Here is a 72,089-nt window from a genome sequence, read left to right on the forward strand (position 1 = left end):
CTAAATGAAAAATTTAATTTATACATATAATGAAAGATCTAATCTATACATATAAAAGCTTACCTAACCATCTATCAACACCAAGTCAAAAAATTCAAACAACACACAATAAGTTTTCTTCCTTATATCACCGCAGCACACAAACAAATTTTCTAGAACCTACTTCTCTAATATACACAAGTTTTCAACCTTCCGTTATCACCGCAGCACACAATTTTAATCTCAGAGCCTACTTCTCTATAGATGAATATTTAAGATATTCAAACTCCTCTAACATTTTTAAGATATTAATAATAAGAGTTAAAAGAACAAATTCTGTACCTCTTGCAAATTAACTTTGCAATGCTCCTTGCCAATTCGATCCCCAACCTAAAGAATATAATCAATACTTAAAAGATTAATACAAAATTAAAATTTGTCCATAGATATTAAAACAGCCTTTGAAATCCAAAATTTATCTAATTTGATCTTAAAATTTGGGGATAAAATATATACACACATTTACTTTAAAGGCATTTTAAGTATGACTTAGTAAATTTTGACAAAATGGATAGGAGAGTGTACCTATTTCACACAATACAATAGTAAGTTTTGATCATTTTCTAAATATATGGGATTAAATGGTAATTTTTCCATAATTGAATTGTTTCTTTCCGGGGATGATTGAGATGTTATTATCCAATAATTTTTTTTCTAGGGGATGCTAGAGTATATTCAGTATATACTCTGGCTGAAATTACAGAGAGAAATTGAAAGGGTAAAGGCTGAACTGAAATTTAGAAGTGATAACCAAAATCTAGGCAAAGTAAATGAGAAATGACCAGCAGGGAAAATGAGTTCATCAAGCGTAGCTAATGAGTGAAAATGAGAAATAACCAACAGAATATAAGCAGTAAAAAAAAGAACTTAGAAGTAATATTCTTTCAAGGCAAAGTAAATGAGACATAAATTCATCAAGCATAGCTAAAAATGAGAAATAACCAGCAGAATATAAGCAGTAAAAACAAGAGCTTAGAAGTGATATTCTTTCTAGGCAAAGTACAGATATAAAGATTGTAAGAACCCAAACTATAAAAATTGGGAGCTGATATTCTTTCAAAACATCAATTAGGATCAAAATTCTATATGCATTGTTAATGTTCATTAATATGGATTCATATTTCCAATCAAACTTGTATGTTTCAATCTAATCCATGCAACTTTCAAAAAAATAATTCCCTACAACTGTCATCACCACTCACTAACCATGTATAATACAACACTATCGATGGTGAAATTCTATTTTCTGTCATTTTGAGGGCCAAAAGGACAGTGCTACATATCCAGTCATTGGTAAAATGACTTTGATAAAATAGTAGAGCATTAATTACTAATGATAGAGAAATTGAGTAGTAAAAAGTAATATCAATGACATGGTTTCAATTCTAGGTGGCACTAATGGGAAAATGTGGATTGACCAACTAATTACAAAGAGCAATATGAATGAATATAATCTGTCTTATTAATCTGAACCATACAAAGACAAATATTTACAGGAGAGCTATTGAAAAATTGAAAAGGAAACTAATTTTAATAATTGGCAAAAGACATGCATGATAGTGTGATGATCTTTTAGCAACTACAGAAGTCTTGTGTTGTGATTGGCTCTTGTTATACATGTCATCTGTTTTAACTAGTCCAAACTTGCTTAACCCCGACTAGCAATTACTTGTTTATCATTTATGATTGACAAGAGCCATACAACATTTAATAGCTAATTACTTAGCATTTTTTGAGATATAAAATCTGACCTGATTTTTAGCTTAACTTGTATATGTTTTCATTCTTGGATGGTTGATGTTCTTTTATTCTCCATTCAGCCAGATTTATGTCCTGTTCAGCCAGATCTCACAGATCAATCATAATTACAATTTAAGTACAAATTAAGTTACAAACTCATGCATCACAAAAAAATATATTGAATATAAATCCATATACATATATAATTGATAAATTACTACCTATTCACGTGAGATTTTGGTCCCAATGAGCCGAGGTGTGACAATTGTTATGCCAATGATTGAACCAACTTCATTTCTCAGTGTCTCACAAAAATGCTGCCTTGCTTGCCTGAGTATATATAATAGAGAATACTATAATTTACACACAAAAAATAGGGCATTCTATAGTCCCAAACATTAAGAAAACTCTCATATAGATTAAAGACCAAAAATATTGGTAAGAGTATCACATGCACCCAAACATTTTTCATGGACAGCTTCTCTGTTCTTATATCAGATAAACTATAATAAAATGGTTTAAATTAAGGAAAATGGATTGACAATATATCAAGAACAAACTGAACAAAGTACTTATAGATAGACTAGGGAAAGAACATCATAGTGAAGAGGGAATATTAATTGAACCAGCACCTAGTCTGATCCAATCCCCATTGCAAGAGTGGTCTGTGTTAGGAACTGTAAACTATATAGATTCCAAGCACTTTTTTGTCCCACAAGGCAATGCTGCAATCAAGATTGGTTCAACCGGCATACAAACAGCAACAATCCTTAAAGAGGGATCGAGTTATAGTTTGGAATTTATTCTAGGAGATGCCAATAACTCGTGTGTGAAAGATTTCCTAGTGTCTGCCCAAGCAGGGTCAACAGTTCAAAATTTTACTCTTCTCAGCAGTGGCACAGGCTCAGCCAAGAATTTCTCAATGAAGTTCAAGGCAGATTCAAGTGTGACAACAATCCGTTTTATGAGTTACGCTGCAAGCCAAACAAAAGATGGTATTCTTTGTGGTCCTGTGGTTGATGATGTAGTTTTGCGTGTTTCGCTTGGGATGAAACCAGATATCCAATGGATTGTTCTGGATATATATAGACTAATATATGTATATGTTTATATGGGGAACCTAAAAAAACACTTCTTATTTGATTGGAGGGTGGCCTTTTATGGCATCTGGTGCAATAATAAGTTTAGTTAACATGATAAGTTTGAGTTTGAAAGCAAGATTTTTTGCCTGTTTGAGTCAACAGTGTTTGGCTAAGAATAGATCAATTGCTGAGTTGGTTAGGAGTTTATGATTTGGCTTGTATTTTAGTCTCTGTTTTGAGTTTGTTGTAAGTTTGGTGGTGTTTCAAATCTGGCAGTTGTAATTTGTTTATGTGTTTTTAATATACTCCTTTTTTCGATAAAAAAAAAGTTGAAAAAACTCAAAAACTCAAAATGCCCATGGGTGGATAAGATAAAAGTAAAGCAAACTAGGCAAATTAGCATAGGGTGATAGCAGTTAATTCAAGAATGTAAATGGAGAAAAAGTAGCTCTAAAGAAGATTTTGAGACTCAGGCAAATCTTATTTATATATAGAACTTTACAACAGTAGCAATACACAACATAGAAATAGATGGAAGTTGTAACATTCTAACTGAATACAACTGAAGCTAACAAAACTAACAAACCAGAAAAAAAAACTAATCATGTAATATTACATTGTCTAACAATATATACATATATTGTTATCTTATTGGAAAGCTTCCACTTTTCACCTTTGAATTTATAAAATTATGGCCTCAGAAAACCAGTGGTAACGGCTATTCAATAAAAACAAACAAGCATAAGTGGATTCATTACAAAAAACTAGTATACAATCTGATCCCAACTTAATCCACAAAACCCATTACAAAAATAAATGTTTATGCTCTCTTGTAAACAAAATGATTGGCTGAACCTCAACTCTTTTTTAACTTTACATTGAGTTTTTCATATTAATTTTTCTATTTCAAGTAGGCATGCTGAATCTAATAAATAAAATTTTCTACATAAGCCTTCCTTAGTACATAAAAGGTTAGCCTAATAAATAAAAGCTTGAGCAGATACTACTCAGATATTCTATTCGCTTCTATTTTATCTAATAAAATAAAAGACACAGTTCAATTCTCTAATAAATGAATGGATACAAGCCAAAATAGCAATCAAATAAAATAATTGTCTTGAAACTTATTACCAAATTAAACTATTTGATTATTTAAATGTTTTATTTTCCTTGAGTTCATCTTCAAGGGATATGAATATAGGGGGTGTATTACTGCACATAACTGAGAAAAGGAATAGCAGCAACAACTCAGGTTGAAGAAAAATTTGACAAGTTCACAAGAAAGAAAAGTGAGTAAATGGTGTAAAAATATAAATATAATAATCCAAAAAAAAAACTAACTAGATATGCCAATAACATCCATGTCATCAAAGTCATTTTGAAGGAAATCAAGAACATTCTGAACTCCTTTTGAAACCATGTTCATCCCCATGGCGTCTCCCGTCCTGCAGGTAAATCTGATATACACATTCTTTCCAGCAATCGCGCACTGAATACCCTAGAGCCTAGCAAATCTACTAGAGCTGGAGACGATGACCAAAACCCAATAAGACAAATGGCTCAAATCTAATATTCATTACTATTCGATGAATCTGACATTTGAAAGAAACTTCACGGCTGTATATTGACTAAAGATTCAGCCTTTACGTGATTTTTCTATTCTTTCTTTCTTTCTTTATTTACTTTTAATACTTTTGGATCCTCAGATTCAGCTTCATGCTTTATTACTCAAATTTATATTAAATTAGAGAAAGAAAAAAAAAACATGATATCGATCTCCATGTTAAAATTTCAATCACCAAAACCACAAACAATAGATAAAACTTTACATATATACATATGATATTTACGAAGCATAGACTAACCTGTTAAAGATGATGGAAAGTGTCTTGAAATTTTCAGGGTCCTCCAAGAAGAACTTCAACTCGGAAGCTCTCTTGGCAGAATTAAACCTCACAACCGGTGCTCTGGTCATGCCGTCCCTCAACAACACTCTGGTAGCCCCACCAGAAAAATGGATAGCCTTGCAACCTCTGTTTGTACTCGCAATCAAACAACCCTTCGTAGTCGCCATCGGCACTGAATACTCGAACCCATCGAGCAACAACAGACCCGCGATCCCCACTAGAATCTGGACATACCCAACAGGCATTTTGTAGCACTACCCCAAAATAGATTCGTAATCGAACCCTTCCAAAGGCAAACCCTGGAGCGACCTTCCCGCCGTCCTCTGAAGCGCCTCACGTCGAATCGCGGCAGCTCTCTTACAGTCTCCGATCTTGGACTCTAGTGAGTAGGACGGCACCTTACCCTCCACTACCGATTTAATAATATCCTCATCTTCTTCGAAGGACAATGTTGGAAGAACCTGATGATCCAAGTTGGGGGTTCGAATGATGGAGCAAGGCGGTTGGCAACCATTATCGTCGATCATAAAATTTTGTATGAATATAGGGGAAAATGAGACAGAGAGAGAAAGAGATGAAGACTGGTTCGGTCCGAGATAGGGAAAATGAGAAGGAAAATTTGCCACTTTTTTTTTCATTTCCCGCGTGTTACTTTACTCATTTACTTTATATATACTATAATACTTTTTTAATAGTATTATAATGATGTGTTATTGAAAGGGGGTTTTGTTGTAGTGTAAGGATTTAATGAGACTGTCCCCCACTTATAGAGAGGGAACCCCCTTAGACTCATCAGAAGATAGGGGGATTTCCTGGTCCCCGAGCTGAAGCTTGGCAGAATATTCCAGTTATGTTTCTTTTCCACTTGGGGTCTCATCATTCATAGTGAGCTAATCAACTGCTGATGTTTTATCTGTTTTTTTTTTTTCAGGTGACATGTATTCGAACCTGGAAAACCTTCCCAACAAGCTCGTTGCCTCGAGAGCAAAAAAAATGCCACCGGGCATCTCAAAAGGGAGGTCTCCCCTCCAAACTCACTAAGAAAGTCGAGCTGGTCCCTCTGAAATCGAGGCCATCCGACATAGGCCAAGTTACCAAGCTCCCAACATCCCCAGAAATTGCGAATCTCCCTCTCGCAGCTCAACCAAACCAAGCCTAGCCTCCCATCCAAGACCGCTTTCTCTCGATCTCGACTTATGTGCCATAATTTATGGTTGACGGTGCTGCCGGTACCCCTGAGGTTAACCTTGGTTCTGACGCGTTGACTCACGTGGGTCAAAGCTTCAGCAACCTCGGGGCTCCCCAGTGGGAATTTCTGACCTCCTGCCATGATGCCAACACTCTTTTTGACAAGAGCGGGGAACTATTTTCTTCGATTACTTAGTTTCTAACAAGCTCCCTGCTTCTGTGCCAACTTTGAATTTTCTCTTTTAATTTTGGGTTTTCATTGCATGCATTCTTATCCTTTGTTCAACATAACTTTGTTCTAAACAGCAAGGTCACAGCGAGCAAGGTGCTTGCCCAATAGGCTAGAGATGCACAACTTAGGGTCAAGGACGATCTTAAAAAGGCTCATCTGGAGTTTGAAGCTAGAGATGTGGAGATCAAGAGGATCTCGGAGCTGGACGCCAAGCTAGGGGTGACCCAAAAGGAGAATGAGGCCAGGGACTTAGAGATTAAAAGAATCCAGGAGCTCAACGCCAAACTAGAAGAGGAGAAGAAGATGATTTTCAAGTTCATTGAGAGCGAGAAGGCTCGTCCTCTTGAGGAGTTCAAGACCAAAAAATATTGTGCCGCAGACATGGAGATGTATCGGATTTGGGCTAACAATTCTGACCTTGATACCAGCTTTCTATCTGACAGGGAGACCGAGTTTATTGCCAAGTGGCAGGCTCGATTGGAGAAGGAATAGGCCAGACTTGATGCTGAAGAGGCAGCAGAAGCCACTGAACAAGTCGAGATTGTGGTCGATGGACACAAAGTGATATTTGTTTATCTTATAAATACTTATCACACTTGAGGTCGAACTTCCAAGTATTCATACATAGTTCATTCGATTGCACACTATTTTGACTTTGTTATTCTCAAAATCGAATATTACTTTTACCTCGTATTTTTTTTTATGAAATACTTATTGCCATGTAACATCGTTAGCCTAGTTATTTTTCGCTTATTCAAAGTAATTTTTCCTCATCCTCGAGTATGGTCTCAAGGTTATGATGTCAAAACTTATTTTGCAAAAAATTTCTAGCTTTGTCTCGACTTATAAACTTTTGTTGGTTTATCTAGAATTCCAACTTGTGATCGTGTCGATTAGAGTTTGCTAGTTTTTCTCAACTTATAAACTTTTGTTAGTTTATCTAGAATTCCAACTTGTGATCATGTCGATTAGAGTTTGCTAGTTTGTTCTAGACTTTGTATAATTTGTGTTAGGTTAGTGACCCATGCACTCTTATTGTTTACACTTTGATTAATTTTATTTAATTTTTATTGATGCTACATTTTCAAGCTTATGGTATTATTGTATACCACTTATGCCCCCTTAATATCCTATGATTGCAATCTTAGGTTATTGAAATTTGAGAGCTTGAAAAAAGTATAACAATAAAATACACAAAATTTTGAATAAAAATCAATGCTTTTTTGATAAAAAGAAAAAATTAAATACAAGTCGGGTTACAAATGAATAAACATCATTCCTACATTATTGATAATAAGGTAGTAGATGTTTACCATTCCAAGCTCGTGGAACCAATTCAACATTCAATCTTGCTAGTTTATAAACACAAGGTCGAATGATGGATTCGATTTGGTATGGTCATTCCAAATTAGGCCCAAGCGAACCCGCAGAGGGGTCTCGTGTGGCAAAAAACACGCATCTGAGCACCAAATCTTCCAATAAAAATTTTCTATCTCGAACCCTCTTGTTGAAGTATCTTGTAGCCCTTTGTCGGTATGCAGCATTCCTTAGTTGGGCTTCCTCTCGTCTTTCTTCAATTAGGTCTAGAGTTTCTTTGAGTTGGGATTGGTTTGAGGTCTGGTCGCATGACTCGCGCCTTATTGTTGGGATTTTGACCTCAAGGAAACATAGCCTCGCAACTATAAGCCAGGGAGAAGGGGGTATGTCATGTTGAGGTCTGGGTTGTCGTTCTGTATGACCATACGACTTGTGGTAATTCCTCTGGCCATTTCCCTTTAGCCTCTTTGAGCATTTTCTGAATAGAACTATTCAGAGTTTTATTCACTACCTCGACCTGGCCATTTTCTTGTGGATGGGCCATAGAGGAAAATTTTTAAATCTCCCATTCTTTTCAAAGAACTGGGTGAACAGATCATTGTTGAACTGGGTCCCGTTTTCCGATACTATTTTCCTTGGTACCCTATATCTACAAATTATATTTTTCACTATGAAATCCAAGACTTTCTTCGAGGTGATAGTTGCTAGAGGTTCGTCCTCGGTCCGCTTTGTGAAGTAATCAACAGCGGCTACGACATATTTCACTCCCCCTATTCTTGTTGGAAAGGATCCTATGAGGTCGATTCCCCATACTACAAATGGTCACGGGGAGCTCATCATGGTTAGCTCGATAGGTGGAGCTCACAGGATTGAAGCGAACCATTGAAACTTGTCACAACACTTGACGTATTTGAACTATTCTACTTTAAGTGTAGGCCGGAAGTATCCTTGCCTAATCACCCTTTTCAATAGACTATGCCCCCAGTGTGGTCTCCGCAAAATCCTTCATGGATTTCTTCTAAAAAATTTCAGGCTTTGGGCGGAGTTACACATCTTCGTAGTGGCATTGAATACCCTATTCTGTATAATTTTCCTTCCAAGATGGTGTATCTTAGTATTTTGTAGATAAGTTTCCTAGCCTTGTTCTGGTCTCCTGGGAGGCTCTTAGTTTTGAGGTAATCAATTATGGGAGTCATGCAGGTAGATTGTGAGTCAATCATGTTGACATCTTCTTCTTCAAGCTCGGCTATGCTTGGGACCGGTAGGAATTTGATTGAAACCACATTTAGCGCCTCAGTTTCTTTGGTCATGGTGAGCCTAGCTAAAGTGTCCGCATTTGAGTTTTATTCCCATGGAACATGTTCAATGGAATAGAACTCAAATTGCTTGTACGACCCCTTAACTTTCTCCAAATAAGCTGCCATTTTAATGCCACGAGCTTGATATTCTCCTAAAACCTAGTTAACGATTAATTGAGAATCACTATACCAGTGAATGTCCTTTGCTTTGAGCTCGAAAGCTATCCGAAGTCCTGCTAATAGTTATTTGTACTCAGCCTCGTAATTTGACGCTTCGAAGCCAAATGGTAAAGTAAATGAAAATGATTTCTCGTCATAGTGACCAAAATGATTCCTGCTCCTGACCCATTCTCATTAGAAGATCCATCGACATAAAGTCTCCACAGCTCGCAGGCTGGGGTTATGACTTCCTCGTTGGTGATTCCTATACATTCAACTATGAAATCTACCAAGGCTTGCCCTTTGATCGTTGTTCTTGGATGATAGGTGATCTCAAACTGCCCGAGTTTGACAACCCATTTTAACAATTTGCCGAAGGCCTCAAGCATTGATAGTACTTGCCTTAATGGTTGATCAGTCAATGCATACACATGGTATGCTTGGAAGTAAGGTCGGAGCTTTTGAGATGCATGTATTAGGCACAAAGCCAGCTTTTCCATCAATGGATATATCGACTCTGCTCTAGTAACCTTTTACTAACATAATAAACAAGTTTTTGCACTTTCTTATCCTCCCGAACAAGTGCTGCGCTGATTGCATGCTCGGTTGTGGTGAGGTATAAATACAATACTTCCCCTGTGATTGGCTTGGATAAGATCGGTGGTTTGGCGAGGTGCTTCTTAAAGGCTTGAAAAGGGAGCTCAGACTCATCCGACCATTCAAATTTCTTGCCCCCTCTCAAGAGATTAAAGAATGGGAGGCATCTATCTGTAAATTTCGAGATGAACCTATTTAGGCCGCCATTCGTCCAGTTAAGCTATGGGCATCTTTATGTTTTTGAGGTGAGGGCATATCGATTAATGCCTTAAGCATATACAATTTTACCTCCATATTTACTATGAATCCGAGAAACTTTCCATAGGATACCCTGAATGAGCATTTCTGCGGCTTAAGTCTCATATTTTACTTCCAAAGTACAGAGAAACATTCAACGAGATCATCTACATGGTTACAATTATGCTTGAACTTGACCAACATGTCGTCCACATAAACTTCTATGTTATTCCCTATTTGGTCAGCAAACATCCTATTCACCAATCTTTGGTATGTGGCCCCGATGTTCTTGAGCTCGAAAGGCATCACATTGTAGCAATACACGCCTTTATTGGTCATATAACTCATATGTTCCTGGTCAGGTGCATGCATGGCTATCTGGTTATATCCAGAGTATGCATTCATGAATGACATGATGTCGTGACCTTTGGTGGAATTTACGAGCTGATCAATTCGAGGTAAGAGAAAGAAAAACTTTGGACACGCCTTATTGAGGTCCGAATAATCAATGCAAGTTTGCCACTTGCCATTGGGCTTCAAAACTAGCACAAGATTGGCTACCCAACCAGGATAGAAAGCATCTCGGATAAACCGATTTGCCTTCAATCTTTCAACCTCTTCTTTCAGGGCTTTTTTCCTCTCATCGTCCAGAAGCCTTCTTTTATGTTGCTTTGGAGAGAAGCTTTTGTCTATGTTGAGTGCATGGCTTATAATGTTTGGCCTAATCCCAACCATGGCCAAGTGCGACCATGCAAACACATCTTGATTTTCCCTCAAGAAGTGAATAAATTGCTATCTCGCATATTTGGGGAGGTTCTTCCCTATCTTTACTACCCTAGTGGTTTTATTTTCATCAAGCTCTACATCCTCGAGCACCTCGATTGGTCCGAGATTGACCCTCTCCTCTTCTATTATGGGGTCGATCTCTTCTTCGACTTCGAAGACTATCCTGCTCATTTCTCGGATGACAACAAGTGCTTGTGCACTTGTTTGGCCCTTCCCTTTCATGGAAATGCTATAACATTCTCGGGCGACTAGATGGTCTCCTTTCAGCGTCCCAATGCCACTAGATATTGGGAACTTGATGGCCATTTGCCTAACAGATGACACTGCCCCAAACCCAATCACTGCTGGTCTCCCAAGCAGTAATTTGTAGGTTGATTGGGTGTCTACCACTATAAATTCCATAATCTTGGTTATTGAGACTGGATAGTCTCCACAAGTTACTCGGAGCTCAATGGAACCCGTGCTGGCTATTCCTTCTCCTAAAAATTCGTACAATGTTGTTGTACAGGCTTTCAAGTCTCGAACTTTGAGTCCCATCTTTTTCCAAAGTGGCCTTATAAATGATGTTAACCAAACTCTCGTTATCAATCAGGACCCGATGCCCCCTTTTACTGGCGAGCTGGAGTGTGATGACCAAGGGGTCATCATGGGGAAACTGTATGTGCGAGGCATCTTCTTCTATGAAGGTAATGGGTTGAGTTTCAACCTTATGTTGTTTTGGAGCTTGTGGTTTAGGTTCGTAGGGAGATCCGTCCCTCATCTTGAGCTCGTTGACATATCTATTCTAGGCATTTATACCCGACCTAATGATGTGTGGTCCTCCAGCAATGGTTACCACTTCCTCCCCATCTATCAGGGGAGGTCGGTCATCCTCCCTTGTCCATGGGCCGTGTTCTGTTGGGCAAGCTGTGTAGGAGATGCCCTCTGTCTAGCCGACGCTTGGGCCAGATTTATGTTTCTTACATACTGCCCAAAATATCCTCTCGACATCAGACCTTCGATCTCGTCCTTCAGTTGTCTGCATTCATCGGTGGTATGACCGATGTCCCTATGGAATTTGTAGAATTTATTGATATCCCTATTCGAATTTTGATTTTGCATTGGGTCAGGTAGTATAAACGGGACCTGATTCTTGTTTGCAATATAAATGTTTTCCTGAGTTTGTGTAAGCTTGATATAAACAGTGTAAATGGAGAAGTATTTATCTCCTTTTTTCTTTTTCCCCCCGTCCGCCTCCAAGTTATTCCTTTCATTTTCTTCATTTTTGAAGGGTTGTCTCCTGAGGGCTGCGACATCGAGGAGGTAGCTGAGGTCGAGGCTCAGTTGACATTCGTCGTTGTAGTTATAACAGGTTGAGGGATCAGTTTTAATGTGGACCCCGCCTCTTCTACATTAATGAATCTCTGAGCCCTATTGTTGAACTTGGTTATTGTCCTTATAGGCTTCCTTTGCATATTGCCCCAAAGGGGACTTATTGGAAATACCCTAGCTCATACTTCCATAAGATGACCACTGTCATCGACATTCTGAGCTTGTGCCACCTCTATGTTAAACCTTTCTAGGTAGCTTTTCAATGATTTTACCAGCTACTGTCTAACATTAGTTAAGGCTGAGGCTCTGGGCCTGACACCTACCATGGCCTTGAATTGTTTCTTGAATTTCTTTGCCAATTGTTCCCAAGACGAGATCAAAGGCCTTTGGAACTTGTTCAACTAGGTTTTTGCTATTTCTGTTAGCGTGGTTGGAAAAAGCATGCACCTAAGCTCATATCTGACGTTGCTGGCACGCATTATCGTGGTAAATGTACTCAGATGGCTATATGGGTCTGAGGTGTAATGACCCACTACTCTAGACTTTTGGACCATTAACGAAACTATACATAAAACTTACATTTTTGCGAAAATACCATACTTTATTGGAAACTTGTAGAAATAGAGTTACTTTCATAAAATAAGTAGGATATGGGATCCCATTGTCTTAAAAACAAAACATAATTTAAAATAAAAAGACATTACATAAATAGTGCGGAAAATACATGTAAAAAGACATAAAACAAAACTACATCCTTGAATCGAATAACGCTCGGCTCATTGACTCCATTCACCATCGATACACAATCCCAAGCATCCACGAACCTGATCACCTCTAAAGCTATTTTCCTGCACATAAAACAAAAAGGAATGAGCCTAATGCCCAGCAAGGAAAATCTAACACATAGTCATAAACATAATTTCATAAGAAACATAAAGACTTAACATAATACTTATAACATACACATACTATAATGGCCATTATTACTTGGGGTCCCATAGACTAAACAAGTCATATGCCCATGAGATTAGTGGGGTCCTACTAGCTAAGTAGGTCATATGCCCATAATCTATTTGGGGTCTTGTTAGTCTTATGGGTCATATGCCCAAGCCTACATACATACATACATATCATAACACATTTAATAACATAAAACATAAGATAACATAAGCAGATAACATATTGATTCTATCCTATTTTCCTTACCAAAGTTACCGGGATAAGAGGACAGCGTTGGGACTTTTTGGAACACTCCTAAAACCATATATAACAGGGTGAGTCTAATGAAGAAAAAGAGATGAAATGAAAGGAATGGAAAGACTAAACCATTGAAAGTCACACTTACCAAAACTTATGTGCTCAAGAACTAAGATTCCCTAACCAAAATAAGAATGAGGTTAGAAGACTGAGTAGAAGACTAAGAGAAGGGAAACATAACATAAAACCAATGAACTAGAGTGTGTTGAATACCTTGAGGACTTGTAGATCAATCTAACCCTCGAACCGAAATACTATGAAATCTTACTTCCCAAAGTGTTTGATAAGCTTAAGATGATTAAGCTTATGATTTCCCCACCCAAGTGTTTAACTCTCACACTCTCCTAGCACTTGCAGCTTCTGAACTTAGAGTAAAAGGTGAATAATGGCTGGGTACTAGGTCCTATTTATAGAGTTTGGGAATGAAGGAATCTTAATTTTACTTGAATAAAAATAATAGCTTTTTAGGTGAAAATAATTTGAATAATCGTTCAGCAGAGGCTGAAGACTCGTTCAAAAGATGCTGGACTTATGAAGAAGTTGAATGGCTGAAAGGAAAAAGAATTCAAAAACATTTGAATTATGCTGAAGGAGGCGATATATCGCCTGGGCCAGTATGCCCGAGGCAACCGTGCATCGTTTCGTGTTTTCCGTATCTACGTGCTGCGATATATCGCCCCCTATAGCTGCGATATATCGGCACACGCTGAATATTTAAACACGAAATTACACATTTTTAGCTAAGTTTGAATGGAGTAAACAGCCTTGACTAAGCCCTCAACGTATTCAAAGCTGGTGACTGACCTTATAACATTCAAACTTTACTCCTTATTAAATTTAATCCTCAAAATACTTCATTCTTAATCATCCATTCATAACATGTGCTTAAAATCCTATTTGTCCTCATCTAAGCCTTATAGTATAACAAATATTATCCTTAATATCAGTCATATAATCAAACCTTAGGTTATACTTAATATTCTTAAACTATAGGTTAAACTTAGAAAATCTATAAGTACTACTATGAGTGTCCAAATAATTCCCGGTCTGAACCAAAAATCCACAGTTACAAAGATAATGCTATAAATACTATAATACTACTATCTATCTTAGCTAAGTAAAGTTCTTGGACTCTACATGAGGTCTCGTCAAAAGGTGCTATGTGGGGTATCTTGAATCCGTAAGGAAATGGAGTGTTCGATATGTGTAGAGCAAAAGGCTTGAGCTCCTCATCAGAGTGGTCAGCCTTGTCCTTATTTCTCTTCTCTTGAAGGAGTCTGAATGCTCTTTCAAGCTAGTTAATTCTTTCTTGGACCAAGTCCACCGGAGGTTGAACTTGCACTTGGGGCAGCTGGTTATTATTTGTGAAAAATCTAGCTCCTTGCCCCAGTACATGGTTATATTGATTCCTGTATACTGGCTACATGGGCTCTTTTCGGTTATTCAAATGTGTTCGTAAATCCGAGTTTGAAGGGTTAGCCTGCCTCCGATTTTGATTCAAGTGATCTCGAAGTTCAGAATTGTTCTTATAATTCAAATTATTCCTGGGTTCAATGTTGTATACACTCACCGATCTGCTCAGGTTCAAACATCCACTTATGAAGCTAACATTTCTCTCAGGTTGTTGTGTTGCTTGATGCTTGCGAGGTGGGTTTTCCACTGGCCCCCTTGCTCCAGTTGTTTGTGACCTCAAAATATGACTTCCTGCTGGTTGGGACACCCTATTTCCTAGGGGAGCTTCTCGCTCACCTCCATGTCCAGGTCAAGCCCTATGGTTTCTATCTCGGCTACCGCTCCGAGAGGGTCTATGGGGTGCCAGCTCCCCTGCTTGGTTCTCATTCGGAGCTGGCTGGGGTACCTCTCGAACCGGAGAGGGGTGTATTATTGGCTACGGAGGATGCTTTATTAGTGATGGTGGGGGCCTTCCATTATTGGCTCTATAAGGTCCAGAATTAGCTCGGACTGGGTCTAGGTTATTACTCCGAGCTATGGGAAGAGCTCGGTTATTCCTTATTCCAACTGTTACACTCACCGTAGGGTTGCCACTAGTAGCATTTTGAGCATTTCTCCCAAGAAGACCGTTGCCGGTATTTGTCTTGGGCCTCGGCTGGGCTTGTTGGGCCCTTCGTTTAGCCATTTTGGCAGTCGTACTCCTGCGGGGATGACATCTGGTTCTTTGAGGCAGTGCCTGTACTTTAGCGGCTTGCCTAGCCAATTCCTTGTTTTGTCATGTGGCTTTGGCTAGCTATTCACGCAATCTGCGATTCTCCAAATCCACAATCGACACGTATCTTTCAGGATTATAGTACAAATCCTCATCGGGCCTGGGGGTTGGATCAAGTTTCCCCCTAGAGTCGAATGATGCATTTCCTTCATCGGGGCTCTGATCTTTCATGAGCTACTTCCCAGGCCTTCGCTGGTAGTTCTCAGTTTGAGGAGTTCGTTCCTCAGGGATTTGTGGCAATGGTCGCCCACCTATTCTAGGATTGTTTGTAGCGGCCATTGACGATATGCAAGAGGTTTTTTATTAAACAATACAAAGATTTGTTTAATGCTCTCAACGAAAGCACCAAACTATTGACGTCATTTTTTGTCAACTTAGATATGAAGAGCACTAAACACAAATACAGAAAAAATAGAAGGATTCATAGGCTTTTTACGTGGTTCAATAGTTAAAATCTGTCTAGTTCACGAGTCTCTATTATTACTCACTACTCTCTGAAAGCTTTTTTAGAAAACAATTTGACAGAGTATTCCTCAGTACAATTTGTGCGTGAATACAAATGAATTAGACCACGCTATTTCTAGACCTGGTCATGAAAATATCTTCATCTGATTTAGGGAAGTTACAATCAATCACGTTAATTTGAAATAAATATAATAAATGCCTTGATTACATAACATCCCATGACAATAGGTATTTAATATATGATAATAACGAATCCCCACGGAATAGGGATTTCTTAACAACATTCACGTATGCAAAACACGTCGCTGAGCTCGATCGTATTGCTGACATGCTTTCAAGATTGGTTCAGGCTTCGAGCTCACCATTCCAGTTATAACCTCCTTCTCATCTAGTAATTTCGTCGAGTACGTTCCTCAGAGAAGGTCGGTGCCTTTGAGCCTGCAACTCAGGCTTAAACGACGCGACTCATGCTCGAGTGTTAGCAATATATCTAAAACCATTTAATAAACGACACAAGTGTTTTACTAGTATCTATATACACGAGCTTAATTATTTTAAGTTTGAACTATTTCGAGCTTAGCAGTTTCGAGCCGACATTTCGAGGCTATTTCTTTTATTCTCAAAATTTGACTGTAACACAAAAACCATAAACTTAGGATGAAACTGCAAAAGGGACAATAATGCTAATTAAAAGATTTGAGCAAAAAAGGAATTTTGATAGTGAAATAAATTATCTTGAAAGTTGAAAAGTAAACACTTTTAAGATTAATCAACCAAAATTAACCACTAAATATATTTAGTTTAATATTACCCATTTTTATAGTCACATTTCTCATAGTACTACTTGAAAAGTACACTCTGTTGTGAGTATTTGAGCATGGAAATTGATAAAACATGAATAATAACTAAAATACCGTGTATAAAAAAAAGGATTCAAAATATAACTACAAATAAAGTAGGATCACTTAAAGTGGGTACCCTACCATTGAAATGAAAAGAAGTGAACAAGAAAAATTAAGCACAACTCAACATCAAACAAAGTTTTGTCATTCCACATGAGAGAGAATGAGAAAATATTCAGGCTGCGAGCACTGCCATCAATTTCCCATCATTGCTTACTTGTGTAGCTCAAGCAATTGTAAAATCCTACTTTCCGAGTAGTGAGGATATCACAAGTTAGTAGATTATGTTATTTTATTCTTGAGATAATTATATGAATTTAATGTGATAATTCATGTTGTTAATGTTGTTTTATAGAGAGATTGTAGTAGATTGCTTTAGGGGGAAATTCTTTAGTATGGGTTGGTTAGTTAGTGATGATGAACCATAAATTAATTAAGGAGAGTTAGTTTATGAGTTATATGATTTCAAGGAGCATACATTAATTAAGGAGAATTAATTTATGAATTACATAGTTGTAAGGGTTACAAATTAATTAAGGAGAGTTAACTTGTAATTTATAAGTTTTGGAGTTCTAGAAGAAAATATTAAGTTGAAAGATTACTATTTATCTAAGGAAATGATTATTAAGGATTTATAAATTAATTGGATAATTAGTTTAAAATTTGGAAAGGACTAGAAGGGTATAAAAGGTTAAGACATAGTTAAGTTAGGACAATTTAGAAATTTGCAAATTGGAGTAATAAATAAATAAATTAATTAATTTAATAAACAGTCATATAATATTTATTTATTTAGGATAATATTTGAATTGTGAAAAGACTAAAGAGGGCATAAAGGCTTATGCTTAAAAGTTTAAATGAAAGGGCTCTATTATTCGGATTATATTTCTCAATTTCATGCGGAGAGAGAGAGAGAAGGTGTCCCCATCGCAATGATCGATAACTTGTAACTGTTTCTTAGAGGAAGGAAGTGATCTTTAAAGAATTTTAAAATGGTAAGAGGTAAGAAACAGATCTTTGTTTTTCTATGGAAGGTTCTTGGTGAGATCATGACGAATCAAAGAACATAGTTTTTCATGTTAGATTGTTTAAGGATTGGAATGAATATGGGTGTGTTGATGGTATTTAGAGTTTATAAATCATGTTTATGTCCATGATTACTTTTTTAATGGCAGTTTTGTTGGTGTTTGTGGACGAATAGGGTTTATCTTAGAGAGAAGCTTACGGTTTGCATGATTTTGATATAAAGTTAAGATTTTCGTGTGTGAGACTATTCCGTATTTTGAGCATATCTCCTCACTCCAATGTTCGATTTGCAAAATTTTGATACCATTAGAATGATAATTCAATTTTATATAATTTTGTGATTAATATCTAAATTCAAATTCAGACTTATTTATGGTGAAAAATTGAGTCGCAAGATGACGCCTTGTCAAATTATGAGATTAAGGGGTAATGAGGAAAAATTAATAGCTTTTCCAAATCCAGCTTGATTCCATCCTATAGCTCTTTAAGCCCATCAATTAATGGCTTCAAGAATACATGAAAATATTTTCCATGAGATTTATTTACCTAGCATCAACAAACACATGAAGTAGTTTGTTCCATCCATTGAAGCCTTAGGTAGATGTTGTGAAAATTATTTACACAAGTGAATAATTAGAGTATGATTCCCACGATGATTGTTTATTAACTACTAACTTTCTTAATTTCATTTATATTTGGAAATCAATTAATGAGATTGTTGAAATAACAAAACAAAATAAATTTCAAATAAATACAAATATATGAAATTCAATGGATTAAAGACCTAGGACACTTAACTTCATCAACTATCTACTCTATTATATACCTCAAATTTTATAACTCTTTTTCCTAAACTGATGCGGGTTTATTAAAATGGTTCATATTCTTTCTCAAGATATCAAAGCTCAATTTATATGTAAACTTTCTACATCCCTATGATCATTCTAACATATAAAAGACATTAAGAATAAAAAATTATAAATGCTACACAATCCATATAGGTATTCTCATCCAATATGTAAATTATGATTATTTAACTATAACATATTCAATTCTCACTTCTCAGATCTCGAATCAAAATTATAAATCATGTAAATGGTGATAAAACAGTCACAAACATTAACCATAAATTAAATAATTCAATATAGAGATGAAGAAGAAATTATAAATTCTCATAGAAAATAATAAAGATTCAAGTGTCTACATTAAAAACCCACACACAAAATATTTAGTTCATATTGATAAATGAAACCATTAAGAACATATTAGATTCCATAAGAAAAGAGTAGAAGAAAGAATATAAGATATGAGATAAAGTCCTTATTTGAGGCGACATGTTGCCTCGTCGCTAATTCTGACTTTCAGTGGCGCCCCCCGTCCCCGGTAATAGTGGAAAAATCGCAGCAAATTTGTGTCGATGTGACTTGTGCCAGAAAAATATTTACGGTGAATTTAATAATATTAGGGGCGAACTGTGTCACCCCTAATATATATTTTCTTTAAAAAAAATTATTTTTTAATAGTTAAATATAAATAATTTAAAATTAAAATATTACAAAACATCCATAATTATAAAATATAGTCACTACATCCATAATCATAAAATGTAACTACAATATCCATAATTATCTATTAATAAAATGCAGTCATTACAGTTAAGTACAATAATATACTACTCATCCTCTCCTAAATTAGTAGCATCATCAATGTCATTACCCCAGGGTGGCTGCAGCGACTGTGGTGGTTGCGGTGCCTGCAGTGACTATGGTGGTTGTGACGGTTGCAGTGGTTGTGGCAGCTGCGGTGGCTGTGGCCATGGATACTGTGGAGGTAAGGTTGACGATCCTTGTCCAAATTGGTAGTAAGGATATGGCGGAGGCTGCATCGACGATGCTCCAAACATGCAAGGATAATTTGGTGGAGGTTGTGATGGTACTGCTCCAAACATGTAAGGAGATCTCATGGGTTGGGATGAGAGCGGTGGCGATGCTCCGTATAGGTATGGATGGATCAGAGGCTGATGAGAAGATGAAGCTGCAGATGTGTCCGGCGAGACCGAGGGTTGCAACGAAGAATTCTGTGGAGGCTGAAACTACACATTAGGTCCACTTGGAAGAAATTGAGACATGAAATTGACTTGCTCAGTAAATTTCTTTATCGTCTCCACCAAATGACCATATTCACTTGTGGATTGTTGAGGAGCTGCCTGAGACTGGGTGTTTTGAGAGGGCTGACAAGAGGATGGCCCCGTCCCCCTCAATTTAGTGCCCAATCCTCGCTCGTGACCGCGCCTCTGTCCCAGTACTTTTTCTAGGACCTGCACCTGGTCAACTGAGGTCGTACCATCCTTATTCGAGACAAAAGCAGATATCGGCTGACTTTGTGCTATAAAATTAGCCTTCAATTTTTCCTGTTTTAATGAAAGTTTTAGTAGGAATACATAAACAAAATTCTAAGAATAACACAAATATAATTAAGTAAACTTACATAATTTGATTGAGCAGCTTCGTTGACAAACTGTTCTGTCTCTTTCTTCCAGTGACAATCCTTCCAATCATCAATAAGGTTAGAGTTCATATAAAAAGTATAAACATAAGGTTAAATAACTTATAATTTAATTAAAATTAATTGTGTTGATAATTTTTACTCTTTTGTGACGGCGAGCCGCCAACGATTTTGAACCCTGCGTTGTTGCATACTTTTGTTGAGCTCTGTTTTCCTTATTCTTTTTTTAGCGCTCCATCCAACGAGGACTGGTAAATAACTCACAAATATTCTTCCACTCATCCTTTGTTGACATTATGATCTGGGTTTACGAGGATTTTGTCCCAATCCTCAGGTCCATTGTAATATGTTGCAAAATGTCGATGTCTTTTTGTTTTGCTATCGCGATATCGATCTTTCATCTCTTTATCGATACCGTCTAGACACCGTATGGAATCCGACTGGCCATCTATTTGATAATAGCACTACATTGAAAATAAAACATATTAATAATTGATTAAATAAATTAGTCACCTTAAAAGACACATTCTTTAGAAAATATTAAAATAAATGACCCACCTTAATATTTGTAATGACTAGGTCTTTGTAGTGTTGAGGCACTGCTTCCCATGTATCGTAATGCCCGGAATTCTCTACCAGTAGTCATTTGCCACTCACATAATAAATAACACACAAGTCTATTGAGTATTTTGTACTTATTGAGACATTCACTCAAACACCTAGAATGCATAAACTATAATCTATAACAATAAGAATAATTCTCTACCAGTAGTCAGTCACTTACATCACATGTATATATAAGGCCCCTCTTCTATTATTTAATCCAATTCAGTTTTTACATACATTGTAATATTGGGAGTGAGTTTTAGAGAGCCTAGAGATATCTTGTACTACTGTTATGAGAGAAGCTTGGAGCTAGACTCCATTGTTTTACGGATTGAAACTTAGAATCAATAAAGAGATTGTCAAGCCCTTAGGGCTGGTTTTGGCCGTTGAGTAGAGTGGTGTCTAGCCAACACTCATTCGAACCACGTATGTGTTTGTGTTTGTGTTCCTCTTTATGTTTCATTTCTGTTATGATTTGATTCCTTGATTAAACCAGTTTTGTCTTTAAGATTGATTATTGATCAATTTTTTTCTGGTTTATGGTGTGTTTATGTTCTTGTTTTGAGGTTGTGTTTACAATAGTATATATAATAAGCCTTGTCTATTTCCATATGAAATAATACATGGGGCTGAAGCATATTAGGAGAGATGTATCTATATATGTAAGAAATTTTTTAAAGATATGAACAATCTTATATTTACAAAATAAAATATTAAGAAAAATCAATATAGTGTATCTCTAGCTATTGATCTTGATAATTTCAAACTAAGAAAGCATATTAAAAGAGATGTATCTATATATACTTGTAATAATGTTTGATTTTCACTACAATTTATCAAATATATATCATCATTAGTTCTGATGATGTTGTTTTTTCTGATGATGTTGCTACTTTGTCAAATTCCTATGCACCTGAGAACTTAAATGTTTATCATCATGGCCTACAGCAGTTCGAAAAGGAAAAAGGGATTCCGGGGTGTACTTGACAGAGCATCATAAACAGTCCATAAAAAACAAGACTTCCAGTTTAGAAAGAAAAGAACACAGCATCATAAACAGTCCAAAAAGAGAATTCCCATTTTAGAAAGAAAAGAAAAAACAAGACTTCCATTCCATGTAGTTCTAGAAGTTGAACACAACCAAAACCAGAATTTTACCATGATGAATCCATGATGAAAAAACAAGAACACAACCAAAACCAGAATTTTACCATGATGAATCCATGTAGTTCTAGAAGTTGAAAATTTGGATGAGAAAGTCAGAGCAATGATCATCTCAGAGAAAGAGGAGGAAACTATAATCTAAGATACAAATACTAATTAATAATCTCATTCTCTCTAAGTTCTCAAGATCACTCAAACAAAATACACAACTCAACAACAAAACATAAACTGATTTTCATCCCAATCCTAGTTGAATATTGCTACAAACAAATTGTTCAAAACTATCTCTTTTTCAAGTTCCTCTACCAGAATTAGATACTATATGACCAAACCAAAACAACACTCAATATTGATAACCTTATACTAACAAGTCTATGCTCCTTTCTGCCTCAATTCAATATATGACATATCATATTTGACAGCCACTGTCTTTTTAAGCTGGTAAACTTTGATAACCTTATACTAACAAGAATGTATCTTCTTATCTCTTCTATATACTAATATAAACTTTTTAAGCTGGTGACAACCACTGTCCCTAACCATCTCAGTGAGCATACCACTGTCTCTAGCGTGCATACAATATAGCTAAGACTGTGTTTAAGCATAATACCAAAAAGGATAAGTAATTTGCAAGCTATGAGTGCTAAGAGAAGTTTGGCTCAAAAGGAGACTGACTATATACACATTGCATCTTTTTGTGTCAACATATTTCTTTTAATTTTAACATTATTGAAACTAAAAAGAAAGACAGAACAAGTTACCTTAGGATCTGTATCGAAGTATAACTCCACAATCTTGTCATCATTAGCCCATAAGTTGGAGAAAATAACTTTTGTGCCTTGAGACCCAACGTCATCAAACTATCATAAGATCAAAGCTAATATAAGCAAGCTAGAAAATAGAATGATAAACACATCACTTTGCACAGTATAATATATATTTATATATAAATAAATATTATACAAATAATAAACATATGTATTTCAACAAATATATATATTTATTAATATGAAACTGAAATCTAAAAACCATAGATGAGATTTTGAAAGACGCACAGAGAAATCGTCAAAATCATGAGAGAAATCGTCTGAAGGGCTACAAGCGCTTGCTGAAGCAGGTTCTTTGTACCATTCATTTGCTTCTCGAGTTAGAAAGTTGGCCTCTGCATATAAGAAAACCACTTATTTCAAAATATATATTTTTAAAAAGAAAAATGAAAGGAAATTACTCTAAACAGTAAACATTGCATTGGCAATATCAAAATTTTGAGGGAAATCAGTAACTAGAGAAATTAATTAAAATAGTTGGACTCCATTTCTTTCATAGTTCTATCTCTCCAAGTGTTCCCTTATTCTTGTTGTGATGAGTGTTGTACCAGTAGATCCTCAAAGGTCTTTTTCAGTGGCTGACTCCAACAAAAGCCTCTAGTTCTCAATGGCTTCACTATGGATATATAAATATTATCTAATACATATTTTTATCAGAGTCATGCTAATTCTTGCCTTTCCAGGTAACATGAGACTGAAGGGTATTCGAAAATCATAAAAGATTGTAGCATATTCAACCGTTATAAATAATACCCTTTTATTGTATCACTAATAGTTCCTTGAGGAAAATTTCTACATGAAGATTTCAATAACAAAAGTTAGCATCACAGGCAGTCAACGTCCACAATGGGAATTTTATTTGTACAGTACATAAACATTTGAAAAGAATACATTACCTGTAATCTATGCACGTCACAATAATGTCCCTTTCTGATAACTGTTGACCCAGAAGAGAACCCCATGCTTTATAGCTGCATTAGCCAAGAGAGAGAGAGAGATATTAAGACATAAAGTAATTATGCAACCCGGAATGCTACTTCTGTTTTTAATTGGCAGATCCAGCTGCTCTTCACCTCCACATTTCTTTTATTTTTTCTATCTATCTAAAAATACATTGTTTCATCAGCTTGAACTGATAACCAGAACCAAATGCCAGAATACATTCTTTAATTAAAAAAAAAGCCAACATGAATGTTACAGCATACTAACTATGACCAAGTATTCAATAATATTAATCAAGGGAAAATCTAACTCACCCAATAATCCAGGCTCCACCAGTTACAAATGCAATGACTGGTTTTGGCCCATCACTATTTCTAGGTAGATACAGATCCAGCCTGCAAAACAACCCTTAGTATCAATGCGACAAATCCTGAAATCAAAAGATTCAGAATATCAAAAATGCACAAAGTTTCTAGATATCCAACCTATTCCTTGGTTTATCGCCGTAAACAATACTTCTACGTATCTGACTGGAGAAGAAATAATTGTAACCAACTGAAATGAAAAGGCACGCTAGTTATTCTCCCATACACTGATTTTTCTGATTTCTACTTTGATAACAATATTTATAAACAGACAACTATAAATGCTGCAGACCTTGACAAAAGCCTGGTACAAGTAACAATGCATAACAATCAAGTGAAAGAAATCTTGTCATCCATCTGTAGCCTACCCTGAATATAAGAAAAATGGTTAAGGAACATCCATTTCTGAAAGAGGGAAGAAGACTTAAAGAAGCTTTAGAAGTACCTATTTAAGCTGCTAAAAAAATTATCATGATAAAACAGAATTGTACCAATTAAAACTGGCCAATTTTATAATTTTCCATTGATGGCAAGAATTACCAGGATTGTTATAAAATGTGCCAGAGTTCTAATGTAAACTATTGAATAATCCAACAATTCAACAACTTGCAATTGCTTTTATCATCACTCTTCCATACAGTTTATCTTTCTTTCCTCTATGTTGTTTTCTACCTAAGATCAATTACCCTCTAATTTACCATCAACTTGATACATCACACTCTAACAAGTTAAAATTTAGCTAAACACATGTTAATCAGGACACTCTAACAATGTCCATCAGTACCATTCTTTATGAAGTTGATTGTATTGTGTGTGTCCTCTATTCAAAATGATTTGAAACAAAAAAGAAAGTGTACTCCTCAGAGGCAATTACAACAAACTTTAGACAAAGGCTAACTACATCTCCTTCCTAAGACCTTAATTTCATCCAATTAGCACTATGTCCTCCATTCATCATTATACAACTGATTGTCAAAGGAAAAAAGACAAGGCCAATTTTTGCAGCTTGATTACATTAATCAAATAAATAAACTACAAATGAAGCTACTCAATAAATAGATCGAAATTGCCAAAATGGATGATCTAAAAAGAAACAAGAATCACAAACCACAATACATGAAACCAATTACCATATTAAAAAACAAAAAGCAACAAAACCTGATAAAAACTTACTCACCCAAGATATCTCAAAAGCTTTAAACTCAGACGAGTGAGCAAGAACGTCTCGGCCGTGGCGTGGCCAACATCACGCCTCAAAGATCGACGACCTTCGATGTCAAATAACGAAGATATAGAATCTTCACTATTGGTTCTGCGTCGCCGGTGCTAGTAAAACGTCTTAGCCATTTTTATCTTAGGAAGAAGGGGCTTAATGGGCTGGAAGGAGGCCTTTTCATTTTCAAACAACGAAGAAATGAGAAGCCTCGTAGTTGGGTCATCTTCAACCTTGTGTCTACTGAAGATGAACTACTAGGCGAGACTGAAGAAGGGTTCGATTCAGGAAATGGATACGAAGACAATTGGGTATGCTGGGTTATGGGCAAAATCTGTTGGGATGGCATTTTTGTAGACAAAGCCAGATGTTTTTGTTGGGTTCAATCCAAAATGTGTTGTTTTTGGAATCGAAACAAAAACAACACAACTGTATTATCCTCTATTCTTTTGGTTTCTTGGGTTGGGTATTCGATAAATAAAAAAAAATATATTTAAAAAAAGCCTTTGAATTTGGCTTAAAAACTTTAGCTCAGATCAATATGCACTCACTGCTATTCTTGTCATGAACAAACCTTTTTTTGCATTAATTTTTTTTTCAAATTTTTACAGTGAGAAGAAAGGGTGGCCATTGCCTATTGATTGAGAAGAAATCGTTGGATTTGTCCACCTGTATTTGTCTGATTGGTACCAGCAGGAAAAGGCCGATTAGGATCCTTCAGGCCTAGAACACACCACATTTGAACATAGAAATATAGATCACTATTATCATGGTTGCAATAATAAAATTAACAAAGAGAACATTAATGATGAATCACTGATCAGTGATGAAAAAGCAGCAGTGTTCTTCTTCCTCAAACTGATAATAATAATTTATCAGTTTTCGGCTATTGGATAAAATCCTCACATGTTTCAAGAACCCAATAAACAACCCAGTAACTCAACCACCCACAATTTCCATTAAATTAAGCCAAAAATTTAAATAATTAAAGGAAAGGAATAGCCAGATGAAAGAAAAGAAAGAAAAAGTAAAAATTTGACCTTCTCAATCTGCTCCTTGAGTGAAAGCAGAGGCCCATGAACAAACCCTAAAAGTAGTACTCACACTTGATCTTCTTCTTCTAGTCCAAGCTAACAACCACGCTTGGTTTTTCACTCATTTTTTCTGAATTTCTTTGTTTCCAGTAGCTTGAGTTGAAGAGCTCCCCGCTGATGGGGTGTGGCCGTGGAAGTTGAAGATCAAGCACAGACGAAGGAGAATGTCACCCTATCAAATGTTAGGTTTGGGTGTTTCAGAGTTGAGGAAGAAGAACTGGGTTTGGAATGAGATTGGAAATGATGAGGTTTTTTCACTTTTGGAAAAGTGACTGAAACTATTCTAAAGTTAGATAAAAAAAAATAATGGGTTTTACTTTGAGCGGGCTTTCCACAGATGCCGCCTTTTTATTTCATTTCCCTCTTTTTCATTACCGAATTTTTTACTTTACTTATTAGTTACTATAATACTTTTTCAATAAAGTTATATTCTTGTGTTGTAGAAAGGGTTATTTGTTGTAGTGTTTATTATTTAATTATCTTATTAACTATTAAATTAATAATTTCATTATTTAATTATCTTATTCTGAACTCCCAACCCGCAACCTCGACCTTGACCCCTGACCCCGACCTCGACCTCGACCCCTGAACCCAAACCCCGACCCACGACCCACGGCCCACGACCCCTTGACCCTGAATCCTGACCCCCAACCATGACTCCCAACCCCAAACCCTCAACCCCGACCCCTAACCCCAACCCCAAACCAAAACCCAAACCTCGACCCGCAAACCCCAATGTTTTTGTATCCTTTTTAATTTAAAAATGATAAAATAAAATTAAAAACAATTATATCTTTACATATAATTAGTGTTATAATGATTTGTCTTAACTATACCGAAATTTGGGCAGTATAACGACTGTATTTTAACCTATCCCTAAACTCTGCAATTAACACTCAGAAATTTCGAGAACAGTTCACAATATACATATTAATAACAATAAAATTTTCACCCTACACCATAAACACATATCATTAACCAAATTGAAACACTAATCTTTCAAGCTCACATATTATTAACCAAATTTAAACACATATTATTATCCAAATACATACACTAATCTTTCACGTTGACTTATTTAATACACATAGACCTAATATTTCTAAACACTCAAATATCAAATACAAATATATACACTAAAAGTAATTCATACATACAACAAGCTAATAAAAATTAACACATATACCCACAACAACATATGTACATATATCAGATTCAAATTCACAATGAAAAAATATTTTTTAAACAAAACCTTGTTTATATGATAGATGCACACCCAGATGGAGAAATACAAAGGACGAGCTTATATTTTCAAATTCCACAAACAAAAACAAAAACCAAAGTTTGTAAATCAAAGCCATATATGAAATTTATATACATATGTACACATATACACAATATATAAGTTTGAAATTTAAAAAAACAAACTTGGTGGTGGAAGTGGGTACCGTGGTGCATCGATGGAGGGGGTGGGTAGGGTGGTGTGTGGTGGAGGTTCTAGTGGAGGGGATTTTTTTGGGGATTTAGGGCATTTCAGGATTGGGGGAAATAGAGGGGAAGAAGAGAGAGGGGAAATGGATGGGTGGGGTACGATGGTGAAGGCGTCAGCAAGGTGGTGGAGGCATTGGTAAGGTGGGGATATTTTTTTATTTATTTTTGGATTTAGGGATTGGGGGAGAATGGGTAAGGAGAGTATGGGGGAGAATTCGTGAGTTGAGGGGTATGGTGGTGTAGGGGTTTGACGATGTGCGGGTTGAAGGGGTTTGTCGATACGAGATTCGCCTGGTTCTGCTACAAATGAGGCATGAGGAAGATGAAGAAGACGATGCGTCTTTTGATATATCGAGATGACTTTTAGCAGCTACAAAAAGTTGCCTGTAACGTCCTCCTAGTCCAATATAGTTACACTGTGTACTTTAGATAGTGCTCGACTTGCTAACCAAGTCATTTGGTTTAAAATGTGTAACTATGGTTAATGTCAAGGGTTAGGGCTAAAATTTTTGGTCAAAGAACCGTTGACTTTATTTGAAAAGATTCAAACATTTATGGGATCCCAAAATATTACGACCAATCCACCATATCTACACGCCGCCACCGAAGCTCTCCAACTCATGGCTGGTCAAGCTTTCCTTTCCCGTTACCTGCACCACATAGCACCCGTGAGCCAAGGCTCAGCAAGAAAACTCAACATGTGCATAAACATAAAATATAAACTTCTAAATACTTATCTAGTTTACCAAGCAATAATAATAACCTACATAAACAGTCATTCAGTTACAAACAAGTGATCATTGGACCAATTACGGGCCGTTGCCCTGAACAGTTGGCCATAGAGACAACCCGGGGGCCTATACCCTAGCTACATGACCATAGAGTCACCTGGGGCCTTCGCCCTTAGCTCTGAGTAACTAGCCATAGAGCTAGCCCAACCCCTTGGTTTACCAATGACCATAGAGTCGACCAACGGAATAGTACATTGCTGATTTAGGCCTAACCCTTTTGACCAACGCACAACGCGCTATTGCCGTCCTTGACTAATAAGTCAAGCCCTGATTCAGGAATAGAAACTTCAATACCGAAATAGATATGGATAGACATATCCCAACAAAATACACACGTATGCATGTTAGTCACATAACACCTTCGTATAATCATTATCACAATACTACTCTTACCTATTTAATGGGACCTCATGCCCTAACCATAGAATTCATAAAACAATCATAAAGCACTTAAGCAAGTATCACCCAACATGTGAAGCAATTGCTTAAATATAATTGTCCTCGAGGCCCAAGCCCTAGTCATGATAATTGACAACAGTCAGGCCAAGCCCTAATCACACATAACACATATTGGGTGCAGTTTTCTTGCCTCAAGTCCAAGTAAAGCGTAAATAAGAACGACCCTTGAGCACGATCCCAGTTCCGAGCCCCTAGCGATAACCTAGTCACAACCATAATATAGGATTCCATAAAAAACAATCAAATAAATTTTGTTAGACCAAGTCCTAGCCTCCGGGCCCCCAAGTGCCACTAAACCGGGCAGCGGATTTGATCCCGAGCCCTAAGGAAAACGTTCCCATTTTTAAAAGCTCCCAAGGCCAAAAATGCCCAAGTGGGCCGCGAGCTGACCCTGAGGGTCGTATCGCACCCTCCTACCCGAAAGCCTCCCCCTCTGTTAAAGGGACGTGGGCCGCGACTTTCCCTTGAGGGTCGCGGCATGCCTCCCACACATAGACCTCCTAAGGCCTTGGGTTCAAGCTGAGTCGCGACCCCTCAAGAACAAGGTCGTGACTTGGCCCCACAAACCCAGATTTTTCACACATTTCAGTAGCCAAAATCAATCCAAACTAACCCAATTTCACCCCAAAACCATAATTCAATCCCCACAACAGTTCTAACATCTTTCCAGCAACTAAATCCAACAAAAATCCAGTCTTAAAACTCATTAAAACACCAAGACAATTCTCAAGCTTAAAGGTTCAAGCACACTTCAAAACAGCCAAGTAATACACATAATTTCAATGGCCAACAACATATTCTAAAGCTTACCTCAACTGAAGATTAATCCCACAAGCTGCAACACAACTAACTCCCAATGATTAGGCTTCAATTCTCCAAGTTTTAGCTAGAAATTTGCTTAATTATTCAAAGGTTTGCTTAGGAAAGTTAAAAGAAAACAACAAGAGGGAGAGAGAAAGGAGAAAGTTGGTTAGTGAGGAAATTATGAGTGCTTCTTGTGTTTTATTTTTAGTTTCCTAAGGCTTAAGTAACTTAAGCTAACCTCGAAGCTCGGGGTACAAAAAATGTTCCCGAGGGAAAAATGGTCAAATTCCCCAATATTCCCTCCTAAACTCACTAACTTCAAATATATCTCCAATTATTCATTTCCATTACCCGATAACCCAATTAAATGCCTAATACCCAAAATATCCCTCGACTCACCCCGAGTCTGGTATTGGGTCCTGTTGTGATTTTCCCGCTAACTTGCTCCCTAGGATCGCCTCGTGACGAGTAACTCAAATAAACCCACATAATGATGGGGTCTCACACATATATCACATAAATATACAATTTTGCCCGCAACGGGCCAAATTACCAAGATTGTCCTTCTAATAAGAAATGAGCCCACATGCATACTTAATATCCATAAACATGCGTAACTAGTCATATTATCACATAATCCACATAAATACAATTAAATATAACAAATAAACATATAACTCCATATATTGCCATCGTGGCCCCCTAATCAAGGCCCTAAGCCTTATTAGATCATTTTGGGACGTTACAACTATCCTCTCCTTACAGAAATTTCATCCTCAAAATTTTACCTGAACAGCTCGGCATACCGAGTCTGCATATCCGCCTCCAGCTCCCAGGTCGCCTCCTCGACCTTGCTGTTCCTCCACATTACCTTAACTAAAGGTATAGTCTTGTTCCTCAGGACATTGTCTTTCCTGTCTAGAATCTGAACTGGATGTTCTTCATAGGACAAGTTTGCTTCCAATTCTAGATCCTTATAACTCAATATGGAATACGTTATGTACACTAGATAGTGCAGAGGGTAAGGCCAACCTGTAGGCCACCTGTATGATCGTCTCCAGGATCTTAAACGGTCCTACAAACCTAAAGCTCAGCTTGCCCTTCTTTCCGAACCTCTTCGTCCCTCTTAGAGGTGAAACTCTAAGGAAGACATAGTCTCCCACCTGGAACTCTATGTTCCTTCGCCTTGGGTCTAAATATCTCTTATGTCTACTCTGAGATGCGAGCATCCAAGCTCTAATCTTCTCAATAGCCTCAGTGGTCCTCTGAATTGCATCAGGACCTAGATATTTTCTCTCACCCATCTTATCCCAGTGAATGGGCGATATGCACTTCCTACCATACAACATCTCATAAGGTGCCACCCCAATGGTAGATTGGTAACTGTTATTATAGAAAAATTCTATCAAAGGAAAATATTTACTCTAGGACCCTTCAAAGTCCAACACACATGCTCTCAGCATGTCCTCCAATATCTGGATAGTCCTCCTAAACTGACCATCGGTCTGAGGATGATAAGCTGTGCTGAACTTCAATTGTGTACCTATCGCCCTCTGCAAACTTCCCCAAAATTTGGAAGTAAAGATAGGGTCCCTATCAGACACAATAGACCTTGGAGTCCCATGAAGGTGAACTATCTCTCTCACATGAAGATCAACATACTGGTCTACTGTGTAGTTCGTCCTCACTGGTAGAAAATGAGTTGATTTCGTATATCGATCCACGATAACCCAAATAGAATCATGATGGCCCACTGTCATGGGAAACACTACCAAAAAATCCATCGTGATATCCTCCCACTTCCACTATGGGATATCAGAGGCTGTAACAGCCCTGCCTACCTCTGATGCTTAGCCTTGACCTGCTGACAGGTCAGGCACCTTGCCATATACTCAGTCACATCCCTCTTCATTCTAGGCCACCAATATAAAGCTTTCAGATCCTGGTACATCTTCGTGGTGCCCAAATGTAGAGAATAAGGGGTAGTATGAGATTCATCCAAAATCTCTCGTCTGACCTCGACATCTATCGAAATGCAAATCCGATCCTTGTATCTCAATAAGCCCATACCTGACACTGAATAGTCCTTAGCTACTCCAGCTAGGATGTCTCTTCTAATCTGCCCCATCTGTGGGTCATCTAAATGCTTCTCCTTGATTCTCTCCAAGAGAGTATATTGTAAAGTGATATTGGCTAACTGGCCAACCACTATCTCAATTCCTACTCTAGTCATGTCATCAGCCAATTTCCTCGATATTTTCCTGGCACTCTATAGCTGTCCCAGACCCTTCCGAAATAAGGCATCTGCTACCATGTTGGATTTCCCAGGGTGATAGAGGATCTCACAATCATAATCCTTTACCAGCTCTAACCAATGTCTCTGCCTCATGTTCAGATCCTTATGGGTGAAGAAGTATTTCAAACTCTTGTGATCAGTGTATATCTCACACTTCTCACCATACAAGTAGTGTCGCCATACCTTCACTGCAAAAGCTATCGCTGCAAGCTCTAAGTCGTGTGTGGGATATCTTTTCTCATATTCCTTCAACTGACATGATGCATAAGCAATCACCTTCCGTGTCTGCATAACTACACAACCCAGACCCTGCCTCGAAGCGTCACAGTAAACTACAAACTTGTCGTGATCTGTAGGAAGAGTCAAAACCGGAGCGGTGATCAAACTCTTCTTGAGCTTCTGGAAGCTGTCTTCGCACTTGACTAACCAAACAAACTTCTGATTCTTGCGGGTTAACTCTGTCAGTGATGACGCAACCTTGGAGAATCCTTCCACAAAGCATCTATAATACCCCGCCAATCCCAATAAACTCCTGATCCCTGAAGCATTCTTTGGTCTTGGCCAATCTCTGACTGCCTCAATCTTCGCTGGATCCACCTTAATTCCATCCTTACTAACTATGTGACCCAAGAAAGGCACCTGACACAACCAAAACTTGCATTTCTTCAACTTTGCATACAACCCATGTTCTCTCAACCTCTGTAGTACCAATTTGAGGTGCTGCTCGTGTTCTGTCTTTGTCCGAGTGTATATCAATATATCGTCAATAAAGACAATCACAAACTGGTCCAGGTAATCTTTGAACACTCTATTCATTAAATCCATAAATTCTACCGGGGCATTAGTCAACCCAAATGACATCACCAAAAACTCATAATGCCCATACCTGGTGCGAAAAGCTATCTTCGGTATATCCTCCTCTCTGATCCTCAACTGGTGATAACCAGATCGAAGATCTGTCTTGGAGAACATCGTTCTACCCTACAACTGATCAAACAAATCATCATTCCTTGGTAGAGGATATCTGTGCTTAATAGTCAACTTGTTCAATTCTCTGAAATCGATACACATCCTTAGAGAACTATCCTTTTTCTACACAAAGAGGACCGGTGCGGCCCATGGCGAGAAACTGGGCATGATAATTGAACCTTCAGTTCCTTCATCTCAGCTGGAGCCATTCTGTAAGGTTCCCTAGACACTGGCTCTATCCCTGACACCAATTCAATTACAAACTCAATCTCCCTGTGTGGAGGTAACCCTGGCAGATCCTCTGGAAACACATCCAGAAACTCACAGACTAATCGAGTCTATTCTGGTCCCACTGGCATGACTTGGGTGGTATCCACCATGCTAGCTAAGAACCCCATGCATCCTCCCTGCAATAGGTCTCTATCTCTAAGTATAGATATAATAGGTATATGGGGTCCATGCACAGTGCCACGAAAACAAAGGGCTCCTCACCCTCCGGCTCAAAGGTTACCATCTTCTTCTTGCAATCTATCATTGCCCCATACTTCTCTAACCAATCCATACCCATAATTATGTCAAAATCAGTCATCTCCAGCTCCACCAAGTCTACTGCTAACTCCCTTCCATCCACTGTAACTAGTAGTGATCTAACCCATCTCTTGGAAACCACTAACTCCGCAGTAGGCAACATTGTACCAAACCCCAATAAAAGTCACATGGCCTATACAATCCATCTATAACCCTACTAGCAACAAAAGAGTGCGTAGCACCTAAATCAATCAAAATAGTATAGAAGGTTCCAGCACTAGAAAGCTGACCTATAACTATCGAGGGGCTAGCCTCGGCCTCTGCCTGGGTCAAAGTGAACACCCGAGCAGGCGTCATGCTATCCACTTTCTTCGGCTCCTCCTTTCTGACTCTTGGGAAGTCTTTCTTCAAATGCCTCGTACTACCACAAACAAAACAAGTCTTCGCCCGAAATTATCCAATATGGCGCCTCCTAGACCTAGCACACTTTGGAAATTCCTTCCATGTCTCACCGCCACTCTGGAGGCCCATCTGTATGCCCCGTGGCATCCTATCTGGTCATAAAGTTGAAACTGTATTTGGAGTCTTCCTCTTCTGATCACTAGGGCCTCCGCCCCTACCAGAACCTGTAAATGGAGGTCCAAACCTCCTAGAATCCCTTCTGGCTGCATTGTCACATTAGATCTTATTCTCTGCACTCTCAGCTGTAAGTGCTGCCTGTGCATAGGTAGTCACTCCTGGCATAGTAGTAATACGAACATCTCGGGCTATCATAGGTTGTAGCCCCTGAAGAAACCTCTCTCCTCTGGTCCCATCAGTGGGCATCAGATCCCCGACAAACTTTGCCAACCTATCGAACTTCACGGCGTAATCAGACACTGTCATGTTACCCTGAAGTAACCTGCTGAACTCTTCAACCTTCTCACTTTAACTGAGTCGTTGTAGTATTTTTCATTGAATAGGGCTTTGAACTCTTCCCATTCCATGGTGGTCACTGCTTTGGTATGGGATACCACCTCCCACCATTTTCGGGTGTCCTCCTCAAACATATAAGTGGCATAGGCCACTCTCTCATTACCACCTACCCTCATAAAATCCAGGATAGTGGTTATCATGGTCATCCACTGCTCAACCTTCAGTGAGATGCCCTCAAAGACTGGAGGGTGTTGCTTCCTGAATCTCTTATACAGGGGTTCCCACCTATCTCCCCCTGCCTGGGGCTGTACCACTGCTGGTACCTCTGGCTATATTACTGTCGGTACCGTGGTCTGTAGGTTCCCTGCTGGAATCTGTTGCTGTCTCAAGAGGCGCATCTCTTCTTCTTGCCTCTATAATCTAGCTTGCATGCCAGCAAGCACCTGTTGCCAGTTTTCTAGAGCTAGTGGTGGGGCCTAGCCCTGGTCATTCCCTGCACTGCCCTGTAACTCTTGGCCATCCAATCTCTCAGACCTTTGAGGAGAATATGGGGGAGAATGCGTGAGTTGAGGGGTATGGTGGAGGAAGGGTTTGACGATGTTGGGGTTGAAGGGGTTCGTCGATACGAGATTCGCCTGGTTCCGCTACAAATAAGGCATGAGGAAGATGAATAAGACGATGCGTCTTTTGATATATTGAGGCGACTTTTAGCGGCTACAAAAATTTTCTTGTAACGTCCTCCTAATCCAGGACTGTTACACTGTGTACTTTAGATAGTGCTCGACTTGCTAACCAAGTCATTTGGTTTAAAATTTGTAACTATGGTTAATGATAAGGGTTAGGGTTAAAAATTTTGGTCAAAGAACCTTTGACTTTATTTGAAAAGATTCAAACATTTATGGGATCCCAAAATATTACAAATAAACTTGTAAGAAGGTGAATATACATCAAAAGTTACATTCAGCCGGCCTAAGCGAAAAAAACAGGGCTACAACCCTAGTTCCTCTGAGATATCCCCGACCGTGGTGGTTGAGCAGCCGCATATGTACACGCCGCCACTGAAGCTCTCCAACTCATGGCTGGTCAAGCTTTCCTTTCCCCTTACCTACACCACATAGCACTCGTTAGCCAAGGCTCAGCAAGAAAACTCAACATGTGCATAAACAGAAAATATAAACTTCTAGACAATTATCTATCTTGCCCAACAATAATAATAACCTACATAAACAATCATTCAGTTACAAACAAGTGGTCATTGGACCAATTAGGGGCCGTTTCCCTGAACAGTTAGACATAGAGCCAACCTCAGGGCCTATGCCCTAGCTACGTGACCATAGAGTCACCTGGGGCCCTCACCCTTATCTCTGAGTAACTAGCCATAGAGCTAGCCCAACCCCTTGGTTTACCAACGACTATAGAGTCGGCCAACGTACTAGTACATTGCTGATTTAGGCCTAAGCCTTTCGACCAATGTGCAACACGCTATTGCCGTCCTTGAATAATAAGTCAAGCCCTGATCCAGGAGTAGAAACCTCAATACCGAAATAGATATGGATAGACATATCCCAACAAAATACACACGTATGCATTTTAGTCACATAACACCATCGAATAATCATTCTCACAATACTAGTCTTACTTATTTAACGGGGCCTCATGCCCTAACCACAGAATTCATACAATAATCATAAAGCACTTAAGCAAGTATCACACAACATCTGAAGCAATAACTTAAATATAATTGTCCTCGGGGCCCAAGCCCTAGTCATGATAATTGACAACAGTCGGGCCAATCCCTAATCACATACATCACGTATTGGGTGCAGGTTTCTTACCTCAAGTCCAAGTAAAGCGTAAATAAGAATGACCCTTGAGCACGATCCCGGTTCCAAGCCCCTAACGACAACCATAATATAGGATTCCATAAAAAAAACAAGCAAATAAAGGTTTCTGGACCAAGTCCTAGCCTCCGGGGCCTCGATTTCCACTAAACCGAGTAGCAGATTCGATCCTAAGCCCTAAGGAAAAGGTTCCCAAGGTCAAAAATGCCCAGGTGGGCCGCGACCTGACCTTGAGGGTCATGACGCCCCCTCCTACTCGAAAGCCTCCCCCTCTGAAGGTCGTGACTTGGCCCCACGAACCCAGATTTTTCACACATTTCAACATCAAAAATCAATCCAAAATAACCCAATTTCACCCCAAAACCATAATTCAATCCCTACAACAGTTCTAACATCTTTCCAGCAACAAAATGCAACAAAAATCCAATCTTAAAACTCATCAAAATACCATGCCAATTCTCAAGATTAAAGGTTCAAGTACACTTCAAAATAGCCAAGTAAAACAAAAAAATTCAATGGCCAAAATCATAATCAAAAGCTTACCTCAACTGAAGATTAATTCCACAAGCTGCAGCAGAACTAACTCCCCAAGTTTAGGCTTCAATTCTCCAAGTTTCAGCTAGAAATTTACTTAATTCTTCAAAGGTTTGCTTAGGAAAGTTTAGAGAAAAACAACAAGAGGGAGAGAGAAAGCAGAGAGTCAATTCGAGAGGAAATTATAAGTGTTTATTGTGTTTTGTCTTTAGTTTCCTAAGGCTTAAGTAACTTAAGCTAACCCCGAAGCTCGGGGTACCAAAAGCGTTCCCGAGGGCAAAATGGTCAAATTTCCCAATATTCCCTCCTAAACTCACTAACTTCGAATATATCTCCAATTATTTATTTTCATTACCCGATAACTTAATTAAATGCCTAATACCCAAAATACCCCTCGACTCACCCCGAGTCGGGTGTTGGGTCCCATTGTGACTTTCTCGCTAACTTGCTCCCTAGGATCGCCTCATGACGAGTAACTCAAATAAACCCACATAATGATGGGGTCTCACACATAAATCACATAAATATACAATTTTGCCCACAACGGGCCAAATTAACAAGATTGCCCTTCTAATAAGAAACGGGCCCACATGCATATTTAATATCCCTAAACATACGCAACTAGTCATATTATCACAGAATCCACATAATTACAATTACATATAACAAATAAACATATAACTCCATATATTTCCTTCCTGGCCCCATAATCAAGGCCCTAAGCCATATTAGGTAATTTTGGGACCTTACGTTGTCGGTAATAGGAAAATGACAGTGTTTCAGTTGAAAATTAAATACTCATATTACTATTAGTGGTGCAGTTGCTACTAATGTGGCAACGCAAATTTAACTGACCAAGTTTCCCACAAAAATTTCGAGCCAACATTAGCGGTGACTTATTGCAGCTAATAATTTTTAATTTTTTTTCTTTGCTTCAAGCGTTAGCGGCAACCTATCCTTAAGTAGTGGCGACATAGTCGCCATTGATAATACCTTAAAAAATATTTTTAATCGCGACAATTATTAGCGGCGAAACTGTGTCACCACTGATAGAGTCACCGCTGAAAGACCTATTTCTTGTAGTGTCTTCTTCTCTTGTTCTCCTTTGCCTCCAATGAGTCTCTAGGGCTCCAAAAGCTGACCTATAACATTCCAGCAAGATGTATTTATAGTACCCCAACTTTTGACTAATAAAATAGCAAAAACACCCTTAAGAAACATGATTTTGTTCCTCTATCAGCATCAAGCGCGATTGCACTACTGTTTCGACGTGACCATATAGGACGAAACATTCACATCATAAAAACTTTACAGCAACTAGCGATGGTATATTTACCATAACTCTCTCCATATAACTTGTAATTTGACAATTTAAAATGTTGTGGAAAGCTATGAAACACATCTACAACTTCTATATCTAAGAGTTTTTCCATAAAAGGAAGAAATCATGGTTGAAATTTTACTTGAAGTTTCAATCATTCGTTACTGAGCATAAATAGCACGTGTTGAGCATCTTTAATGTAGTATTTTCCACCCATAATATCTTGAAACTCCACAGTCAACACTAAATCGATTATAGTCATCGTATTTAACTTATTTATTCTCATCTCATTATATATTATCTACTTGACCATTATAACCTGAAACAAGAAAAAACAAGCAAAAACATTGAAATAACGTCTTAAATTACTCTATAAAACTAACCTAAAATCACCCTAATAGTAGCATTTTATATGGAATTAATATCGCTGGCCACAAACTATAGGTTGATGGCATGTTGGAGAAATAACTAAACCAATATGTGCTAGGGTTTATGTCTGGAGAGCAAATGTAAAGACATTTTATTATGAAAGTTAATAAAAGTGCGGCATCGAACTCCATCAAGCGTCATCGAGCCAAAATGTTTTTTTTCATAAAAATATTGATTTTTAAGGCATCGTCGAGCTGGCATCAAGTACCATCAAGCCAAATCAAATTTCTACAGATTTCAAAGTTTCAGATTTAAAAAAAATCGCAAAAATAAAATAAAAATTATCATCCCCAAATATGTTCGAAATGTATAGTTTAGTGTTTTAACTAAAACTTTTCACTAGTTTAAGCTTTTAATAATTAAAAAATAAATTGATGGTGTTAATATGGGATGGGAGCTTCTATGGTGAGAGGAGATGGTGTAAATGGAGGTCTACCTTCATAATTAATGGTGAAGCTCTTCCTTGTGGTGAAGAGTAATGGAATATTTTTAACATTTTTTTTACAACAATGGGTTATGATGGTGGCGGGTGGGAGCCGTGGGTGGAAGGGCCAATAGAGATGAAAGAAATGAAAAAAAAAAATGAGAGAGAAAAAAAGAAAGGAATAGGAAAAATTATGGGAGGAGTATTTTGGAAAAAGTGGGAAAGAATACCTTATTTTTTTGATGTGCAAAGTGTTGGGTTTTATGCCCTTATAAAACTACATTTCTTATGTAATTTATTGATTATCAATCAAATTGTGTTGTTTACATATTTTATTACATGATTAATTATTATTAATACAAACATTTATAAAATCCTGAACATATGTATAGTTACAATTATAGTGACTCGGTCACAGTGGATTATAATTGTAATTATATGTTCAAAAGCATTTTGTACTAAGATTAAATGATTGAATTTTTACTGATTGGGTAATCTATGATAAGATCTACTTACATATTTGGTATGATGTCATATCTAGAAAATTGACCAAGTAGATAAGATTGTTACATTAGACTGGACCAATATTGATTATTGACAAGATAAGTAATTATCCTTATTATCTAATTTAATCATATCACAACGTTGACTATAGGTCAATTCAATCTTAATTCTGAGTGATTAATATTATGCTAATTGTATTATTCAAGTTTTTTTATTTATTCATTACCAGTTTACCCTACGGACTAGCTCATACTTACATATTGGAGATTTGGTAGTATAATTGAGTGGGAGTATTTATCATAGATATGAAAATGATAGCTTTTGTTTAAGAAGTGAAACGATGATTTCCTTATAGCTTGGTTCAAGTGTTAAATGATAGAGTACTCATTTCTGTAATTAAATTTACGGAAATATCATTTACAAGGAACTTAGTGGGAGTTAAGGATAAAATACCAATGAGGGGTAAAACGGTAATTTGCACCTGTCTCATTAGTAGATTATATATAGATGATTGAATGACGGTTAAGGTTATAACAATTGATAACGTATTTACATTTAATGTAAAGAGTTCTATGAATTAAAGAGTACAATTCTCAATCTATAGTGGAGTCACAAAGAATTAATAAGGTAGTGAGATTATTTGTTATAAATAAACTCACGGTAACTTATTGAACTTGAGTTCATGGATCCATGGTCCCCATGTCATCTCTTATCAAAATGAACCTAGTAGTCTTGAATAATTAATTTAATTATTAATTATAAGAATATCATAATGACTAGGTCAATGAAAATAAATAATGTTAAATTATCTATTGATATTTTGTAAGAAAAGAAATAGAAGAAACTTTGAGGTTTTTATTGCAAAGTCTCAAAAAGAGAGTATTATAGCCAATTGGGAAAATTTTGTTAATATTGATAAATTTGTATTAATATTAATAAAATGAATTAAATAAATGTCAAAATTATAATTAGTTAATTTTGACAAGTATGTAATTAATTATAATTATTAAATAATTAAATTAAAATGAGAAACTAAAGCCTATTTTATGTCCTAGCTAATTGCTTATATGCACTAGTATTATAGAATGCATTAGTTCAGATGAATTTGATAAGGAAAAGATTAACTACTAATATTCTATACCTAGCCCCCCCCTCTCTTAGTTTTCTCTCTAGGAATTCTCTTCTCATGTGTTGAGATATGCATACACAAACACTATGTTGTTTTAAAGAAAGACTTGGAAGACTGTGGTCTTGTTTCAAAGCTGTTTGGATTCCTTGCAATACCTAGCATTCAACAAGGACTAAATGTTAGAGAATCCAAAAGGTGTAGTCATTGTTCCACTACGCATCTCATAATTACTCTAATGGTTTTATAATTGTATTTACGTGTCTCTGTAATATTCACATGTTTGTATTATTTTATGCTTTCTACTATGTATTGTTTTGAATATATATATATATATATATTTATAGGGAGCATGGATACAGACTTATATAAATGAGATCCTACAACTGGCTTTAGAGCTAATGGTTGCTAGTTAATATGTTTATATACATGTATGTGATTTTTTTGACATGTTAGGTTAATTAGATGGTAGCATATTTAATTGCATGTTTAAGTTTTATGTATCTGTGATGCTAAAAGAATATTATTCATGATTTTTGTATGCTTTTGATTGTTTATGTGTGTTTTATTTTGTTGTATAAAACCCATAAACTATGTACATGAAATCAAAGTTTGAAAATTGCACAATTTTTTTTGTATTTTTTTTTGCCTATGAATATATATGTATATATGTTTATATGTTTTAAGTTATATATATATATATAATACTTTTATCGTATTAATTTAAAAAAAAAAGTATACTCGAATTTTATTTTGAAAGATTAATATTTATATTTAATTTATATATAACGTATTAAAAAAAGGAATGTGTTGGTTGCACGTCTATATTTATTTTGGGTAACTAGTATATACATATCTCTTCTATATAAAAAGTGTGTAGATAACATAAATTTTTTGTTTTAACGATTTTTTATTTTTTTTGTTAATTTTAACGGAATATTTTTATATTTAATAGAATATTTTTATATTTAACGGTAGATTGTAAACTTAATTTAAACTTAAATTAAATTAAATAAATGAATAATTAAACAAATTAAAATAAGATATTTTATAATGATAATTATTTAAAAATAATAAAACCATATATTTTATAACTTATATAAAAATTAATTGAACTTAAAGTTAATATTATATTAAAGATATAATATATAATCTTTTGTTGTCACTGCCAATTTCAAAAACTAGAATAAACATAAACTTAAACAAAAAAAAATTTAATTAAATAGGATATTTTAAAGATATTTTATAATAATTTAAATAATTAAGTCATATTTATTTGAAAATAATAAAGGCATACATATCATTTTTTTATCTTATAAATTTGTGTGATAGTTTGTTTTTTTATCAAGTAATTGAAACTTTTTTTTCTTCATCAAATTTACCAAAGGACATTGTGAGATGTATTAGAAATTAAAAATAGTTTATGCATGTATACTACTGCCTACACTATGACTTTTTCTATTCTTATTTTATTTCTATTATTAATTTCTTTTTAAATATTATTGTATTTTATATATGTCGTGTAGCCATGTAAATATATATTTACGTCAATGTTGTGTTTAGATGTCATATAAGTAGAAATTATTGATATAAATATTTATATATACTATAAAACTATAATTCATTCTATTATATATATTTTTCTTAAAAAAATACAGTGAACCAGTTTTTATTAAAATTATAGACAATTCTTACAACTTTAAAATTAAGCAAACGTGTATTGCACATTGCTTCTACCTAGTATATATTATATATATTTGGCAATATATATATATTTTTTATATGTGAGGCAATTAAAAAATCATTTATTTTGGATTTTATCTTTAATTCCTTAATAAATGGTATATTTTTGTGCAAGTAAATATATTTTTGGTATATTTTTTCTAAAAAGAGAATAATGATTTATATTTTCAAATGGGAACAATTGAATTAATTTTAATTTGATTAATATTTTGAAGATTGATTGTGATTAGTTAATTGATTGATTAATTATTTTTCTTAGCTATTCATTTATTTTGGTAATAAATGTGTACATGCATAAATTAGTAACATACCATATAGATTGTATGCTAGAACCATCCAGTTAATTAACATGTCATGCATCATTATAATTATAATTTTTGCAAAGTTTTGCTTAGATGATGGGCTTATAGTGATGGCCTATTATTTTAGACAATGCGAAAAATGTCAAATAAAACGGCCCATAATATTGATAGGTTTTATTTAGGCCCATTTGAACATGTAAAGTTTAAATTCATCTCATGTGGGTGGTTCAACTTGTTAAGGCCCATTTTCTTTGCATTACTAGATTTGACCTAATCGATTGAATAAGGATCAATAAAACCAAGGTTTAAAATCCTATCTTTTGCATTATGTATGGAAGTTAGGGGGCCTTTTAGTGGGAACGATATGTTGGACCCATCCCTCCTCCATACAAGCCCAAATTATTAACGCTCATTTACCTGGGTTGATTGTATTAGGTTAATTCTAGTTGAACCTAATTTTTTTTTTTATTAGTAACACAACAATTCTATATATTTAAAGTGGATTAAATGGGTATTTTAGAATTAAAAGAAATTTATACAAAGGTTTATTAATAATTTTATATATTATAAAAACCTAGTTTTATAAATTTTACAAGGAAAATACTAAATTAAAATAATGAGCTTTATTTTTTTGAAATTCGATCTCCACCGTTAATTTAACAAGGTTAAATTTCTTAGGATAGATAGTTATAGATCAAACCCTTATAGACAAATCCCTACGGTGACTATGAGAAATAAGTCTATAATAATTGAAATCGTGGGTCTAGCTCATAAAGTTCGAAAGAATTGTATTTCATAACTTTGATCGAATAGGAAGGTTATTAATAATAGTTTTAGACTATTATTAATTGAGATGTTTACTCTATTTAACTAAGTGAATTAGTGATTCTCGCCTACCAGGACACATGTATTCATGGCTGGTTAAAATACCTTAGAAGTAGTAGATATGTGTTTTTTTAGTACTTTACATATTTTATATGTTTGAGATATTTCTGAAAATTTATGTGATTAAATGTTTTTCAAAAAACACATTGATTTCTACTTATTGATAATTGTAACTCTATGTCGAATCCCATTATCTCCCTTTTCTCCATGGAACTTCTCACTGCAGAGAATTTTTCCAAATGGAAGTCAAACATCAACATTGTGTTGATCGGCGACAACTCCAAGTTTGTTATGACTGAAGTTTGTCCTGATGTCCCTAGTGATTTATCTTCAAAAGAATCAAGGGAGAAGTACGAGCATTGGCTCGCTACCAACAACAAAGCCAAGGCGTACATGCTAGCTAGCATGTCAGCCACGCTAAGGACAAAGCTGGAGGATGTCGAAGCTGCCTAAGAAATCATGGAGCAACTTCAGGAAATGTTTGGACACAAATCTAGACAAGCTCGTTTCGAGGCAACGAAGAAGTATGCTAATGCAAGGATGACGCCTGGAATGCATGTTCGTGATCACTTCATCAAGATGACGAACTACTTTCAAGAGGCAGAATTGCACGGAGCCACCATAGACGAGGAAACTCAAGTGGGGCTTATTCTGAATAGGCTTGCTCCCAGTTTTCTTCCATTCACCACCAAATACTTACTAAGAATATTGAAGTACGGAATGACTCAACTTATGAACGAGCTTCAAATGTTTGAAGGTATCAATGGTGACCAAGTAAGGGACATGACAAGAAACTTGCTGCTACGACTGAGGTCGCTCATGGAGAAGCTAAGTTAACTTCATCCTCGAAGAGCAACAAGTGGAATAAGAGAAAGAACAAAAAGGGCAAGGCCACAACTACTGCAAAACCAGCTGGAGGTGTTGCAAAACCTGATGTGGTGAAACCCGCTGCTAAGAAAGCCAAGGAGCATGTTTCCACTGCCAGGAGACTGGCCGTTAGAAAATGGTCGCGAATAACTTGGCCTTCGCTCGAGGAGGTAAATGTCTTTTTCCACTGGTCGCTGTTTTTACTTAGAAAATTTCCTTGCATTTTTCTGAAACATCTTGTGTTTTTCAGGCCCATGGTTGCGACCAGACCCAACACCAGACATGGTGTTGAGGTCTGCCATGTTGGCAAGCATGACGGACTTTGAGAAGAGCATCAAGTCCCTGGTCACCGAGACCAACTTGAGGCTAGCTGGCCTCTTGGCCCCTCACCAGGATGTGAGGGCACCCGCGGTAGGAAGTGCCACTGCCGAGGAAAATCCCGAGCAGCAACCACCAGCGTCTCCTCCTCGACAGAGACCGACTGGAGTTACAATCAGGGAACCCGTTGGCACTCCCCCAGTAGAAAGGTCTTCTACCCCCCAAGGAAAGAGAAAATAAAAGGCAGTCGAGCCTGTCATAGACTTAGACGAGTCCTCTGACGAAAACGGTATTGTTATTTCACTCTTAGATAACTTGCCAATTCCCTGTCATTTATTCGATGGGACAACAATTTTACATATGCTCCAAACCTAGGGCCAGACTTCTTCATGCAGAGAGTGAGTGTATGACTAGTAGCGACCAGTAGTAATAGCTCGGGTATTTGACTCTGTAATTTTCTTTATTTCTATTCTGATGCAACATAACTTGTCATCTATTTTTGGCTTACTATCTGCATGTTTACCTCTTTTGCAGAAATGGCTTCTGCAAACGTTTTCGATCTATACAACATTCATGAGGAGGAAGAGGTTCCCTTGGTTCGAAAGAGGAAATCGACCAGGAAACATGATGGTGAGTCCAGTCAGGTGCCTTCGGCCAAGAAGAACTGAGCCACCGATCCTTCGAAGGATGAGCCCTCTTGCTAAACATCTGCCCATCCTCCTGCTCCTGTCGAGAAGGAAATTCCACCTCCACCTGCTTCTGCTGCCACGACTCCTTCACCTTCGGCCCCTACCGAACAGGCCCAACAAGCTGAGGGTGTTCCCCCTGGGGCAAAACTATCGAGCCGCTCCCTAAGGTCAGCCAAGGATCGCCTTACTCACATCCTTAAGCATGACCGCTGCAAAGAGGCCATGGCTGACGCAGAAACAATGGGGGTCGACCAGATCCTCAATAGAGCCCTCAATGAAGTTGACCCTCGTTTTGGTCAACTGACACAGATTTGAATGCTTGATGTGATAGAAAGTATTGAAATAAATCTAATGGAAAGAACAATAAACGACACAACGAATTATAGTGGTTCGGCCCCACAAATTGGTAATGACCTACGTCCACTTAAGCTATTATTGATATTAATTCTCAAAGGAGTGATCAAAGAACTAGGGTTCTTCGAGTTTCACAAGCCTTAGAGGGATGAATAATACAACCGAAAGATAATAGTTATAATTCTCTTGTAAAGCATAAACTCAAATCAGCCCAAAAGTCCTTTCCTTGAGCTATTTCTCTCTATTTATAGGCTCAAGGAGGATTACATGAATTAGTTACAGATATTCTTTCCTAAATAATCGGATCATCAGGAATCATGGGAGATAATCTCGGATATGATTACAATTGCACAAGATCATCTCAAAATATACGGAGTATACGACCAAGTTGGTCGTATATAAAATCCAAATGTTATGTCAGGGGAATCTCCCTGGTCGATGGTCGAACAGAACCTCTGCCAGGTGTCAGCCACGTGTTAAAAATGTTCGCCACGTCATCCACGCCTGCTTTTTGGATGTGAGGGTCTGGAACAATATTTTCTCGACCACTAGTTGAGGGAACCCTAACCTACGAGTCAGGCTGGGCTGGAGGATTTGAGGGGTTTTCAGGTTTTTTCTTCTTTTGGGCAGTGGACTTGACACGACCCATTCTAACTGGAGTTGGTTGAGGTCTGGAAGGAGAAATTCTAGAGAAAGGAATCTCGTGGACGCACTGAGCTGGCTGTTCTTCGCCCTCGAGCAGCTGCGCAAGTAGATCATCGTCGATCGGCCTCTCACCTCCCCACAAATCTGGCATTAAAATCTGCGGACAGAAAAATGGGGAGGTGAGGATGAAGAGCCTAAAAATTTGGTTAGAATAACGCTGCTCGTGTATAAAAGTCTAACTTTTATACAACAGCATTCTAACAAAAACTAAAATTTTCATACGAACAGTTTGAAAAACAGATCAAAAAGTGAAAGCAAAAAGTTTTCTCTGAAAAAGATTTTTCAACTTCAGTAAGGGCGGGAAAAACCCAGTTTTTCAACTAGCATAAAAATCGAATTTTTACTTCGATTTTACGTCCTAAATTTATGATCTAGACTATCAAACTGATTCATAACTCCTAAATGGAAAATATACGCCACCATATCTAGCATCACTCGACAAACTCCCTATTTTCATGCATCTCTACCCAAGAACATAGTGCAATATCAGAACCTAAAAAAACTAGCTTAAATCGGCATGCATAGCAAAGTAAAGGATGCAAAAGTTCTGAAGCTTACCTATACAAAGATTGTGAATTTCTAGAGAAATTCCGAGTGTAGGTGTGCGAACAGCCAATTCCTGGAATGACGAAGGATGATCTTCAAAGAGGTTTTGAGTTCTGACTTGGGGGTTCTTGGAAGAGTTCTTGATAGAAAAATAGCTTGTAAAAAGGGAAAAGGAAGTTCTGGAAGTTATATATATCGCCTGAGATATGGAAAAAGAGGTAATCATAAGTTCCCATTTTTCAAGGCGTGGGGAAGAGTGATAGCCATCATAGGACTGCTTGGGAACCGAAAAGGCATGATTAGACGTGAATAGGTCTCTTTTTCCAAGGAGGCACGAACTACTCTGACAGATTTGGTGGGGTAATCGAAGGGTCATTTTGCTAAAAGTTTATTTATTGCTAGTCGTAATAAATAAACTTGGGGGAAAAATGTTATCCAAAAAGCAGGCGTGGATGACGTGGCGGACATTTTTAACACCGTGGCTTACACCTGGCAGAGGTTCTGTTCGACCATCGACCAGGGAGATTCCCCTGACATAACATTTGGATTTTATATACGACCAGCTTGGCCGTATACTCCATATATTTTGAGATGATCTTGTGCAATTGTAATCATATCCGAGATTATCTCCCATGATTCCTGATGATCCGATTATTTAAGAAATAATATTTGTAACTAATTCATGTAATCCTCCTTGAGCCTATAAATAGAGAGAAATAGCTCAAGGAAAGGACTTTTGGGCTGATTTGAGTTTATGCTTTACAAGAGAATTATAGCTATTATCTTTCGATTGTATTATTCATCCTTCTAAGGCTTGTGAAACTCGAAGAATCCTATTTCTTTGATCACTCCTTTGAGAATTAATATCAATAATAGCTTAAGTGGACGTAGGTCATTACCAATTTGTGGGGCCGAACCACTATAATTCGTTGTGTCGTTTACTGTTCTTTCCATTAGACTTATTTCAATAATTTCTATCACATCAACCATCTGACTCCGTGTCAGTTGACCAAAACGAGGGTCAACACCAAATAAAATAGGAAAAGAAACACTCTCTTTCCCACTATGCTTCACACACCCCTTACCTTTTTTTTCTTTTATATGTTTTTTTCATTTTAATCAATTAAAACAATTCTAATAAAAGAAAATAAGAGTGTGTAGAAAATTCTATACAAGTGCACCATGCAACCATGCACATGCACACACTTAATTACTAGGGTGCATCACTAAAACCATGCACCTTGGTGCATTCAACCAAAACTCAATTATTCACAAATTAAATGAATAAATAAACAAAACAAATTAACAATTAAATTCACAAAATTCAACCAAACAATTCTAACAAATAAAAAAAAATTCACAACACTTAACAATTAAGTAATACAAAGCACAAAATTAAATAAATAATAATAAAAAAATTTGGTGCGCTACAACATGCCATACCGAATATGTGTGAGATTTTAAATGTTGTGTTGTCTAAAGCTATCTCCAAAACACCCTTAGAACTATAGAATGGTCGTGAACCTAGTTTGCATCATTATAGAATCTGGGGGTGTCCCACTCACATCCTGAGAAAAAAAGAAGGAAAGCTAGAATCGCAAACTAAAGTTTGCTTGTTTGTTGGCGATCCCAAAGGTACTCGGGGAGATCTGTTCTATAGTTCACAAGATAAGAAAGTATTTGTTTCTATAAACACTACTTTTCTTAAAGAGGACTGCATGTCTAATTTCAAACCTCGTAGCAAAGTAGTCTTGAAAAAATTGCAATCTAATGCAAGTTGATGACCCCGATCTGTTATTGTATGGATGGTGAAACCAACATGGTCGTTGGGGACACATGTGACGATGATCTGTTGTCTTTCAAGTAGGCAATGGGTAATGCTGATAAGGATCTTTGGCTTGAGGCCATGAAATAAGAAATGGAGTCCATGTACTCTAACTCCATCTGAGATCTTGTAGAAGCACTTAGTGACTTTAGGGCCATTGGGTGCAAGTGGATCTATAAGAAGAAGAAAGGAGCTGATGGAAAGGTCGAGACTTACAAAGCTCGACTCGTTGCAAAGGGTTTTACCTAGAGAGAAGGAGTTGACTATGAGGAAAATTTTTCTCCAGTTGTCATGCTAAAATCTATTCGCATATTATTATCCATAGTCGCAGCTCATGATTATGAGATTTGGCAAATGGATGTCAAGACAACATTCCTTAACGGGAACCTAGACAAAACCATTTATATGGATCAACTAGAAAGGTTTAGAGTAACTGGACAAGAAAAGAAAGTGTGCAAGATGAATAGGTCCTTTTATGGACTCATGCAAGCTTCAAATTCCTAGAATCTAAGGTTTAATGAAACCATTAAAACCTATGGTTTTGAGCAGATTGTTGATGAGCCCTGCATTTACCAACTCAAGGAAAACAACATTGTGCTATTCTTTATTCTCTATGTGGATGATATCTTGCTCATTGGAAACAATGTCAAGAAATTATTAGACATATGAACTGGCTGAGAACTCAATTCCAAATGAAGGACTTGGGTGAAGCAAGTTATGTTCTTGGTATCCAGATTTTGAGGGAGAAAAAGAACATAACTTTGGCTCTATCTCAAGTAGCTTACATAGATAAGGTGCTTGAGCGTTTCTCTATGAAAGATTCAAAGAAAGGATGTTTACCATTTGGACATGGAATCCATATTTCTAAAAAGAATTCTCCACAGACTCTTGAAGAGGAAGATGATATGAGAAGGATTCCTTATGCATCTGCAGTTGGAAGTCTAATGTATTCTATGTTGTGCACTAGACCGGAAATCTGCCATGCAATGGGAGTTGGGAGCAGATACCGATCAAACCCAGGAAGGGAACATTGGACAGCGGTCAAGCACATACTGAAATATCTTTGATGAACTAGGGATTATATGCTAGTCTACTCGGGTGGAGTTCTGAACTTGTTAGGCTACACCGATTCTGATTTAAAAACTGATGTCGATGACCAAAGTCAACTTCTGGAATAGTGTTTACTCTTGGGGGTGGAGCTGTGACATGGAGAAGCATTAAGCAATCCACGATCTTAGATTCTACCATGGAGGCTGTTGACCCAGAATTTGTCCAACTGACACGGAGTCAAATTTGCTTGATGCGGACAAACACGTTGGAAAGAATGTGATGACAAAATAATAAAGAACACAAGAGTTTATAGTGGTTCGGCCCCAGAATCTGGTAATAACCTACGTCCACTAGAATTATTATTGATATAGAATTCAAAGGAGTGATCAAAGAACTAGGGTTCAATGAGTTTCACAAACCTCTGAAGAACAAGACAATATATCAAATGATCATAAAGCGAAAAAGAAGAAGAAGATCCCCTTCCCTTGAGCTCTCTTTCTCTATTTATAGGCTCAAGGAGGATTTACATTAATTTGTTACAGATATTTTTTCCTAAATAATCGGATACTCAGGAAATCATGGGAGATAATTTCGGATACTATCATAACTGCATAAGATCTTCTCTGCGTATATCATGCGTACGACCAGGCTGGTCGTATGAAGAGATCGAACGTTGCGACAATAGATGTCTTTCTGGTCGATAGTCGAGCACGAATTCTGCCAGATGTCCGCCACGTGTATTAAATGTTTACCATGTCATTCATGCTTGTTTTTTGGATAACATTTGCCCCCCAAGTTTGTTTAGTGTGACCAGCAATAAAGAAACTTTAAGGAAACAACCGTTCATATCCCCACGATGTCTGTCAGGATCCCCGTGCGTTTTTTAAAGCCGTGACATAATTATGTCTAATCAAGCTTTTCCAGTTCTCAAAAAGGCAATTTGATGGCTTATAAACTTCCCCACGTTTCAAGAATTAAAAGTAATGATTGCTACTTTTTGGCCATACCTCGGTCCCCATAAATACCTTATTTTTCTTCTTTAAGAAGTTTTTTCTTACCGTCTTTGTCAAGAGCTTCAAGAACTTTGCCTTTAGAATACAGAGCTTTGAAACCAGTCAGTCGCCTAGCCGAAGATCTTTCTGACTCGAATTTTTCATTCTCTTTCGAATCTCCATCTTCGCCTAGGTAATCACTCTGTCTTTTTAAACTTTTCATTATGCCATGTACGTCGTTTCTATGCTCTGTGATTTTTGTGTTCTTGAGTAGGGTTTTATGAGGATCTTTTTGTATAAACCTTCCATTGCTTGGTAAGAGGGCGTCTTTATGCTTTGTACAGGTTAGGACTTAGTTTGATAGTTAGGATCATAGGCTTAGGGCGTAAGATCGACGTAAAAATTCAATCTTTAAGCTAGGTGAAAAAACTAAGTTTTTTCCCGCCCTTTAGGAGTCGAAACAGTTCTCTTTCAGAAACCGGTTTTTTTTTTTCTCTTTGATCTGTTTTTCAAACCATTAGTGCCGAATCGTAGTGTAGGAGTAGGATGCTGCTGGTTTTTTAGACACAAGCAACGTTATCCCAATCTTCCACACTACTTCGCAGACTGTGTCTTATCTCCTCCATTGTCTGTTTACAGTTCATATGCAAGACCCTTGGGGAGGAGAAAGACCTATTGAAGATGACCTCTTGGCCCAAATACTTGAAGGCGAAGAGAACCCATCTACTTTGATACCGGAAATCCCTTTTTCTCGCCCTAGCTCGAACCGTCCTCCAGTCCTTAGTCAAAGAATGGCCCGAACAAAAACAAAAGCTCGAAAAAGGAAAAATCCTAACTCCTTAGGCCAGCCTTCTGCTGATGCCCCCTCGACCAGTGGTCGAGGAAAATTCGCTCTGGAGACCAATGTCTAGGGGCGTGCCCGCCCTTGCCATGTTGACCAGCCAGTCGTGGCGTGGCACGTCGTCCCTCAAAGTACGGTGACATTGCGGATGATTGCAAATTATTTAAATAGATACAATCTGACGGGTGTGACCTCAGTTAAACCGTCTATTGACCAGCGAGCCAACCTTCCAGGCGGGGCTTACAGCGCCTGGTCGAGGTTCAACATTGAGGCAGGCGCCACCTTGCCTTTCCACTCATTTTTTCAGGGGGTGGCTAATTACTTCGGAGTAGCCCCCTTTCAGATCACCCCGAACGGATATAGAATGCTGGCCGCACTCTATATCCTTTATATGCTCAAAAAATGGCCAGTACCTTCCCCCCACGAGGTCAATTTTCTTTTTGACCTTAAGTCCAACCCCAACCAAGATGGTACGGGGTTTTTTCACTTCTGCCATCAGGAATTCGGACGCACTTTTTTGTCCGACACCACCCATATCTCTAATGTGGGGAAGTATCACCCTGAATACTTCCTCACTCCTGACCTTGCTGCAGATAACCTGGCCTTCACTCGAGGAGGTAAAAAATTCTTACGCGAGCAGCTTCTTTACTTAGTGCTTTTCTGTCATAATATCTTGACATCCATTGTGTTTCAGGCCCCTGGTTACGTCCAGTCCCTACTCCAGGGATGAAGTCAAGGGCAACACTCTTAGCCAGCATGCCGAATGCTGATAAGAGTGTAAAAAACTTAGTCAACGAGGCTAACCTTAGGCTGGTCGGCCTTTGGGGCTCCCAATCTGCGACGAATGAACCCTCGGCGGGCGGTGTCCAAGCCGACGAGGAACCTGAGCAGGAACCCGAGCAGCAACCTCAAGCGCCGCCTTCTCGAAGGCGGCCAACTAGGGTTACGATCAGGGAAACTGTCGTCCCTCATCGAACGGAGAAACCTTCAGTCCCCAAGGGCAAGGGAAAACAAAAGGCTATCGAGCCTACCGAACTTTCTGACGATTCGTCGGATGTAAACGGTACAATAATCTCGCTTTTAAATAGCTTGCCAATTCCCTCTCATCTATTTGATGGGGACGACAACTTTAGGAATGCCCCCTCTTTAAACTCAGATTTCGTCTAGGAACTAGGTAGTTCAGTAAATAATGCTACGACCAGTAGTTGTAGCCTGGGTACTTTACTTGTAATCCTTGTTCCCCCTATGACCATTTAATCTCACTGCTCGAGTTGTTTCCCTTTGTGCAGGTATGGATTCTGAGGATGTCTTTGATCATTACGAGGCTGCCGCTGCCTCTTCTGTCCCAAAGAAGGATAGCAAGAGGACTCGAGGGGAAAGCAGCAAGACCCCCTCGAAGAAGGCTCGAACAGACGATGCTCCAACCGCCACACCTTCCAAGGAGAACACGACACCTCCGCCCCCACCGAGAAGTCGACTCCCACAACTGTTAATCCACAGCCCTCCCCTAGGGTCGCTGACAAGGAGGCATTGGACAACTTGCCCGAAGGCTCCTTATCCAGCGTCGTGGTCGGGTCGGCCAGGGAGAGGATATATAAGCTCTCGAAGCACAGACACAGCCAGGCCACCATCAGTGAAACTGTCTCAATGGAGGTCGACCAAATCATCAACAGAGGGTTGAATGAGATAGTCAGCGTAAGTCATCTCCTACTACTTCATCATTTATGTGTGACTTCTTTTCCTTACTTTATCTCATTCTTTGTCTTCAGGGACTGCTATCTTTAACTGCTGGCTGGCGCTGTGCTGGGGCGTTGGTTTCTCGGGGAAAGAACTTCGACTCCAGGCTTGCTCAGGCTAAGCAAGCACTTGAGGCTAAGAACAACAAGTTCCTCGAGGAGAACAAGGAGCTGTCCAAGCTGAATGAACAACTGTGCGAGGACCAAGCTACTCTCACCAAGGAGCTTCAGGGTGCCCAAGATGCCTTGAGGAAAGCCAACGAGGAATGGGGGAAATGGAGGGAAAGTTCTGTACTTGTCACCCAAGAGTGTAAACAGCTTGGACTTGATCTGACTGCCAGCAGGGATGAGACGAAGAAGCTCGAAGAGCGGGTGCAGGAGCTCGAGGGGCGAGTGCAGGAGCTCGAGGAGGAAGGGGTCAAGAATTTGAAGAAGTACAGGGAAGCCACGCACCTCTGCTTCTACGATTTCTGGAAGCACAACCGGGAGGCCAACTTCAACTACCTGTCAGAGCGGTTAAAGAGGACTTTGATGGCGCAGTGTGCCATCCGGTTGGAGGCAGAGGAGAAGGCTAAGGCTAAGGCTCCTGCTGCTGATGCTGAAGCTGGTCCCCCGGCCTATCAAAGCGCTCCTCCTAATCCCGAAGACCCTCCTACTTAGTAAAAAAAATTTCTTTTGTTTTGTTTTTATGGCCCCCAGGTCTGCTTGTAAAGACAATTTATTTTTATTGTTGTAAGGGAATCTTTTTACTTATAATTGAACAATTACATCTGAGCAATACTGCTCGCGGTGCAAAAGCTTTTTACTTTTAATTAAACAATTACATCCGAGCAATACTGCTCGCGGTGTAAAAGATTGCCTTATTGATATTATAATGTTTCTTTATAATATCTGTTCGCATGACCGAATTTAGCATAGTAATTTGGTTTGATTTAACAAAACATAAATTTTGAAAAATACTCTAAGTACCATAGCATGCTTTCACTCATTTTGTTCATGTGTTTACATACCCTTTGGTATGCTTTGCTATCGATGTACCTTATGTGCCCCCCAAGTGATCGAGGAGCTTTAGGTCCTTGGTCACTTGTCTTGACCACGACATGTGCGAACATTTCTCCTCGGTAGGAAACGTAACACTTATAATACAGCAAAACAACACACGTAATGAACAAATACTTGTAAAAATAAAGTTACAATGGTTGGCAAGAATGACTGGCTGCGCACAGTCCCTTATAATCTCGTATTAAAAATGGACTAATCATGTCTTTACGAGTGATCTTAAAAAAGATCTTACACTTATAAGCGATTAGCCATACAACGTGGCTAACCCTTTTTCGAAACTTGTAAAAAGTAAAAATTTATACAAGCCAGTCCTTTAAAAAGGACTGTTCATTGGTAGTACTTGCGCAGGTGTTCACCGTTCCAATAGTGTGGAATGAGATCTCCATTTAAGCGTGCAAGTTTGTAGGTGCCCGGATGAAGGACTACTTCAATCTGGTAAAATCCTTCCCAGTTTGGTCCGAGCACTCCAGCAGTGGGGTCGCGGGTATTCAAGAAAACTCGTCGTAGCACTAGGTCACCGACGTTGAATTTCCTTTCTTTTACTTTTGAGTTAAAATACCGGGCGACCTTTTGCTGGTACGCAGCAACTCGGAGTTGGGCTCGTTCTCGTATTTCTTCAATTGAGTCTAGGGACTCCATCATTAGTTGGCTATTCTGGCTCTGGTCGTATGTATTGCGTCGATGTGAGGGGGGATCTAATTCGACAGGTAACATAGCTTCATACCCGTATGCCAAGGAAAACGGGGTGTGGCCCGTCGCTGTTCGATGAGAAGTTCTATATAACCAGAGGACTTCAGGCAGCTATTCTGGCCATGCTCCTTTAGCGTCTTCAAGTCTTTTCTTCAGGGTGTCCTTAAGCGTCTTATTCATTGCTTCGACCTGCCCGTTTGTTTGTGGATGCGCGACTGAAGAAAAACTTTTGATAATCCCGTGCCTTTCGCAGAAGTCGGTGAATAAGTCACTGTCAAATTGGGTTCCGTTGTCTGAGACAGTTTTTCGAGGCAAACCATATCGGCAAACAATGTTCTTGATGACAAAGTCAAGAACTTTCTTGGTCGTTATGGTAGCGAGTGGTTTAGCTTCGGCCCATTTGGTGAAGTAGTCGACTGCTACAACTGCGTACTTCACTCTGCCTTTTCCCGTTGGCAGGGATCCAATCAAGTCTATACCCCATACTGCAAAAGGCCAAGGACTCTGCATCTGTTTTAACTCGTTTGGAGCTGCACGTGGGATTTTGGAAAATCTTTGACACTTATCACACTTTCGCACAAACTCCTTTGAATCTTCGTTCATAGTCGGCCAGAAATAGCCCTGCCTTAGAATCTTTTTTGCCAAACTTTGCCCCCCGCGCGTGATCCCCGCAGAAGCCTTCATGTACTTCCTTCATTAGCTCCTTAGCTTTCTCGGGTGTAATACATCTAAGTAGTGGCATGGAATATCCCCTTCGGTATAGAATACCATCGACCAGTATATACCTAGCAGCCTGCCTTTGAAGAGTTCTGGCCTTGTTCCTATCTGCTGGTAGTACATCATTTGTAAGATACTCTAAGTAAGGTACCATCCATGGGTCTTCCATCCGGATTTCCATGTTGGTTTCATTTGCTCGTATGCTCGGCTCGCTCAATCTTTCTACTGGCACAATGTTCAAAGTGTAAGCATCTTTCGCGCTCGCGAGTTTGGCTAAGGCATCTGGATTGGAATTTTGATCCCGAGGTATCTGCTGGAGGGTATACTTCTTGAACTGGGCGAATAGATCTTTTGTTTTGTTCAAGTAGGCCACCATCTTTAGGCCTCGTGCTTGATATTCCCCTAGAACTTGATTCACTACCAGCTGTGAATCACTGTAAATATCCAGCACCTTTATACTCATGTCTTTTGCCATTCTTAATCCAGCGAGGAGTGCTTCGTATTCGACTTCATTATTTGACGCTATGAAGTCAAACCTAATGGCGCAGTGAAATCGATGCCCTTCTGCCGTTATCAAGATCACCCCTGCTCCTGCGTGAGATTCGTTGGACGACCCATCTGTGAATAACTTCCACGAAGGAGCTTCATCTTGAGGCTCAGGCGAACTAGGCTTATCGCACTGCTCGTTGTCTGGGAGTTCGGTGAACTCTGCAATAAGATCGGCCAAGACTTGTCCCTTTACTGCTGCTCGCGGTGAATATGTAATATCGAACTGCCCAAGTTCGACTATCCATTTTAATAAACGCCCAGCCGTTTCTGGTTTTTGGAGGACTTGCCGATGGGGCTGATAAGTTAAAACTGTAATAGGATGGGCTTGGAAGTAAGGACGTAGCTTCCTTGAGGCCAAGATTAAATAATACGCTAACCTCTCGATGGGAGGATACCTCAGTTCTGCTCCGATTAGCCTATTGCTTACATAGTAAACCGCTTTTTGTACGCCTTCTTCCTCTCGTACTAGTACAGCACTAGCAGCAACTTCAGTGATCGCTAGGTAAATGAACAAAGTTTCTCCTTCGATAGGCTTTGATAAAATAGGAGGCTGTGCCATATGGGCTTTTAAGGCCTGAAAGCTTGCTCGCAGTCTCCTGTCCATTCGAACTTCTTGTTGCCCCTAAGTAGATTGAAGAAAGGGACGCATTTATCCGTTGACTTGCAAATAAATCTACTTAGGGCTGCAATTCTCCCAGTTAAACTTTGTACATCCTTGATCTTCTCTGGCTATTTCATGTCCATTAGGGCTTTTATCTTGTCGAGGTTGGCCTCGATTCCTCTTGAATTAACAATGAACCCCAAAAATTTCCCTGACCCAACTTCGAAGGAACATTTGAGAGGATTTAGTATCATCTGATACTTGTTCAACACATCGAAACATTCTTGTAAATCCTTCACATGTCCTTCTGCTTTTTTTGACTTTACTAGCATGTCGTCCACGTACACCTCCATGTTTACGTCGATCAATTCTTTAAACATGTGGTTAACCAATCGCTGGTAAGTCGCACCTGCGTTTTTCAGTCCGAAGGGCATTACTTTATAACAGTATAATCCCATATCGGTCCGAAAGCTGGTGTGATCCTCGTCAGGGGGATGCATGCTAATCTGATTATAGCCTGAGTATGCATCCATGAAGGAGAGGATCTCGTGTCCTTCAATAGCATCGACCAACTATTCGATCCTTGGGAGTGGGAACCAATCCTTTGGGCAGGCTTTATTGAGGTCTGTAAAATCCACACAGGTTCGACATTTGCCGTTAGGCTTGGGAACTAGCACTGGATTAGAGACCCACGATGGATAAAACGCCACCCTGATGAACCCATTCTCCTTTAATATTTCAACTTCTTCTTTTAAGGCTCTCGACCGATCCTTATCGAGCAGCCTTCTTGTAATGACCCACTAATCTAGACTATTTGGACCATTAATGAAACTATACATAAAACTTACATTTTTACGAAAATACCATAATTTATTGAATAACTTGCAAAATGAGAGTTATTTACAAACAAACAGAATACTAAGAAGGATTATGGGATCCCATTGTTTTTAAAACAAAAGATGATTTAAAAATAAAAGACATTACATATTTGGTGCGGAAAATACACATAAAATCATAAAAATTTAAAAGGAGACTACATCCTCGAATCGAATAACGCTCGGCCCCTTGACTCCATTCACCATCGATACACATCCTCCAAGCGCCACGAATCTTACCGCCTCTAAGCTTATTTTCCTGCACATAAACAGAAAGGAGTGAGCCTAATGCCCAGTAAGGAAAATCTAACACAAAGTCATATACATAATTTCATAAGAAAACATAAAGACTTAACATAACACATATAACATACACTTATTATAATGGCCATTATTACTTGGGGTCCCATAGACTAAACAAGCATATGCCCATGGGATTAGTGGGGTCCTACTAGCTAAGTAGGTCATATGCCCATAACCCATTTGGGGTCTTGTTAGTCATATGGGTCATATGCCCAAGCCTACAAACATACACATATACATATCATAACACTTTTAATTACATAAAACATATAGATAACATAAGCACATAACATGTTGATTCTAGCCTATTTTCCTTACCAAAGTTACCGGGATTATGGACTGAGTTGGGACTTTTGGAACACTCCTAAAACCATAAGAAAGAGTGAGTCTAAGAAAGGAGATGAAATGAAGGAGATGGAAAGACTAAACCATAAAAACATACTCACCGACTTATATGCTTAAGAGCTTGGATTCCCTAACCAAAATAAGAATAAGGTTAGGGGACTGAGTAGAAGGTTTTGAGAAAGGAAAATAACATAAAATACAGAAAGGAACTAGAGTTTTGGGTTTACCTCAAAGATTGCAAGATCAATCTAACCTTCACCGAAATACTATAGAACTCACTTCCCAAAGTGTTTGATAAGCTTATGATGTTTAAGCTTATAGTTTTTCCCCAAACCAAGTGTTTACACTCTCACACTCACTTAACACTAGCAGCTTCTGAACTTAGAGCAAATGGTGAATAATGGCTGGGTACTAGGTCCTATTTATAGAGTTTGGGAATGAAAATATCTTGATTTTACTTGAATAAAAATAATGGCTTTTTAGGTGAAAATCATTTGAATAATCGTTCAGCAGAGGCTGAAGACTCGTTCAGAAGATGCTGGACTGTTGAAGGAGTTTGAATGGCTAAAAGGAAAAGAATTCAAAAGTATTTGAAAACATGCTGGTGGAGGCGATATATCGCCCCCCATAGGCGATATATCGCCTGGACCTTTGTTCCCGAGGCGACGGTGCATCGATTCGTGTTTTCCGTATCTACGTCCTGCGATATATCGCCCCCTATAGCTGCGATATATCGACATACGCTGAATATTTAAACACGAATTTACATATTTTTAGCTAAGTTTGAATGGATTAAACAGCCTTGACTAAGCCCTCAACGTACTCAAAGCTGCTGACTGACCCTATAACATTCAAGCTTTACCCTTATTTAATTTAATCCTCAAAAATACTTAATCCTTAATTACCATTCAAAACATGTGCTTAAAATCCTATTGGTTGATGTCTAAACCTTATAATATAATAATATAATCCTTAATATCAGTCACATTAATCAAACCTTAGGTTATACTTAATATTCTTAAACTATAGGTTAAACTTAGAAAATCTATAAGTACTACTATGAGTGTCCAAATAACTCCCGGTCTGAACCAAAAATCCAGAGTAACAAGGATAACACTAAATATACTATAATACTACTGACAATTAGCTAAGTAAAGTTCTTGGACTCTACAATTCTCCCCTACTAAAAAGAATTTCGTCCTCGAAATTTACTTACCAAATAACTCCGGATACCGGTCTTGCATGTCTTCTTCCAACTCCCACGTGGCCTCGCGTTCAGAACTATTACTCCATAAGACTTTGACTATAGGAAAGCTCTTGGACCGTAACTGCTTCATCCCCCTATCTAGGATGCTAACCGGTCGTTCCTCGTAACTTAAGTCTTTCTGGAGCGCTATGGTATCGTACTTGAGGACGTGAGATGGGTCTGACACATACTTGCGTAACATCGAGATGTGAAAGACGTTGTGACTATCGGCTAGTGCTGGCGGTAGGGCTAGTCTATACGCAACTGGTCCCACTTTGTCCAATATCTCAAAAGGACCTAAGAATCGGGGACTGAGCTTGCCTTTCTTCCTGAACCGCTTGACACCCTTCATAGGAGATATCTTCAGGAAGACTTGATCTCCAACTTGGAACTCCACATCGCGTCGCTTGGTATCTGCATAGCTCTTCTGACGGCTTTGAGCAGCAAGCATACGCTGTCTAATAAGTGTTACTGCTTCTTGTGCTTGTCTAACAGCTTCAGGCCCTAGAAGCTGCCTTTCTCCTACCTCGTCCCAGTGCAACGGTGATCGGCACCTTCTTCCATATAGCAACTCATAAGGTGCCATCTCGATCGTCGACTGGTAGCTGTTGTTGTACGAGAACTCGATCAGCGGTAAGTACTTGTTCCACGATCCTCCAAAGTCAAGTACACATGCACGTAGCATATCCTCTAAAATCTGAATCGTACACTCAGACTGCCCATCTGTCTGAGGATGGAAAGCTGTACTAAGACTTAACTTAGTACCCATGGCTTGCTGTAAGCTTCTCCAAAATCTTGACGTAAACACTGATCCTCTATCTGATACTATCGTCTTGGGGATTCCATGCAATCGTACAATCTCTTGGATGTAGATGTCTGCATATTGGTCTGCCGTATAAGAAGTCTTAACAGGCAGAAAATGAGCCGACTTGGTTAGTCTATCTATGACTATCCAAGCAGAATCATGCTGCTTATTCGTCCTTGGCAGACCCGTCACGAAGTCCATGGCTATATCGTCCCACTTCCATTCCGGTATGCTAAGCGGTTGCAATAATCCTGCAGGCCGCTGATGCTCCGCCTTCACTTGCTGGCATACCACACACTTAGATACATACTCCGCTATGTCCTTCTTCATCCCTGGCCACCAATAGACTGCCTTGATGTCATGAGTCATCTTGGTAGACCCTGGATGAACCGAGTATGGGGTGCTGTGCGCTTCTTCTAGGATCGTCTTCTTAATACTTTGATCGTCTGGCACGCATACCCGATCCTTATATCTCAATAAACATTGACTGGATATTGAGAAATCTGTAGTCTTGCCTTCTCTGACTGCATCCATGTGCGTTGCTAGCGAATCATCATGTCTCTGACCATTCCGTATGTCTTCTAGCAGATTCGATTGGATAGACAAGTTAGCCAGCTTGCCTACAACCACTTCTATTCCGGCACTGATAAGCTCCTGTTGTAGTGGCTTTTCTATTCTGGATAAGGCTGCTAAGTTCCCATAACTTTTTCAGCTAAGTGCATCGGAAACTACGTTTGCCTTCCCCGGGTGGTATAGGATTTCGCAGTCGTAATCCTTTACTAATTCCAACCACCGGCGCTGCCTCATGTTCAGCTCCTTCTGAGTAAAGAAGTATTTTAAACTTTTGTGGTCCGTATAAATCTCGCACCGTTCTCCGTAAAGATAATGGCGCCAGATTTTTAATGCAAAGACCACTGCTGCCAACTCCATATCGTGAGTTGGATAGCGTTGTTCATACTCCTTTAACTGACGTGAGGCGTAGGCTATCACCTTGTCATTTTGCATCAGTACGCATCCCAATCCTAACTTTGATGCATCACAGTAGACAACGAACTTGTCGTTGGGTGTTGGGACACTAAGTACTGGGGTTGAGCAAAGCTTATCCTTAAGCAACTGGAAGCTTTCCTCACACTTATCATTCCAGTTAAACTTTTGTTGCTTCCGGGTCAGGTTGGTAAGTGGAGTGGCTATTTTAGAAAAGCCCTCTACAAACATTCTATAGTAACCTGCTAGCCCTAAGAAGCTTCTTACTTCCGACGCGTTCTTTGGTCTAGGCCAATCCTTCACGGCCTCTACCTTCGATGGATCCACAGCAACTCCGTCTTTCGATATGATGTGCCCGAGGAACGCCACTTGTGAGAGCCAAAACTCGCATTTCTTGAACTTCGCGTAGAGTTGGTGCTCCTTCAATCGCGTCAAAATCATCCTCAAGTGTTCCTCGTGCTCCACTTCATCCTTGGAGTAAATTAAAATGTCGTCGATGAACACAACGACGAATTTATCCAAGTAGTCCTTGAAGACCCTATTCATTAAGTCCATAAACGCGGCTGGCGCGTTAGTAAGACCAAAAGACATAACCAAGAACTTGTAATGTCCATAACGAGTCCTAAAGGCTGTCTTAGGGATATCTTCTCCCTTTACCTTGAGCTGATGATACCCGGACCGTAGATCGATCTTAGAAAATACAGTTGCGCCTCGGAGTTGATCAAACAAATCATCAATCCGAGGTAGCGGGTATTTGTTCTTAATTGTTACTTTATTCAGCTCACGGTAGTCTATGCACATGCGCATACTTCCGTCCTTCTTCTTCACGAATAGTACTGGAGCTCCCCATGGTGAATGGCTTGGCCTAATGAAACCCAAGTCTAGGAGTTCTTGTAGCTGTGTCTTTAACTCCTTGAGTTCCGTAGGTGCCATCCGGTATGGTGCCTTAGAGATAGGCTCGGTGCCTGGTACTAATTCTATCGTGAAGTCTATTTCTCGATTTGGCGGCAACCCTGGCAAGTCATCGGGGAAAACTTCTGGAAATTCTTGTATGACTCGAACATCTCCAACTTTGAGTGATGTCTCCTTCTCCACATTCGTGATGTTGGCTAAGAATGCTTGGCATCCTTTCTCCATCATTCTCTGAGCTTTGAGAGATGACACTAACGGTGTGCGTAGTCCTGCAGCTTGTCCCATGAAGCACAGTTTCTGGCCGTCAGGAGTCTCGAACACCACCTTCTTGCGTCTACAGTCGATCGTTGCGCCATGCCGTGCTAGCCAATCCATGCCTAGTATGACGTCGAAGTCTTTGATCATCAGCTCTATCAGGTCTCCTTCTAGTTCCTTGTCCTCAATCTTGATTGGTACGCCTCGTACAATTCGCGATGATAGAACTACTTTGCCCGAAGGCAACTCGGTTGCAAACCTAGTTCTAAATCTTTCACTAGGTTTGTCTAGTTTATCTATCATTCCTAACGAAATATACGAATGAGTGGCTCCCGAATCAAATAATACATGACATAATTTATTGAGGATGGAAACCTGACCTGTGACCACCTTGTTGCTAGCATCCGCCTCTCCTTGGGTTAAAGCAAAAACCCGAGCAGGAACCATCTTTTCGTCCTTCTTCCCTTCTGGCTTTTGCTGAGGACAATCTCTTTTACGATGCCCTTCTTGACCACAGTTGAAACACTCCTTGGTGTTGGCGCGGCATTCTCCAGGATGCTTCTTCTAACATTTGGCACATGGCGGATATTCCACGTAGCCCGACCTATTTCCCCCATTATTTGGTCGTGCCCTTTTATTGTTGTCGGCTTGCTTGTTGTCAGGATGCCTTCTCTTCTGTCCGTTACCGTTGTTGTTGGACTGATTGTTGCCGCTATTGCTAGACTGATTGTTGTTCCGACTTGCCTGAGGTTGGCTCTGCTGTCTGGGTTCAGGCTTGCTGGCTTCTTCTTTGCTCACGTTGGCCTGCAACCTTTCTACTTCAATTGCCGTCTCAAGAACGTCGGCATATGAAGTGTTTCCCGGGTTTGCTAGCTTCACCCCCATCTCGATCTTTGGTCGGAGTCCTCTAACAAACTTGTTCACCCTTAGATAGTCGGTTGGAACCAACTCTGCTGCGAACTTTGCTAAGCGGTCGAACTGACGAGCATATTCTGCCACTGTTAAATTCCCTTGCTTCAGATTGGTGAACTCCTCAACTCTCGTAGCAAGTACCACTGAATTGTAGTACTTTTTATGGAAGAGCTCCACAAATCGGGTCCACGTCATAGTGGCAGCATCGTGGGATTGCTGGACCAAATCCCACCATATCCCGGCATCTTTCTTGAGTAAAGATGAGACGCAGGATATGCGGTCAGCATTATTGAGGTTCATGTGGGCTAGGATCGGCTCCACATTCCTTAGCCATTCTTCTGCTTCAAATGGGTCCGTAATCCCTTCGAAGTTCGGAGCGTGCTGCTTGCGAAACCTTTCGTACACTGGCTCCATGTGCTGTACAGGATAAGGAGCGTAGTTCGTCATAGGCCATCCCCCATACGGACCAATTTGTTGGGGTGCTGGGGCCATTGGCTGCGGCTGTGGCGGAGGCTGAGGCTGAGATTGAGCCTGTTGGCGCTGTTGTTGCAGAAGTTCCTCGACTTGCTGTCGCAGTCTGGCAATCTCTGCAGTGTTGTCAGCTGGCTGTGCCGGTGCGTTGCGGCGAGCAGTAACACGTACTCTCCTTCGGCGAACGGTAGGGACCGCATTGGTCGCTGGAACATCATTGGCGGCATTTCCGTTGGTGCGTGCGGATCTTCGGAGAGACATCGTAGCAGAGTTCTAACAGTTGAAAGAAACATGTTAGAACTTTTCCTAATAGGCTCTAAGGCAAAAACTTATTCTAAACAAACATATCTCGGACCTATTTATTATGACTTCTTATGAAAAATTATATAGGTCTTTATTTATTATTAGAGCGGGTTTCTATACTTAGAAAAACAAGTCATCTTTATTTTCTAAGTGTGTTTCTAATCATCCTATATGACTTAATTCTCAGGCTCGAAACTTATCTTTGTTCCAAAGTTAACCATATTAAGGGAGGGCTGGGATCAGTAAAATCGTTCCCACTACTATGGCCCCCTAACTCTCAATAAGGAAACCAGGTTCATTGATTCGTATCCACCCTCACCGAACTCAGCCATTATTCATTTTATTTAGTATTTATTATGATTGTGAAAAAAATCAAACTCACACATGATATTCAAATAGCATGTTTATTCATTTGGAAAACATTTCACTTATTACAATCAAAAAGGTAAATAAAACAAACATTTAAAAAAAACTTCTAATCTAAAAATCGGGATCTTCTACATCCGATCCGTCATCTAGCATATCATCATCTATTTGTTCATAATCATCATTGTCATGAGCATCAAAACGTCCTACAGGAAGGTTGGTGAGAATCCTATTCTTTTGCTCATTTGTGAACTGAAACTCAAATTTCGCGGTAAACCTAACTAAGAGGAAATAGTATCTCATGGCTAAAGGCAATTCATCCTCCTCACGCATTTCTTCCCATATTTCTTCTAAGGCTGCTATTACAGAATGAAAATCCTTAAACAACCTAATTACTAATACATATTGTTCTGTTGATCTTAACATTATTTGTTTAGCCTCTTGAAGGCCACCTATTGCTTGGTGAAACAAAAGCAACCTTCGAGTAATCCTTTCTAGGGCTCCTACGGTGTTTCTTGGCTCCCTTATTCTTTTTTAGGCCTTAATGGCTCGAATATCTTGGTAGGTTAAGGCTCCGTTCATTCTTAACTGAAACACAAACACTAAAGTTGTTAGCTATACACATAGACAAAGTAACTTGTAACTTGTAACTTAAATACTTACTTGGCGGTCCGATTCGGAGCTTTGAGCATGTGTATCGAGGAGAACTTCATGCGAAGGAACCGTTTGCTCTGATACCAACTGTAATGACCCACTAATCTAGACTATTTGGACCATTAACGAAACTATACATAAAACTTACATTTTTACGAAAATACCATAATTTATTGAATAACTTGCAAAATGAGAGTTATTTACAAACAAACAGAATACTAAGAAGGATTATGGGATCCCATTGTTTTTAAAACAAAAGATGATTTAAAAATAAAAGACATTACATATTTGGTGCGGAAAATACACATAAAATCATAAAAATTTAAAAGGAGACTACATCCTCGAATCGAATAACGCTCGGCCCCTGGACTCCATTCACCATCGATACACATCCTCCAAGCGCCACGAATCTTACCGCCTCTAAGCTTATTTTCCTGCACATAAACAGAAAGGAGTGAGCCTAATGCCCAGTAAGGAAAATCTAACACAAAGTCATATACATAATTTCATAAGAAAACATAAAGACTTAACATAACACATATAACATACACTTATTATAATGGCCATTATTACTTGGGGTCCCATAGACTAAACAAGCATATGCCCATGGGATTAGTGGGGTCCTACTAGCTAAGTAGGTCATATGCCCATAACCCATTTGGGGTCTTGTTAGTCATATGGGTCATATGCCCAAGCCTACAAACATACACATATACATATCATAACACTTTTAATTACATAAAACATATAGATAACATAAGCACATAACATGTTGATTCTAGCCTATTTTCCTTACCAAAGTTACCGGGATTATGGACTGAGTTGGGACTTTTGGAACACTCCTAAAACCATAAGAAAGAGTGAGTCTAAGAAAGGAGATGAAATGAAGGAGATGGAAAGACTAAACCATAAAAACATACTCACCGACTTATATGCTTAAGAGCTTGGATTCCCTAACCAAAATAAGAATAAGGTTAGGGGACTGAGTAGAAGGTTTTGAGAAAGGAAAATAACATAAAATACAGAAAGGAACTAGAGTTTTGGGTTTACCTCAAAGATTGCAAGATCAATCTAACCTTCACCGAAATACTATAGAACTCACTTCCCAAAGTGTTTGATAAGCTTATGATGTTTAAGCTTATAGTTTTTCCCCAAACCAAGTGTTTACACTCTCACACTCACTTAACACTAGCAGCTTCTGAACTTAGAGCAAATGGTGAATAATGGCTGGGTACTAGGTCCTATTTATAGAGTTTGGGAATGAAAATATCTTGATTTTACTTGAATAAAAATAATTGCTTTTTAGGTGAAAATCATTTGAATAATCGTTCAGCAGAGGCTGAAGACTCGTTCAGAAGATGCTGGACTGTTGAAGGAGTTTGAATGGCTGAAAGGAAAAGAATTCAAAAGTATTTGAAAACATGTTGGTGGAGGCGATATATCGCCCCCCATAGGCGATATATCGCCTGGACCTTTGTTCCCGAGGCGACGGTGCATCGATTCGTGTTTTCCGTATCTACGTCCTGCGATATATCGCTCCCTATAGCTGCGATATATCGGCATACGCTGAATATTTAAACACGAATTTACATATTTTTAGCTAAGTTTGAATGGAGTAAACAGCCTTGACTAAGCCCTCAACGTACTCAAAGCTACTGACTGACCCTATAACATTCAAACTTTACCCTTATTTAATTTAATCCTCAAAAATACTTAATCCTTAATTACCATTCAAAACATGTGCTTAAAATCCTATTGGTTGATGTCTAAACCTTATAATATAATAATATAATCCTTAATATCAGTCACATTAATCAAACCTTAGGTTATACTTAATATTCTTAAACTATAGGTTAAACTTAGAAAATCTATAAGTACTACTATGAGTGTCCAAATAACTCCCGGTCTGAACCAAAAATCCAGAGTAACAAGGATAACACTAAATATACTATAATACTACTGACAATTAGCTAAGTAAAGTTCTTGGACTCTACACTTCTCTTCTGTTGCACGGGTGGAAAACTCTTGTCTATGTTCAGGACATGGCTGATAATTGCAGGATCTATCCCAGCCATGTCTTTATGCGACCAGGCAAAGACTTCCTGGTTTTTCCGCAAAAACTCCACCAGTGCATGCTTCGTGGTTGGCTCTAAGTTCTTCCTGACCTTCACGACTTTGGTCGGGTCTTTCTCGTCAAGTTGGACCTCTTCTAGGTCCTCGACGAGTCCAACATTTTCTTCAAAATCCCCAAAGCGAGGATCTAAATCTCTATCCTCACTTTGGGCAACACCCTATCTGGTGACTTCATCACCGGATTGGGCTTGTGTATCAATTTCCATCTGCAACCTATCTGGGGGAGTGCTCTTTAACGTTCCCTTCTTCGCCTTCATGACTGAGGCATTGTAGCACTCCCTGGCCTCCCTCTGGTTTCCCAACACGCGTCCTACCTCTGCGTCTGTCGGGAATTTCATGGCTAAGTGCCATATAGAGGTAACGGCCCATAGATCAATCAGTATAGGCCTCCCAATGACGACATTGTACGCAGAAGGACAATCGACTACTATGAAAGTAGCGAGTAATGTCCTGGTAGCAGGCGCTGTACCTGCTGTTACTAGTAGTCTGATTGACCCTGCGGGGGCGAGTCCCTCACCAGAGAAGCCGTATATTGTTTGGTTGCAGGGCTCCGGGTCCTTAACGGACAACTTCATGCGTTCCAGTGTAAACTTATACAGGATGTTCACAGAACTTCCTGTATCAACTAGCACTCTCTTCACCATCATATTGGCCATTTGGATATCCACGACCAGCGGATCGGAATGTGGGAACCGGACATGTTGGGCATCGCTATCAGAGAAGGTTATTTCTCCTTCTTCTGACCGAGCCTTTTTCAGCGCGCGGTCATCCACAGTCATCATCTCGATGTCCTGGTTGTGGCGCAGAGTCCGAGCATATCGTTCTCTGGCCTTTCCGCTGTTTCCCGCGAGGTGCGGGCCTCCGCAGATGGTTAACAATGTGCCAGTCACGGGACAGGCTGCAAAGGTAGCGAGCGTTGGCGTGTGGGCACTTGCTCGTTGCCACTTGGAGCTTCTCATTGGGAATTTCCCAAGGCCCGTATATATCTTCTCAAGTGTCCTTGTCTAATAAGGAACTCGATCTCATCCTTCAGCTAGTTGCATTCATTGGTATCATGTCCGTAGTCATTGTGATAATGACAGAACTTGGTAGTGTCTCTTCTCGAAATATCCTTTCGAATGGGAGCAGGTTTCTTATAAGGCACACTGGAACTCGTGGCCTGATAAACCTCTCCCCGAGACTCAATAAGGGCAGTATAGTTAGTGAACCGAGGTTCATAACGATTACCCTTGGATCGTTTATTGTTAGACGTGGAAGGCTCATTGTGTGGCCGTTTCCCCCCATTTTTTCCATTGTTGTTGCCGTTCCCGTTGCCTTTGCCGTTGCCATTGGGCTTGGACCCATTGGCGGCTTTGGCAGGCTCAGCAGTCCCCTTGTCCTTGCCTGGGGGTTTTCCTTCGTTTGCAATGGCATATTTGAGCTTGATATATCGATCAGCTCGATCAAAAAATTCCTGGGTAAATCTGACCCCATGTTTTCTGAGGCTGTCCCAGAGAGGCGTGGGCGCTTAACCCCTGTGGTTATGGCCATCATCTTGCCCTCGTCTCCCACTATTTTCGCCCCAGCCGCTGCTCGCATAAAGCGCTGGACGTAGTCTTTCAGTGGCTCTCCATCTTGCTGGCGTATTTCAACCAGCTGGTTTGCCTCAGTCAGGTGCACACGACCCGCATAGAACTGTCTATAAAACTCCTTTACGAACATTTCCCAGGAACTATACTTGCAGGAGGGAATTTGAAAAACCCCTCCTGTGCGGCATCAGAAAGTGTTGCAGGGAAGATCATGCACCGAGCGTCTTCAGACACTTTCTGAATTTCCATTTGTATCTCAAACTTGTTGATGTGAGATACCGGGTCACCATACCCATCAAAGTTCGGAAGCGTAGGCATCTTAAACTTGCTAGGAATTTTTGCCATAGCTATCCTCTGGACGAAAGGAGTGCCTTTTCTACTATCGTGGTCGATATAAGATGTTCTTCCCCCGACCAGCTGCTGCACTTCCTGGTTGAGGGCATTTATCTGGGCCTGCACGGCGCCAGGAATCGTCGTGGCCTCTGGTGCTGGGGGGACGTACTCGTCGTGTCGCTCGCGGCGATCGTTGAGTACATCTCTCAAATCCTTGTCTCTCCTCCGCTGCTCGCTAGCTCCGAGCCGCTTGAAGACGTTATTTTGCCTGGGCTGCCCCCCAGCGTCCCGTCTTTCGGGTTGGTCATCCTGAGGTGGCAGGCTTCTGCCTCCACCTCTTTCTTCATTCCTCCGACCAGCATTTCCTCAGCCTGAGTCGGCCTCGTTATAACCATGGCCATCCCTGAATCTTGATTGGCTATGGTGGGATCGACTGTTCCCTCGGTTGCCTTCCCAGGCTGGAACCTCTTGAGCGTTAGAGGGTGGCCTGCGTTGGTCGGTAGGTCCCCGTGCATTATCATGGCGTGGGGGGCCTCTGACTGCAGAGCCTAACTCTGATTTCCTCTTGTTACTAGGTGGACGCTGTCCTCTGCTCGGAGTGTTTGGCTCGTCACCCCTGTGGCGTCTAGGACTGCGAGGAGGCTGCCCGGCCCTATTCTGCCTCTGCTGTGGGGGATTGACATGACCAGCTTGGGATAGAGGCTGTGCCTCGGGGTCCATCAGCGGGACATCTTCCTGAGGTGCCGGTGGCTGCTTAGGCCTTTGTGGGCACGAGGGTTGGATAGGCAGGCTAGGATTGGGAACCTTGTGGGGCGGCCCATTCGCAGGTTGATCAGGCTACGAGGCAGGTGCAGCCTAATTCCTAGCCAGTTGCAGGGCTGCCTTGAGGGCTGCCATGGCCTCCCTCTGGCGACGGTCCATCTCCGCTTGTCTTTCACTCAGCTCCAGGCGCTGCCGTTCAATTTATTGTTGCTGCCGCGCCATGATTTCGGCAGCACTTTCCTGGCTAGCCCTCAGATTGGCTAGTTCATCCTGCAATACCCCTAGGGTATTCTTCAGCGTCTTAGAGTCCATTTCTTCCTCATCAAATTCCAAATGTGGCTCATCCTAAGCCACGTTTGGAGGAGGAGGAGGCGGGTGAGATGGTGTAGTGCCGACCGCCTGTCCAGTTTTCTTGGTAGTTTTCGCCATTGATCTTTCAACGATAATGTATCAAGCTCTCAATGAAAGCACCAGAATGTTGACCCAGAATTTGGCCAACTGACACGGAGTCAAATTTGCTTGACGCGGACAAACACGTTGGAAAGAATGTGATGACGAAATAATAAAGAACACAAGAGTTTATAGTGGTTCGGCCCCAGAATCTGGTAATAACCTACGTCCACTCGAATTATTATTGATATAGAATTCAAAGGAGTGATCAAAGAACTAGGGTTAAATGAGTTTCACAAACCTCTGAAGAACAAGACAATATATCAAATGATCATAAAGCGAAAAAGAAGAAGAAGATCCCCTTCCCTTGAGCTCTCTTTCTTTCTTTATAGGCTCAAGGAGGATTTACATTAATTTGTTACAGATATTGTTTCCTAAATAATCGGATACTCAGGAAATCATGGGAGATAATTTCGGATACTATCATAACTGCATAAGATCTTCTCCGCGTATAGCATGCGTACGACCAGGCTGGTCGTATGAAGAGATCGAACGTTGCAACAATAGATGTCTTTCTGGTCGATAGTCGAGCACAAATTCTGCCAGATGTCCGCCACGTGTATTAAATGTTTGCCATGTCATTCATGCTTATTTTTTGGATAATAGAGGCTGAGTACATAGCTGCTTTTAAGGCAGCTAAGGAAAAAGTCTGGCTGTGGAAATTCTATACAGATCTTGGTGTTATACCAGAAATGGATAAACCCCTCATTTTGTATTGTGACAACAATGGAGCGATAGCCAATTCTAAAGAACCTTGGAGCCACAAAAGAGCAAAGAATATAGAGAGGAAGTACCACATCATCAAAGAATATGTGGCAAGGGGAGAAGTGAAGGTCATGAAGAATGCATCTGAGGAAAATCTTGCGGACCCCTTCACAAAGACACTGGGAGAGACAACTTTTCTAAAGCATATAGAGGGAATGGGTTTGAGAGAAATGTCGCCTTTGTTTTAAAAGTGCAAGTGGGAGTTTGTTGGGTTTTATGCCCTTATAAAACCACATTTCTTATGTAATTCATTCATTATC

General features: G+C 39.1%; 2 protein-coding genes, 1 long non-coding RNA gene and 1 pseudogene across 3 annotated transcripts; 1 reads left to right on the forward strand and 3 right to left on the reverse strand.

Moving 5' to 3' along the window:
* Positions 1 to 4,197: 4,197 nt before the first annotated feature.
* On the reverse strand, positions 4,198 to 5,507 carry LOC133814313 (3-hydroxy-3-methylglutaryl-coenzyme A reductase 2-like; annotated as a pseudogene).
* Positions 5,508 to 19,341: 13,834 nt separating this feature from the next.
* On the reverse strand, positions 19,342 to 21,743 carry LOC133817878 (uncharacterized). The gene is made up of 3 exons (XR_009885733.1): positions 20,831 to 21,743; positions 20,255 to 20,736; positions 19,342 to 20,177 (listed from the first exon to the last, which is right to left on the reverse strand). It is a non-coding gene; the product is annotated as an uncharacterized LOC133817878 (long non-coding RNA).
* A 1,354-nt stretch (positions 21,744 to 23,097) lies between these two features.
* LOC133814314 (probable isoprenylcysteine alpha-carbonyl methylesterase ICMEL1) lies at positions 23,098 to 32,826 on the reverse strand. The gene is made up of 8 exons (XM_062247292.1): positions 32,665 to 32,826; positions 32,508 to 32,576; positions 25,354 to 25,502; positions 24,469 to 24,545; positions 24,297 to 24,366; positions 24,126 to 24,206; positions 23,766 to 23,840; positions 23,098 to 23,204 (listed from the first exon to the last, which is right to left on the reverse strand). Exons 1-8 carry the CDS (start codon positions 32,824 to 32,826, stop codon positions 23,174 to 23,176), a joined length of 714 nt encoding a protein of 237 aa, XP_062103276.1. The 3' UTR covers positions 23,098 to 23,173.
* An 11,478-nt stretch (positions 32,827 to 44,304) lies between these two features.
* On the forward strand, positions 44,305 to 45,698 carry LOC133814315 (uncharacterized). The gene is made up of 2 exons (XM_062247293.1): positions 44,305 to 44,602; positions 45,565 to 45,698. Exons 1-2 carry the CDS (start codon positions 44,305 to 44,307, stop codon positions 45,696 to 45,698), a joined length of 432 nt encoding a protein of 143 aa, XP_062103277.1.
* Positions 45,699 to 72,089: the final 26,391 nt, after the last annotated feature.

The sequence above is a fragment of the Humulus lupulus genome, chromosome 2, assembly GCF_963169125.1.
Source record: "Humulus lupulus chromosome 2, drHumLupu1.1, whole genome shotgun sequence".
In the NCBI taxonomy this organism is placed as follows: Eukaryota; Viridiplantae; Streptophyta; class Magnoliopsida; order Rosales; family Cannabaceae; genus Humulus; species Humulus lupulus.

Bases quoted from the DNA above. Each gene is read 5' to 3' on its own strand.
- LOC133814315 (XM_062247293.1), top strand. From the start codon at position 44,305: ATGGAGCAACTTCAGGAAATGTTTGGACACAAATCTAGACAAGCTCGT. The intron at 44,603-45,564 runs GTATCAATGGTG...CCTCTTTTGCAG, and splicing joins CGAGCTTCAAATGTTTGAAG to AAATGGCTTCTGCAAACGTT.
- LOC133814314 (XM_062247292.1), bottom strand. From the start codon at position 32,826: ATGCTTTGTGGAAGGATTCTCCAAGGTTGCGTCATCACTGACAGAGTT. The intron at 24,207-24,296 runs GTTGGATATCTA...GTTGTTTTGCAG, and splicing joins GGCGATAAACCAAGGAATAG to GCTGGATCTGTATCTACCTA. The intron at 23,841-24,125 runs GTGAGTTAGATT...TGGCTAATGCAG, and splicing joins GGTGGAGCCTGGATTATTGG to CTATAAAGCATGGGGTTCTC.